The sequence below is a fragment of the Anarhichas minor genome, unplaced genomic scaffold, assembly GCF_050575085.1.
Source record: "Anarhichas minor isolate MPS153535 unplaced genomic scaffold, ASM5057508v1 ptg000079l, whole genome shotgun sequence".
Classification (NCBI taxonomy): domain Eukaryota; kingdom Metazoa; phylum Chordata; class Actinopteri; order Perciformes; family Anarhichadidae; genus Anarhichas; species Anarhichas minor.
Genome location: NW_027466525.1, coordinates 3,667,162 through 3,728,109, shown reverse-complemented (window position 1 = coordinate 3,728,109; position 60,948 = coordinate 3,667,162). Strand labels below are relative to the sequence as shown.

At 42.2% G+C, this 60,948-nt stretch overlaps 2 protein-coding genes across 2 annotated transcripts; both read left to right on the top strand.

Annotated features, from left to right (window-relative positions):
* Nucleotides 1-696: 696 nt before the first annotated feature.
* Nucleotides 697-4,595, top strand: LOC142937962 (cysteine-rich venom protein). Its single transcript, XM_076081110.1, has 7 exons — nucleotides 697-746; nucleotides 1,837-1,951; nucleotides 2,614-2,704; nucleotides 3,073-3,215; nucleotides 3,995-4,083; nucleotides 4,272-4,354; nucleotides 4,459-4,595. Exons 1-7 carry the CDS (start codon nucleotides 697-699, stop codon nucleotides 4,593-4,595), a joined length of 708 nt encoding a protein of 235 aa, XP_075937225.1.
* Nucleotides 4,596-7,804: 3,209 nt separating this feature from the next.
* plcl2 (phospholipase C like 2) lies at nucleotides 7,805-42,509 on the top strand. The gene is made up of 7 exons (XM_076081232.1): nucleotides 7,805-8,662; nucleotides 8,963-9,441; nucleotides 25,704-28,187; nucleotides 29,307-29,510; nucleotides 33,466-33,541; nucleotides 39,147-39,256; nucleotides 39,981-42,509. The coding sequence occupies exons 2-7, from the start codon at nucleotides 9,187-9,189 to the stop codon at nucleotides 40,185-40,187; spliced, it is 3,336 nt and encodes a 1,111-aa protein (XP_075937347.1). The 5' UTR covers nucleotides 7,805-8,662; nucleotides 8,963-9,186; the 3' UTR covers nucleotides 40,188-42,509.
* The last annotated feature ends 18,439 nt before the right edge of the window (nucleotides 42,510-60,948 follow it).

Here is a 60,948-nt window from a genome sequence, read left to right as displayed (position 1 = left end):
GACGATACACATAAAAGAAAAACGTATAAAACATTTTTGCTGTCCGTACTCCATCGTGTTGGTCAGCATGGCCTTTCTGCTGCCTTTTGTGCCAAAGCAAGCAATGGGTGCGTCTTCAGTCAACATGTGATGTATGGCTGTAATCCATTTAATACGGGACCACACGGATCTATGTTGTAATCTACCAATGCTCTTTTTCTTTTTCTTTGCCTTTACCTCAGATGCCTTTCCATTCTACTGTAAGCCGTGTAAACTTGAGCCAATGCATCAGGAAGTCACTACACCCTTGGGCTTAACAATTCCATGTTTACTTTCTGTCAGTTGCACTCTTTTAAGTGTGCATGATGTAAAGCCCTGGTTTATGCTGCATCATTAGCGGTCTGAGGGGAATGTGTAATATCTAAGAGTTAGCAACGGAGCTGGGTCTTTAAAAGGAGGGAGAGGAAAGCACCAACCCACTTGCACCTTCTGAAGACTCGGGGCAGGTATGCCTCTTTACTGTCTTTCCTAAACGTTGTTTTTAATATCTTTCCATTGTTCGACGATACGATTGGATTGATTATATTGTATCATATTTTTTATATCTTTTTGATCGATCAAATTTCTTGAAAATAAGAATCCAATTACTCCGGAATATTTTGCCAGACTATCATATAAAATGTCGTTTGTTTTTAATCTTCTTTTTTGTTCAGGAAAATGTTTGCATTCCTGATTTGCATCTTGACTCTGCAGCAAGTGCATTCTGCCTGGAATGTGGTGAGTAGTAAGTATTGACACAAGGTAGTTGTGATACAACACATTATGCATTCGGAGTGTTTTTCATAGGCTGGAAAGTATGTTTACTTGAGTACAGTTTTGGTTTTAAGAGATTTTAGTACATTTTAGACGTTTTGTGTATTAATGTTGCTTCATTGAGTTCTCTGCAGAATAAGGTTTCACATGAAAACTAAATGGTGAGCCAATAAAACTTGATCCATTGCTAGAGTACAGTCTTGGCCTGGGCAATTAGAATAATATTCAATAATTAATGATTTGACCTTCTTCTAATATTAATACATATATATTTTATAGTCTGAAAATTCCAATATTATTGATTTGGTCACACTGGACTGGCTCACACAAATGATCTCACTAATGGTTTTGTGTTTAGACAACACTAACATTCACAATATTATAGAAGAAAATGCCACTATTCCAAATATAGATATCACATAGCCAACAGTGTGTGAAGCAGGAATAACCTCTGTAACACTGTGAAAGAACCTTGTTTTACGATTAGTATTTTTGCTTTTTTTTTCTTAACTTTGAAGTAAATATAAAATACATTGTGGTGCAAATACTTCTTGAAAATAGTAAAGACTTCCTTACTCCCCCGATGTCCTGACAAGAACTTAACTTCAATTTCTTCTCCTTTTCAAACGTTTCTGCGTGCCATCGTGTGTCCACAGCAAGGTAAGCACAATGTTAACTGCATCTGCCGTGTTTGACTTTACAGACAGACACACGGTTTTTTTTAGGCATCAACTTGTGAAACCAAGCCAATAAGTCTCCCGATAAGATTAAGGGATTTGGTACAATCCTCTCTGTAAGTTCTTCTGTTATGTCAAACCACTTCAGTGCAATTAAACCAGGTTTGTGAGTCATGGCGAATATATATTAAGCCACCAGAGTAAATATCAGGCTATTTTATAACTTTAATATGTTTACCCAGTGGTTTTAAGTGTGGGTGTCTCTGTGTGTGTGTGTGTGTGTGTGTGTGTGTGTGTGTGTGTGTGTGTGCGTGTGCGTGTGCGTGTGCGTGTGTGTGTGTGAGTGTGTGTGTGTGTGTGTGTGTGTGTGTGTGTGTGCAGACATTTGCCCAGAAAACGCAACGGTTCAGACTGAGATCGTTGACGTTCACAATGCATTCCGGAGAGAGGTTCAGCCTACTGCTTCTGACATGCTGTTAATGGTTCGTCCTGCTTTCTACTTGCACAATAAAAGTGTGCTCGGGAATATTTACTTAAAATTAAATACATTTTAAGTGGGTGTGGTCTTCTGCATGACGCCTGAAAATCATAAAGTGTTGAAATGTGAAAATACATTTTGACTATATGGTCTGTCATAGATAAATATAATCACTCTTAAATGTCATTTTTATGTTCATTACAGTTGAGTAATGTTAACATCTTCTAATCTAATCCGGAGCCAAACCCGACCACTACAATAGCATTGCACACAGATGGAAATCTTTCAGTCAACAGGAGAATAAAGATGTCTCGTTTCCTTTTCAAAAGAGTTGGGTGTTTCTGGAGGTGCAAGGTTCCTGCCCAAAAGAAGAAGAAAAAAATAATAAAAAGTCTCATGTTTATATTGGAGCTGAGTGTTGGCTCTGGGCTGTATGAAAAGCACAGCAGCTGGTCTCAAAGGAGAAGCCCGTTTCAACAACCTTTTTCATATTCTAAGATTTAGAGTGGAAAATATTTTGAAATGTCTTCGCTCTTTCAAATCGCAAATGATCCCATTTTCAAAACCAATATATTAGCGAGAGAACAGATCTGTTTCTGAATTCTGGTTGTGGGTGTTTTGAAATGAAACGCCTGATTTGTTACATTGTTTTTTCCTCTTTTACAGAGCTACAGTGAGGAGGTAGCAGCCAGTGCTCAGGCCTGGGTCGACAAATGTATTCTGGCTCACGGAGCACCCAGCACCCGCATGCTCAATGGTATATTTCTTCTTCCTTTACTCTTCCTCTTTCTTCTTTGTTTCCTTTTAACCTTGCTCCACAAATGCCAGCGCCTTAGATAATACATCAGAGGTGCATTCTGTGTAAAGGTTCCCTGTGAACTGAGTGACCTCGTGATTGATTGTCAGAGTCACTGGGAACATTATCTTATCTCCAGTCTTAATACCTTCTTTGAACAACAAATTACACGGAGTAGGATGTGTAATCATTAAGGAGATTATCATCAATAGGCCTATAATGAACCCTGTTTATCTAAAAGAAAATAATCTACTGAGACATGGAAATAACACTGTGTGTTTGCAGAAACCCATTAATCGTGCTGCCATGTGTTTCTCCCCAACGAGCAGGATATGAACTGGGTGAGAATCTGTTCTATTCGTCTTCACCGTACTCATGGACGGACGTCATCAACACCTGGCACGGCGAGGCGTCACACTACCTGTATCCCAATGGCTCCAGCACTGGCCAAACGGTTGGTCACTACACGCAGGTAACATTTAGCTAAACAACGTATGTGGCAACAGCAGTAATGACAACATACAGTAATGTTGCTGTGTTATTGGACGGTTACTTTTAATTCATCCATATTTATATATTCAATAGTCTTTTGGTGTCTTTGAGCTCACTGTTTTGGTTTGTTGGCTCCACAACTTCCCTGTTTTGGTTCACTCTCACTGATCTCATGGCGTCCATTTCCGTCCCAGCAGGCAGCTGTTTTCAGTGAAACAGATCTGAGACAACATAAAGTATTTAGCAGCTAAAGATCTAGACATTAAATAAACTGTTTGCTTACAAGTAGTTAGACTAATAAATATAGGACCAATAGTCATGATGGGTGAGAGACTGTTTCTGTGAATTCTAGCTCTCAAAATGCTCCTAAATATTCATTTCATGGTGGATTATCTGAACAAAATGAGTGTGACAAATACTGCTTTCACCAAAGGATTTCATATCATTTTGTTTTTTTTAATTGGAGAGATGGCATATTTCAAAAAGCATTATTGAAACATCATAAACAGTCAATATTGCGATTGTAAGAAGATAGATTTGTCTTTTAGCAGAGAAAGATGGGCAGTCTTTTGATACATTTTCACACTTTCACTACAAATAAACCTACACAGCAATTTCCATTTCAAAACTGATGTGAAAAAATAGTTTAAAAGAAAAAACAAAACATAAATGAGTCATGGCAGTGTTTGAACAAGCAATATGCATTACTATTAAAGTAAAGTATTAAAGTTTCAGTTTTGTTTTTATCTTTGTTGTCAGGTGGTGTGGAACAGCTCCTACAGAGTTGGCTGTGGGATGACTTTGTGCCCTAACAACATCTATTTCTATACCTGCCATTATTACCGAGCGTAAGTGACCCTCATTCACCCTCCATATGACTTTGTTGTATCATTTCTGGGAGAGCTTGACATTGGTGAGGGTTCAAAATGAATAGTAAGAGTGTCTATTTATATATCTGTATATTTAACCAGAGGTTAGTTCTGAGTCATTTGAAGTTGTGTTCAAAAAACGGAGAAGTTTCTAATTTGTTTAACAGAGGAAACTTCAGGGGGTGGCTACCTTACAAGGCGGGACCCCCGTGTGCTTCCTGTCCCAATAACTGTGAAGACAAACTGTGCAGTAAGTAACGGATGTTATGAGGTTCTTTTTACGGCAAATAGATCAATTGTCGACTGCGGTAGAAAGAAAGACAATGAGCTGACCTCTCCAATGTTTCATTTCAGCCAACCCGTGTCCTTACATAAACAAATACCTCAACTGTCCAGCCTTGAAAGACACGACTGGATGCAGCAATTATCTGGTGTCTGCTTGGTGTCCTGCTTCATGCAAATGCGCCACTCAAATCATTCCAATAGCCTAAAGAGAAGCCACTGAGTCTGCAAAGTGTAATTAAATGGTTCAGACTTTTTACATCTTTGTTGGTTCTCTGTCTATGAAGCAAGCTACTGCAACTGTAATCAATTTCCTGTGAGCTTATATTAATATAACAATGACGCAAGCAAAGAAATGTGGCTTACTACTGGTTGCCTTAAGTTTTTGTGGATGTTTTGGGAGTGTTTTTATATATCAATCTCTAATCAAAACCCCATGGGACAGTTTTGTGATGTGTTGTATTCTATACTTAGGGGGACTCATCCAACTCAACGTTATTAATTGCAGAAATGTGGAAGCAAAAGCAGGAAATACGGTTTCACTGTTAATTCACCTAAGCCCAACATAATATGAATCAAAAATGTTCATTCTACACATAATCATACAATACAGATGATGTTGAAAATCAAAGTGCCGTTATTTTGTTATGGTTGATAAGAATTAAACATTTAAATGCTTTAGTTTTGTTTCAATTTGATGTCATTCTTCCCTCCATAGAACATCAATGTGACAACGTCAAGTGGCCATTTTGGTTTTATTACATTAACAGTCAGAGCGCAAGTGTTTCATTAGTAACTCTTTCTTCATACTCGTATACTAGGTTTCACTTCACATATACAATACGGTGGCTCCAAAGTCCCTTTATTATCTACAAGTATCTGCTATTTAAACTGCCTGGTGCTGGATCTTCTACATCGTTATTATATCCGTATGTATGGTGAAGCTTGGGGGAAAACTAAAAACAGAATATTTACCGTGGTTGGGGACAACACTGAACAAATTATCAGGTTTGTCAGATCGCACCTGACTGTGGCTCACAGTGTCACCGCCTTCTAACGCCACCACCTAAGAAAATAGACATATTTGCATGAATTTACATAAGCAACAAGCTGAATCAACTTCAAACACCAGCGGAGGCACCTGATGCTCATCTTTGCTTCAGTGTGTAAATGTTACAGGGTCCTACTGTGGGCTGCTGTCATCCGGATCCAAAATAATCCCTCAATCATCACTGTCCCATTAGAAGTGTGTGGTGGTGTCTATCTACAGAGACCCTGCCCTCTGCCTGTGTTGTCTTTTTGTTCTTCTTATTTTGCTGAGTTAGTGAAGATTCTGAGCGTCAGCAAAGGAGCCTTTGGGCCTCACGTGGTTGTGTCAACCCGAGCCAAGAACAGAGCACATGGTGTGCAGCCCGTTCTAATTCCCGAGGTTAGCACATTCTGATGCTCAGCAGTTTCTCTGAGCTCTACAGAGCTATTTAATGTCTTTAATTGTTTTGGTTGGCCACCGTACGCTACCTGCCCAGCACCAAACGGCAAAGAAAGTAAGGGGATAACTTAGTAAACTTAGTGGCACATACAGCAGCTAATGAGACAGATACTTTCCTCGAGAGTTGGTAGGAGGAAACACGGCTCCAAATGAATACTAATGTTTCCCCAGGTCTGCTGGATGTGTAAATAGGCAATTATTTGGTAACATGATTGTTACGCTGAAGAGTACTTCTTTAATCCTGAGCTGAACTACAACAATGTACTTAGCCAGGATGAAGTTATGGCTATTGATGCTGTGTTTATGTGGCTCACTGACTAGTGCAGCAGCTAACGTTGTAATAGTAATGTTGAAGTTGCTCAGTAAAGCTCAACAGTTTGCACATTCAAACTACAGCAAAGATGTCCGAGCCCTGAGTACACACAGCACCACCATATCCCATCTTTAATATCGCCATCAGTGAGACCAAAGATAATAGATTTGATCAAGAGACATACCTCTCAAACTAAACTCATAATCATTCCCTTAATGCCGACTTACATTAGCAAGATGACTTATTCTTGACAACAACAAAATGTATACATTTCAATTTAATATTTTGGCTAAAGTGGCAATATCTAGGAACATAACTTATTCAGCACCCTTCATACATACTGATAAAATAAACATGAATGATGCATAATGAATAGAAGTGGGTTGATTATTGTGACAGCATTGCACCTTTTTCCTGTCAAGACTGCCATGTAATATTCTTTCAATATCAACTTTCCATACACAAACAGCCGCATCATGTCATCGTGTCACAAAACCGAGTATAACCCTACATCAGTGGTCCCAAGCCTGAGGGTCGGGACCTCCACCAGGGTTTGCATGAAATATCTGAGGGCTTGCAAGAAGAATTGCTGGTTTTAAGGGCCAAAAGGCTGGACGCCACTGGTCTGTACAGATTGGCTAGAAACATAAACTTTGATTAGCAGTGTATTGTCAAATACCGTCTCCACTGTACAATAACCTAAAACAACCAATAACCCTTGTAGACCAGCAGATGGCTCTGTTGTACAGCTCACCATACCTCCTGCTTCTGAATCCCAGTGTAGTTTATCTGCCTTCATCTCAACCAGTGGCCGATGAATAAAATGCATTAAATCATGTAGAACAATGTTATGCCTCATCACTTACTCTCTGTGCCTCTTATACAAGAGGCTATAAGCGATGTGATCTAAATGTTAGGCATTAACTGTGACTGTGACTGATATTTTAAAGCTCCTGATCATCTCCAAGAAAGATTATTTTTTGGTCACATATAGGCTGCTGTGGAGGTTTCATTAGAAGAGCACAAAATGCTGTTTTTCAGTGAAGACTGTTGTTACATCACCGTTAAGATTAGTTCACGGTCTCCGTGCACTGTCCACGTAAAGAGGAAGACCTGAAACACAATGTGACTGGAAAGAAGTCACGTGAGCCTTTCTGTCTGTCCTTTAGGGATGTCAAATATAGCTTCTGAATCAACAGCATGAATATTATTCATACAGAAAATAAGAAGCACTACAGACACACTGAGGCAGAACAAGTTATAAAGCCTTTATTTAGTCAGGTAAATACTATTACCAGCCTGATTCAGACCCAGTGAGGTTGACATTTCAACCCAGTAAAGGTGTTTGGTATAGTCTTGCTTCTTATTATATATATATATATATATATATATATTTAAGGTTTTGTGTATTTTAAAGTCCAGCCTAGGGACAGGCATTGAAAACTATATGTTGTAGTATTGCTCCACATGCTATAACTATCCTACTTGTTTCTACATGCAAAATACATGCAACAATACAAAAGACGTCTATTTAGTGACCAAAATGAAAGACTTTAAAGTCCTTTTCTATGAGTATACAGGTTTATTTGTACTGCAGGAATGTAAAAGGGGGCGTTTCTAGCCTGTCAGTGAAGAAAAGAATAAGGTTTGATTGACCGTTTGTAGATGTACTTCTACGAGAGACACTTAATGGCAAGTTATTTTATTTAACTCAAACGGCTGAAAAGAAAACTACTGTCTGTCGCGAATAACTGACGTTGGAAGACATGTTTTGCTCTTTTTTTTTGCTAACCAGGCTAGCAACTATGGAAGCCCATTTCCACCAGCAAAAAAAATAAAAAATCACAAAAATTAATTAATAATAATATATATTTATTTTTAATTTACAAAAATAAAATACAAGAAAAAAAGAAAAAAAAGAAACTATGAGATAGAAAGTAAAAATGATAAGATACTTTAACACAACAGTCATAGAAGCAGCTCTTCATAGGTTACCCTACATTTGACATATGTATTGTAAGTACATTGAAGACTTCTTTAAACGTGGCTTTACAACACATGAAATACTTCACTTTATGGATTGTACTCAGCAAACGCACCCTGCAAAGGATTTTAAGCAAGAAGGTGGCAACCTTCATTGAACAGCAACTGGAAACATCTGGTCAGTGTCATGGTTACAGAAGGATGCAGCAAAAGTGTTGGTGCATTTTATTTTTGTAATTTCTTTTGTTTTTGTATTTAATTTACTAAAAAAAAGAGAAACTTTACTTTTTTTTGTTATTGGCGGAAATGGGCTTCCGTAAACAACCGGGGCTGTATTGACTGGACTTTGCGTGGCGCTGGTTAGCTCACGAGCTCGGCTCAGTGCACAGCAGCACACACACAACACGGTCGTCGGCTTTTCTCTGTTGCAGCAACAACTTAGGAAGGAAGAGACCGAGTCCTTTCCATGGAGAAACAAGTCCGCTCAAAAGGCAAGTACACACAAAGCCACCGCGCGTTACCGGGAGCTGGTCGTCGAGTTTTAAGGGAGAGTTGAATGAACTGATAACTAAAACACGCTTTTATTACTATTCAACTTATAACGTCACCGACTGCTGTCTAACAGAAGAGGGTGGGTTTACTACGGTGGACATCCGCTGTTAACTGCTGCTCAACGCTCCTCCGGTGTGGCTCTACGGCGTGAAATAGCGGCTACTATCAACGCATGAAATGCTGTTACCAATGTCACAATGTGCCTGGTTATGCTAATCGCCCGTGGTTTGTCTTTGCAGAGCAGCGCGGTGCACGGAGCCCCTCTGACTGTGGGAAGCTGACCGATATGTGCACCGAGAGATGAGATGATATGGCAGAATTGCGTGCAAATGTTACAACGAGGCAATAATAGGCCAAGGCAGGAAATTGGAGGAAAGCTGAAAACATAAGGCTTTGCTACACCAGCAGCTTGTGTGTGTGTGTGTGTGTGCGTGTGTGTGTGTGTGTGTGCTCGAAAGTGCCTATGGCGGAGTTTGAGGAGGACGGCAGCCGCCTGCCTCCATTGAATCTTGGGGATACGGCCGTGCACGGCGACGGAGACGCTGGCAAGACGCCTTGCGAAGCGTCGGTCTCGAATGGAGACTGTGGGATATCGGACAATATGGTCGGCTCGGGATCCTTCGTCGCACCTGGCAGCCAAGCCGGGGTGGACACCGCCAACACCTCTGTCGGATCGGATGCCAAATGTGAAATACCACGCAGGAGCAGCATTATCAAGGTAAACATGGGAAGTTCCAGTCTCGTTGTTTGTGCCATTCGTTCTGCACATCTACCCTAGAACGCAGGCTGTTAGAAGTTACAACGCACAACCCCTGCTTTCATTTAATTACTCTCTTTTATGCACATCTTCTGCCTCCTCTTCACTAATCTCGCCGGTGACATGTCAGTGAAATTGGTGGTGTTTTCCTCACTACAGGCCGGTAAGGGGATCACCAGAAGCACATCCTGTACTTTGTCTGATGATGTTTTTTTGCATGGGATTTGTACAGCAGTGCTTCTCCTTTTTTATTATCTTGAATGTCAGTAGTCTAGCTACATGTGCACGGCTGTGGACACAGGGTGAGATAGGAGGATCTTTATTGCTCCCAAAAGGGGAACATGTATTTGCAATAGCAGGGAAGTACCGGCACAAAGCAGTGAAAGAGGCATTACAGAAAAATAGTATATCCGCAACTCTTGCATGCGATTAAAAAGCATGTGGGTGAAGGTACTAAGTTCATTATACCAATAATATAGAGGCTAAAACAGATATGTTTAATGCATATTTGAATATTATAACAATAAAGCTTGCACATGGATGAAAGTGGGCCGCCGTTAATACGGTAATGTTTTCTTAGGGAGCAGCAAAGACCGGCAACTAACATGCAATTAAATATTGCACTTCAGAGCGAATGAGAGGGAGTGTCCATAAAGTGAACAGCAGCAGCTCAGACTGTGCAGTACAGCAGCACATCATGTAGAACGGTAGTAACAGTGATGCAGGGCTCCTGAGTGTCTTGTATGTTGACCTCGCACTCGATGGGGTCTGCCTTAACATTGAGAAAGTGCAGCTTACAGTTGGCATAATACGAATATAGTACTGAGTAACACAATAAGATATCTCATATTGCCGTAAAAGAAACATCGGTGATCAGAGAGAATCCTTAACCTGCTCCAGGTGCTGGTCCTGGATGCTCTTATGACGTGTACATGTCTTAGAAAGATATGCAAATAACAAACATACCTGTTAACAGATTCATATTTTTAAAGTATTTGGTGTTAGACTCTTTGTAATTCTGACTTTCAGTCTGAAGCGTTGCAATTTACTGTACTTGTCTCCAGAGTATGGGCGTTGTGAGTGTTGCTTAACAAAGATGATGACACTTCCTCTCATTGCAGTAATCGGCACTATGTTGAAAGTCCTCAAAAACTTTGACTACGTTAACCTGCACACTAACGTTCCACTCTTATTCCCAATATGACAATATTCAGAATTTCTTTGTGGGTCAGGTAGAAAGCATTTTCTGTTTGGATATTCTGAATTATGTGTTATTCTGAATGTAGCTTTTTCCATGTAAGACGTGTGCAATATGCTGATAATATTTGGGTTTTAGGAGCATTCTAGGCCTCTTGCCCGTGCAGAAGTTATACACAAACCGACTACCAACAGTTCGCAGAGATGCACGCCTCAAAGAAAAGCTCACGTTTCTGGTCGGAAGGAGAAACACAGCTACTTTTAAACATTATGAGAGACTTGGATATCTACGGATTGTTGGATGTGCGCACTTATCGGTTCTCCAACCTTTTTAAGAAGGTGGTTGAAGGAATGAAAGAAGGAGGCTTTGTTCAAACGGTCGAAAAACACGGCTGCATGTCAACGTGAATATTAATTTTCATTAGCCATGTAAACAGCTTAGTAGGAATATTGTCTTTTTCGGAATAAATGCAAAACCTGGAATATTTGTAGTTAACGTCACCGAGGCTGTAATGTCCGTCTTGCCTCTGCTGCTGTCACAATATGTCCGCTATGAAGCTCTGAAGGAGTAAGTTGAACATGGTGACGGGTAGTGACTTGTTAAACTGAACAATGGATTCATTATAACACTATTCTTCACAATAACTGTACTCTACCCGTAGAGAGTATTACCTTATCATATACACTGTGAGGTGCCCCTCTAGGGCCCGCTGGATTTAAAATGCATGACCTGTGTAAGGAATTTGTTGAGATGCACTTTTCAAATGTCAGTGTCTGGTGTGTCCTGAGTGGATTTGTTTTAATCGTCCACTACCATGTGCATAATCGATACCATTATTGGGTCTATCATTTGATGCTTCCAGTGAGATTTCTCTGCTTTGGGAACGTTCTCTGGCAGTGGACGGAGTTCCGCCGCTCATCGTTTCTCGGGGAGTGTTTTTACAGGCAGCACATTCTTCGACACATTGTGGATGTTGAGCTCGGACTCTGCCTGGAGATTGATGGGGGTGATATTGACGTTTCTGCTTTGTAAAGTCCCGAGTAATCTCTCGCCTCACAAGGACCTGTCTCAGTGCGCAGGCGGTTTCTGTGATGGGTCCACTCCTGTGAGCTACAGGCTCTGTCCAAACACGTGGAAGTCTATTTGAATAAGAGGTTTTTGAAGGGATTCAACTCATAACCTGTTTTAAAAGAAGATACGGAGAAAGTCTTCTTTATATAACTCTGCTTGGAAAACCTGTGATTGCTGCCCTTGTTAAGATGAATGCCCTTGTCCAATTTGGGCTGCTCCATTATGGAAAAATCATATTCTCGATAATCCAATCAATATGGAGATCACGATTGTTGAACATGAGTACTCGGTGACTTTGAAAACATCTTGCATGTAGAAGAACATTTTGTACATTTTAAGGTAAAATGCATCAATCTGGTGCACTTCAGGAGCAGAATTAAAAAGGCTAGATCTGTGAAGAACTCTGTGCTCTTGTAAACATTTCTTTGCTCTTGCAAACTATTTTGTGCCCAAGTGCAGAGATTTCCAAAGTGTTTGAGTTTCAGGGGAGGCTCGGGGAATGGAAATGAAAAAACATGTTATTATAGTTATCAAAAGAAAATCACATAGAATAGCCAAAATATGTGCGATCTAGAAGAAGAGATAATTCAGATACAGTAGTTTTTCCCACTTTCCCTGAGTCACAAACCAATACATTCCTGAGGAAAGATGTTTTTAATATATTTAGTCTGAAGTTATGTCAGACAGCAGTGTTGGGCAATATTGGGTGTCTATGGGATCAAATAACATAATCATGATCCAGGAATTGAGCAAAAGTAAACTTAAGTCTGGCACCTTTTTCCAATCTTTGTCTTGAAGGGAGGCATTCTTCACTCTTCTAGTGAAGAATTTAATCAAAGGCACATTGTTTGTAAGATATAAAGAAAGTCACACCCTCAAAGCACGGTAGATGATACTAGGTCCGTGTTTCAAGACGGGTGTGGTGGGTTGCTCATTCACACATTCACACATGATGATGATGGTTGAAGCCACAATGGATGTCATGTTAAGTTCACATTAAGAGACCATAGGCTGTTACCAAGGTTTGGGTTGATCAACATAGAAACAATATCAAACATAATAAAGTCATGTAATACTACTCGCACACCAACAAACTAAAAAGTAAGAGTTACACCGCCATGTTACATAAACTCTTTATTAATATTGTGAGGCAGAGAACAGTCATGTGAAAAAATGTAAGTAGCATGTTCAGTAAAATGTGTTTTTTGATAGAGAAAGAACAAATATGTCATGAATCACATTTCATACTTGTGTGAAGGCAAATCTTAGAATGTCCAATGGGGAATGCAGTACGCCGTGGCCTCGTCTGCATGCCAATATTCTCTTGAAGGTGTTTTTGACAGCTGAGACTGATCGAGTATCGCAGACGGTGCTTATGAAGGGTTGCACCGCTGTTAACAAGGCGGCCTGTTTCACACTGTCGGGCAGAGCCTTCGGTTCTTGTTAAACTGCTTCGCCGAAGAGACGGGAGGATGTGGTCGAGACAACGGCAACCATAGTCTCATAGTAACAGCTATGATACCGAGTGCTCAACATGAACCTCACTTCTGTTCAGCATATGTGGTGGTGAGGGTGTGTAGTAATCAGTGTGGTTAGGCCTTCGAGCTAATGGCACATCTAAGCTGCCATGTTGAGCTATTTTCCTTTCAAAATGTGTACGTGCACTGTCGGTGGGGAAGAAAAGTGAAGCTTGCAGTCTTTGGTTGACAAAATAGCACCTTTGCAGATCTTTTAATTTGATGGTAGCTCAATGCTGAACTTAAAGTGATACTCCACCCAAAATATACACTCACCCTCCCACTCATCCATCCAGTGGTGGCAAGTGAGACGTCTCTCTTAACGCTCTCAATGTCAGTAGATTTCAAACTGTAAAAGATAGAGATATCAACAGATACTGTGTCGCCCCCCCAATGAAACACAGAAGTTCCTTTTCTTTTCGCAGCATGAATTATACAATATAAAAGGGTCTTCTGTTGCAGGAGCGGTTGGATAATTATTTATAGATGTTTGGATTCTTTGGAAACCCATTTTAACCCGACTGATATGTTTTCAAGTTGACCACAACTTATGACCACATCCTCTCTATGAAATATGAAACTACCCCCTTCAAACCGCTATCTTTGCTTGATAGTCAAAAGATAGATCTTGGACGGAGAACTACTTTAAGACAACCGTGTTTCCTGAAATCAAATAGTCTGCTTGTTTGTTAGTTAGCGGAATTTTCAAAAAAAGTTGAATGGAAAAATAATTGACTCCATAACTGTACATTACTATTATCAGGGAATGTACGGTTGGTTACAGCCCTGCCAGAGGTATGCAGACTTTGACTGCTTTGCCTTGAATTATAACTTTTCATACACTTGAAATATCAAATCAACGTAGTTTAACTGCTGCATGAAAGCTTGAGCAGCGTATGTTTAGGTCACATGGCGACTATGTGATACTCGGGCTAGAAATGCGTGGCGTCCAGTATGTTGTAACAGTGCTGTGTACGGGCGGCCCCTGGCAGGAGAAATAATGGACCCACGGCTCCACTTTGCTGCCCACCTCACAGCTCATCTCGGATCCTCTTGCACAAAGACGATCTCGCCATCGCGTGGTAAATAACACTTATTTCACAGCTCCGATGGCAGAGGAAAACAAACTCTGTTTGTGATATCACCCTGCGAAAAAGGGAGAACAATATGGTATTAATTATGGTGGACCAGCAGTTCTGCGAGGCCGAGACGAGTTTCTCCGTGAGAATCATATTGTGTCATATCGCTCAGTCAATACAATACTGCAATACTCAGACCAGTGCACCACAGCCGAGGTGTGATTTTTGTTTCGTAGTCCGTGTAGGATTATTTTGATGAGCTTGATTTTAGCTTCTGTGAAAGGATAACAGAATATTGTTATTGTTCTTCGTGTGAAATAAGACGGTTGGGAGAGAGTTGGGGTTCCTTTCTTGTTTTGACTTTAACTCTTGAATGTGTTTTTGAGGTGAGCTCCTGTACGTGTGATGAGGAGCGAAGACATGTTGAAACTCAACATTGTGTATTTGTGTTTAATATATAATGCGATTGTTATGTTGGTAACTTTGCGATGAAGGATTGAAGACTTTCTTACTTTCCGCCCTTTTCAACTTTTGCTTTTTGTGCCAAAGAGCGATTATTAACGGTCTGTAATTATGTCAGATTTCTGAAAGCCTAGAAAGGAGTAGAATGGACATTTAATGTACAAAAGAAAAAGTAAGAATGTTGTTATAGTGACAACACATCACATAAAGTGTTGTCGCAGCTCGCCATCTTACTCCTATCTTCTTTCTATGGTTTCCACAGTAGACCCTCGCACGCTACATCGTGAATACTTTCATTTACATTTGACAGTAATGATCTTTTAGATCAGCTTTTTATGACTTGGCACAGTTACAAGTCAGTGTGAGGTGGTAGATTAACTTTGAATACTTATTATTATAATGAAAAGGCTATATCTTGATATTGAAGGGTTTTGGAGTGCTTTCCCCTCAAGTCTTGAAGTGATAACATGTTATATTGTAACTTTCAGTAAAAGGATGCTTTCACTATGTCTACTGTATATCGAGTACTTTGTGCTGCACACTGTTAGTGCTAATGCAGTCATCAGTGTGCAGCATGTGTCTGAATAGTTTCCACTCTGCAGTCTAATTAATTGGTGGTAAATAATGAATGGTGTATATGCTACACTACCTTCACTGGAATGTGTAATTGTACTCATTGCTTGTCCAATTTTTTTTTTACAATCAAATAGACAGTTGAAGCAACTAAAATGAATTGTGATAATGCAGCGTGAAACTGAATCTGTGGCCTTGAACAACAAACGTAACTTCATGGAACTCACACTGAGCGTCCATGTTCAGCAGAACAAAGTCTACAGCACATTGCCTTCTATAAAGGTCGGTAGAATTAAGTTCCCATTTAAGAATGTGGTGATGTAAATGTTGCTGATATTTCCGAGCACTGTCAATTAATTATTCACAATGTCACTCCAGAAGCTGTTATTTCGGATTTCCCAACCACCACTTAGCCTAAATCGTCCAACCACAGATTGTTGTTTAACCCAAACTGTCTTTGAGCAATGTAGCTTGCATGCGTGAGTGTAATCCCGTTGGCCAACCCAGTGCCACTGGCAGCGGATGGTGTAATTTATTAAACAGCCGTCCCTCGATGCAGTGTCCGGCTGCTTGTCTCACGTTGTGGCTGCATGTGTCTGCAGCGATCAGTCACTCACCTGAATCATTGCTTATTCATCCGTCAGCTCAGGTGTGACTGATTTACTGGAGTGCTGCCGGCCTCACCCAGGTAGTGTATGTCAAGGGTAGCTCCAATGACTTAGCGGCGATTACAGTTCTGCCCCATTAATGGGAGAGGTGGATCTGTGCCATTGTGATTACATTGTGCTGTAATACAAAGTGAAGCACAGAAAGGACAATACATATTTATACAAGTAACGTGGAGTTTAATTATCAGTTATGAAGTTTCTACACCACTGTCATAGTATATCAGAATCCACAGAGTCAAAGCTGTGACTCTGTGATGTCGATAAAAGATTCAATAAGCCCCTCTGTTGAGAGAAAATGCAAGGCTCACTGTCACTACTGGAATGTACGTTTATTAAAAACACTGCTCTCACAATGAATTAACTTATCTCCTCTCTGGGATGGATCATAGAAAAGTATCTGTTCTTGTGAAGCTCAGGGTTGATTGAAGTTTCTTAATGTAACTGTTGTAAAGTGCTGATTCATATAACTTAGTGTTGGTATGGTCTCTGATCGTGATTGCTGTGTACTAGAGCTGCATTGATTAGTTGTTTAGTTGGTCTGTTTCTGCAGCTTTCCACGCAAAATTGGCGAACGTTTGATGGTCCTACTTCTTAAATGTGATAAATAGCTGCTTTTCCTCGTCTTATTATTATAACAGAATATCTTTGGGGTTTAGACTGGTTGAACAACTGGTTGAACAAAACAAGACGTGATGACAGTCTGGGTTCGAGGAAAACTGTGATGGTCCTTTTTCACACAGAACTGTTAGTTGCAGGCCAGCTGTACCCCAGCTCTCTCAGTAGAGCTTCAAGTTGGATGTTTTCTTTTGGTAATCATTTCTTGCACAAACCAAATGTTTTGATATTTGATATGACTGTCTTATGGTCAACCATAAGAAAAGGTTTGTGTTTATATTAGCCGGAACACTGTTTACTTGAGTCTTCAGTCATTCTTATTTGATCTAGAAAGTTCATCTTGTTGACTTTACAGATTTTTTTTGTGTTAAAATCACAAACTGATCTCCTGCCAGAGTGTAGTTCTGTTTGCCAGTAAGATGACAACATGTAACAGTTATTGTGTGGGAACTCTGTGTCAGTGTTATTAATGTAACGGTTACATCATATTAACCATAATGTGGCTCTATATTAACATAGTTATCATAGAGTTTAGTTAAAATGCTCTTAACTGTATTTCAACCCAAGAGAAATGGCCTTATTTTTACTTGACAGGAGTGAAATGTAGCAGGTAGTCGTTATTCTCAGTGCCTCAGCATTGTCTTGCATTGCTGCTCAGTTTTAAGAGGCTCGTAGGATGAATCTGCTTAGCTGTTTTGTAACGGTAACTATGTCGGCTGTGAAAGTCTCGTGAAATTGGCAGCTAATATGTTAATGTAACTCGTTGTGCAGGCGGAGCGTTTGAAGCCTCATCATGGATCGCCTTATCGGATGGCGAGCCGTGCTGATGCAGTTCACTCTCTCCTCCGTGAGTCTGAACCGTGACACGACAATTTTGCTTGATCATTTCCCGGCTGAGGTCTGATCGCAATGCGAACAAAATCATTGTCAGCTTTGCAGTGTTGACCCGATTGAGCGGTTAGGTGTCGCACACCGACTGTGCTTCACCGCTGTTACATTTGCAGAGTTCCGAGATACGTTTGTCGTCGCTCAGTTTGATCGAGATGGTGTTTGATTGTTTTTAGTGTGCTCACACTGTCTAAAGGTGCTCTGCATTTTCATAAAGGTGTTATTTGTATTAAATACTTAAGATTTTACAGAAAAGCACACACAGATCAGTAAGAGATGAGTTAAGTTGTTTTCTAGCTCTATTGCTGTCTGTAGCTGAGGAAAGGGTAGGCTTTGGTTTCTTTTTGTGGGGATTGACCCTTGACAATCAAGCAAGCCTGGAACCCAGAACCTCTGTCAACTCTGATCACCATAGTCCCATTAGGAAACCTCTCATTTTAATGCAGCAGGGTCTGGTGGTCTTGCCGCCTTCGTCCTGGTTCTGGTTCTCCCGTTCCTCCCTTCCAGAGGGCCCAGCAGTACTGCCTGGGTCCTCCAGCCTGCCGGCCTGCCGGTAGCTCGCCACCTATTTAAGTCACTATAGAAGTGAGCCCAATGTGATTAAGAGTCATACGAGTGACCATTCTGAGCATAGGTTTCACTTCCTCCACAGTGATCTATCTTCAACTGTAGTTGACAACTATATAAGTCTAATATTAATCACATCTAACAACCACAATATGTTCAGATGGAGGTCCATGGTGTGAAATAGGGCTCTGTGATCTAATGTGTTGTGGTTTAGAGGTCAACTGCAGTAGACCCGGTAGTGTAGCCAATCCTTACAGTAGGTGAGGGTTAAAATGGGTTAAACAGCCATGTTGTAAGGTGGAGTTTTTTTTTGCTACTGAAATGGTGAAAGAAAGGGGCTTTACATGTTTGCAGTGTAATATCAGAGTATTGTCCCCTTTTATCTCGTCTCATTCCATCCGTAGGCCATCACACTGATGTGCTCACCATTATTATTCAAAACATCCTTGTGCTTGGCTTGCTGGTTGACATGTCTCTCAATATCCCATTACATTGTTTTTAATTCACGCCAGCCATTAAAATGTTCGGGAACCAGTAGACGGTCACGGTTAAGGTTAAAGCAGGCTTGCAGGACAAACATGCAACAGGGAGTCCATTACTTTTCTTTCCATTCAGCTGATACGTGCAGGCCAGAGATTTTATCCTCTTACCTACCCAGTATTTAAAAGAAACATAGCTACTGTCGTGAGGATTGAGTAGAAGCGACCTGTTTGTGTCGGGCTGTGTGTTCTGTGATCGATGGACCAGCCTGTCTTCATAATAACATGAAACGTTCGGCTCTCAGCTCCTTTTAGGCATAGGGACGGTCTGCAACTTAACGAAGCACCAACACTGTCTAAAGGTTCCTATTAATATCGCTGAATGAACAAATTAACTTATTGTAACTGTGGTTAATGGCTCAATTAATATTTGAGAACATGAGAGCTTCTCTCCCAAAGGCCTAGAGCCACAGAGCTAAAAGCTGATGATGTAAATCCTGGAACGGCTCCATGGAGCACATTTAGAAGAAAAATGGTGATGAACGATGAACGCGTTTTTTTTGCAGATTAATGTTATATTTGATGGTGTTGCCGCTCTCAGTAAAGTCTTTGGTTAGCTTTGAGTAAAATGTACCGTTGGACAACACCTTGTGTAATGTAGTTGTCTCTTTTAACTCTTTATGTAATTGTCTTGCATGTTGTTGTCACTTGTCCAGCCACCAGTGTTATGCAATAGAACTGGGATGAACTATATGTTGTTGTTTTTTTACCTGCTTCTAATGGTCGATAGTGATACGATGATTTCACATTTTTGTGTTTTAAAAGAAGTTCATAACCTGTATTTTATTATGTACTGAAGGTAAGGAATGATGACGCTTTACTATTCCATAGCTCTGACCAAACCAAATCTAACTGACACTAATGTTAACTCAACAAAAACAAACACCAGTTTTGACTCTTTAAATGTCCTAAAAGTACATAAAAAATTAGAAATGCACCAATTGATTTTCATCAGCAGATAATCTATCGGCTATAATTTAAGTAGCTGAAAAATACATACTGATATAACGCAGTATACAATATTATTGATATTAAATACAAGAATGAAAAACCAGTTGATCCAAAGTGATATGAAGTCAAAAAGCGATGTGAGAGGATCCTAAATTAAGTTCCTTCTTTTGGTGTCAGCTTGGGTTAAACTCTGATGACTGATGACATATCGTCACAACCATAACGTTCGAAAGATGGACGTTTTACTTTCATTCATATTTGTTCAGGAAATGGTTTAAAAGTTGAGTCCCAGGGTAATCCCACCTTCTTCACAGCTGAGTTGACCAACAACTGATAGCATACGGTACAGAACAGAAGCATCTGGGCCTTTACCAGGTTCAGGCTCCTGTGGGGTTTCACTGCAGTGCAGCTACAGAGCAAAAAGTCTCCGTATGCTAATTTAAACGAAACAACAAGCTCCTTACTGGAATCGATCGGTTTTATTGAATGTTGATTTATGCTCAGTTTGATCTCTTGATTTTTTCATACGGTCCTATTGTTCTTCAGTCTCGATGGAAATAATCATGATTTTAAATATTTTCACAAATACATATTAAACTTAAAATCTTCTAGAGAGGTCTCACGGCATTCATTAAAAATAATCTATCCCAACAAATGGGAGTGTGAAGGTTATTGTACTCCAAAATAAAAACTAAAAAGGTTTTTCCAGTATTTGTTGTGGGGTGACCATGGCCACAGTGTGCACAAAGTCACTGTGATCACCAGACCTGAGTCTGACTCTTGTTTTTTAACCGCACATTTTCATCTGAGCCTGCTTTCAAAACATGTATTTCCTCCTCTTTACCGTCACCAGTTGGGTTTTCCGCATGACTCATTTTGTTCTAGTTTTTTGTTGTTCCTCCAAAGCTCTTCCTGTCACCACGTTAACCTACACACACACACACATCTGTTTTCATCCAGAGTCTCCTCCGCCTGTTGAACACAGGCGGTGTTATCTGATGATGTTACTCTAATATATATTAATATATCTGAACACATAATTTACACACAAGTATAATCATATGTGGACTATGATCTACTGTATGAGAACCTTGGATACTGAATTGAGAGAAAATAACTGATGAAGTTGAATTATAATCCAGTCACAGGAAAGAGTAAATAGTCCAGGGGTCTTATTCCAGATATACTGTACATCCTACTTGCTGGTGCTATCTTAACTTAAAGTTTCAAAGATAGGAAACATTCTAAATGTCATCCTAAACTGAGATAAGACAGGATTCCAGACTTCGGAAGTTACTGTAAAGAGGCCCCATCCTAACCATGTAGGCAGCCAACACAAGTTAAGTGTCAGTACTTCTAATGGTACATGTCTATGTATTTGGGTTTTAATGCAAACTCCTCTTTTTTGGATTGGCTATAACATATAGACATCTAAGTCTTTGTCTCATTGTTAAATTAAAGCCACAGATTCACACAACCGTCAGTATGTTAAAGAAGAATCTTTGATGTGGAAATTGACAAATCATGATTTAATAGTGTTAAACTCACTCAAATATGCTGCCGTTTCATATAATCTAAAATACATTTATAAAGGATTGCTGCATAAGAACCTCTGACCAGCTTCGTACGCCTTTTTGTTTTGTACTCTTCGTCCTAAAAAAGCTCCATACCCCACTGTTAGCTGTGGGATACGTATGAGCTTCTTAGGTAACCATGCTGTTGCCTCGGCTTGTTTGGTAGGTAGAGGAGGAGACTTTAATGCAGTCTTGGGTCTAATCCAGAGTTCTAAAATGATTCAGCATCTGACTCTTGATATCCGGACTGAGTGTTTATTTTGTGCCACAGGACATGATAACTCTGAAAGACTCACTCCTGCTCTGTGCAGGATGTAACTGGTAGTTTTATAACATAGATGTTGCATGAAAGCATAAATCGGCCTGAATAATTGATCGTTGAACAGTGTGCAACACTATTAGTGCCAGTAGAATTGAAAGAGATGTTTTTAAGGCTTTGTACCAGTCTGGTTCCCGTACCACATTTGCATTCTGATGAAATTCTTCTCATTGAATAGATTTAGGTAATTGTGAACTGAAGCCATTGCTGGTGTGGAGCTGGAAGTTTACTCATGCTGCAATGTGATTCCCATTGCTTGTTGTTGGCGATGTATACAGAACAGTTGAACAGAGAGTAACTGTTCCCCTGCCATGTTCTCTGTCGTACAGACAGTTCATAACTGCTCACTGAGCCAGAGAAAATGCAGGATTCAGTCCATGAGGGGATTCAGATTCCTATGGGATCAGTGAGCAGTTGGATAGACTCTGTGTTACTTGCTGTTTCATTGTCTCTTCCTGGGTTTGTCTCTCTGACTCGCCTTCTGTCTCCTTCACTCTCTCAAACACCGAGCATATATATAAACGGTATGTAAAGGCATACAAATAATATCCCCCATCAGGGTGAGCCTCATGGGATAAGCCTTATTATCTCTTTATTATGAAATACCTTGAAAACATCCAATGTCCTTTTGTTGTGCGTTCTACTGACTTGTACCGGGAGTGTTCTTCTCTGAACATACCGTAACTCTAATGAAAAATACACTCTGCGATGGATAATGAGCACTGTTGCGCCACAGTTACGCAAGAAGTATTTCTCTCAAATATGAAAGACTTTAACCTTGATTCCCCCGACATATAAAAAAATAAGTTTCACAGGTTTCAAAGAAGTAATGAGTAACAGCATCGCACAGCAGTGTGTTTGGGATGCTTACCACCAAAACTGCAGTGTTCTCTTTAGTGACTTATTAACACAAAATGATGGCGACACATCAGGTGAGTATTGAATAAGAGTGTTGATCAATACCAGTGACTCCGCCTGTACTTACTGCTGCTGTAGTTTCTGGCTCATGAAATGAACTTTTCAGATCACACTTTTATAACAAACACTGCTCTGTGACATTTTATTAACTCACAATCAGGGTCGCAAAATTCTGTGAATATTTAAGGTGCACACTTTCCAGGGGAATAAATGAAAATGTATGAGATTATGAGATAAAATGGAAATATAGACCTAGACTGTATTAACCTTGTCACATCGAGATAAAAACACATTTTTTACTATATCATAAGCACGTATAATTCATTAATTTGCCAATTATATATGGTAATCTGTCAAATACATACAATGGGAAATATGTCATGTGGTGAATTAGCAAGCTAGCAAGTAAAAAAAAAAATGGAGACAGATGCTTTTAACATTTGAGCTGACAACAGGCTCTGTGCAAACTCAAAGTGAACAATTAATTTATAAAAGAAATGTTTTACAATAAAGAATGAATACAAATAGATTCACTGAAACTCCAGTGAGCATGCTCAATCAAGCTACATGGTAACCGCGAGCTAGCTAACACTAGCAGAATGTTTAACAAGAAGTAAAGTGAGTCCTAACTGAGCTGCACATGTGATGAGAGAATGCACTGTGCATGCAGAGGCTTGTCCTTTTACTGAAGTCCTCTTTCATGGGATGCTGGCAAATGATTTGTACATGTGATGGAAGAGTGTGCTGCTGAATGCAGTGCATGGTAACAATTCAGTTATATGGGCATATTTTTAACTTGGAACATTACAGAAGAACTAGTGATGCTTAACGTCCCTTGTTGCAGCCCGACTACCAATAACACTATACGGGTGACTTGATGATCGCCAGTAAAGGTCCGTAAATCCTTCACAGCTAGTCCTATAAAAACCCAGTAACCGTGAAGGGAAGAGAAAGGTCTTGTTGGAGGCATTGCTGCTGACTATACTTGGTCTCTTCAGGTACTCTATTTTTAAAGCTTGTTCCAGTGCTTTGGCCTGGCGAACGAAAAACCATCTTGATCAGAGCTCACTGTGCAGATCGTATAGTTAGACTCAGAGAAACGGAGATAAGTGATATTTACGTCTAGAATAATATGTACCCTATTAAGCTATATCTGTTTGAGCTATAAATAGCCAATGTTGCAGATCTCGTCTTGTGAAGAACCATTTAAGGACATACAAAACTATACTTAATTGAAAAAGAAAACACTCCATCTGACTTCCACCAGAGACAGAAAAAAAGGACTGTTGCATAAGAAACAAGCATCCTCAGGGTATAATAACACATGCTAAGACAGAGATGGGTGTGGGCAGTATTGTTTTCTAGTTTTAGGTAAAGGAAGCAGAGGGGAAATCCTGAGGAGAATGCCTTGCGTGGCGGACCCTGGTTATACAGCAGGAAGCAGACACAATCGATCAGTAAGCTGTGACTGTAGGGTCACATTCTTGACCAGATCATAAGGATTATTTGCAGTCATGCATTTAGGTCGTAAGCTCCCGTTTAGTATGATGAACTCCCTTTACGCAGCAGACTGTAGAAGAATGTGAATATTATGTCTACGTTTTACTGGACATGGAGAGGTTCAACTAATCAGAGTAAATGTGTACTCTCAACACACTGATGGGATTTATGATGATTAATTAATTTTGGAAAATCATTACATAATATTATTTTGCCTCCAGTAATTTCATAATTGCCCACTGACATGTTTTTGTTTGATAAGGTGTTTGTTATTTCACTCGATTGTATTTGAGATGTTTTCCATGTAGGGGAGGAACTTTGTTTAAGCTTCCTTGGCTTCCGTCTAATTCGGTTCATTCAGTTTTATTGTTCTCTATCCGAACCCTGCGTGTCTAACAGCCACTGATGAGCCATGGTAGTGTTGTGAGACAACAGGGGAAACAATAAGCAGACAGACAGGAGCCAAACAAAACTGATTGTGATGAAGCTGCTTCAAAAAAGCCGGTCCTGTGAAAGATGACGAATAAGCTGTCACCTATGTCTGAGTTGTCACATTTCTTAATATCAGTATTGTCGGCTGAATGTGATGGAGGAAGATGTCACATGGAGGATGTGTGAAAGCTCCTATATGCATTTTTAGGCACGTAGATATAGACGCATCAATCATACACGACCTCTTATTGAATCACACGTTGTGACTTTGCCCATCGTTCCTTCACACAGTGATGCTCATCAGTGCTGGTTCTCTCAGTATGTGAGGTATGCACGTTTCACTTTGATTACGTAAGAGGCTGTGAAGGTTTTGTGCATTTCATTGAACCCCAAAACAGAAAGATCAAGGTTTTCTACTAGAACAACATCTTAACTTGGCAACATCATACAGTTGACAAAATGATGCATTGCTTTTGTATAAAGTGGTACCATTAAGCTGCCACATAATGATTAACAAGGGTTAGGGTTTTGCTGATGCCAAATTTGTGAAATGAGTTTGAAGAATACAGAATACAAAACGATGTCCTTGTGCTGAAGGAACCTGCCACAGCGAAGGAGCAGGATTCTTTGAAAATGTCAGAAATGTGGCTGCTGTTGACGACTGGATTCGTGTGGGCAATACTCTCCTGAGGGAGACTTCCTGTTGTACCCCCATAATGTACAGTGACAGGTACCTTAAGTCACCCAGCAACGTTGCTGCTGTGATTCAGCTCAGCAAATGTTCAGACCAGGAAGGAAGAACATTCCATCCAAACAGTAAATCAGAGCAAACGGCATGTTGTGTTCTGTTGCTGTATTGTTACGTAAGCTCAAGATCTACTTTGTCTTTATGCTGAAAACTTGAAGGCAGAATATTTCATCCTGAATCCTACTGTAAAGACATTTAAGATATTGGGGTGAAAAAGGTATTTTGCTGGAGGCCAAAGAGGGGAATGCCTGTATTCAGATTTTATTCCATGTGCACAAATTGGGTTACAAAAAAGGAACTGTTGTGGTAACCGGGCTAGAGGTTAGTTGAAGGAATGATGTGAAAGATTGCAAATAACTGATTTGTTTAGCTAAATAAATCAACAACAAAAAAAGCAACACTGAGAAAAAATGTCTTCAAACTCTTTACTTTTCAGAAAGCAAGAAAAGCATGCCTCTATACAACTGAGATATGAATTATATTCCTTTAAGCTGAAACATAAAAACAATCTTTTACGGTTTTATGTTATTTTCTGTTTTTCCTAATCATTACGTATCTACAGAACGTTTTTTTAATTCATGCACTCTGTTCTGTTTCTCTGCAGGATGGCTCAAGACAGCGTAAAGAAAGAAAGAAGACTGTGTCATTCAGCAGCATGCCCACAGAGAAGAAAATTAGCAGTGCGAGCGACTGCATCAATGCAATGGTGGATGGCTCCGAGCTGAAGAAAGTGCGATCCAATTCTCGCATCTACCACCGCTACTTTCTCCTGGATGCCGACATGCAGTCTTTGAGATGGGAGCCCACGAAGAAGGAATCAGAAAAGGCCAAAATTGATGTGAAATCCATCAAGGAGTTGCGGACGGGCAAAAACACGGACACTTTTAGAACTAACGGAACCTACGATCAGATATCAGAGGACTGTGCCTTCTCAATCATCTTTGGGGAGAACTACGAGTCCCTGGACTTGGTGGCAAACACTGCAGATGTAGCCAACATTTGGGTTACAGGGCTGAGGTACCTGATCTCCTATGGGAAACACACCTTGAATATGATAGAAAGCACTCAGAACAACATGCGCTCATCTTGGCTCGGTGAACTTTTCGATGAGGCAGACTGTAGCAACAGCAGAAGAATCACGATATGTGCTGCTGTGCAGCTAGTCAAGAAGTTGAACCCTGGACTTAAAAATGTGAAAATGGAACTGAAGTTCAAAGAGCTTCACAAAGCCAAGGACAAAGTAGGGTCTGATGTGACAAAGGATGAGTTCATTGAGGTCTTTCATGATCTTTGCACCAGACCAGAAATTTATTTTCTCTTTGTTCAGTTCTCCAGCAACAAAGAATTTCTGGACACCAAGGACTTAATGATCTTTCTGGAGGCAGAGCAGGGTATGGCACAAGTCAGTGAAGACACCAGCTTAGAGGTCATTCAGAAATATGAACCGTCTAAAGAGGGCCAGCTTAAGGGTTGGCTTTCTCTAGATGGGTTCACCAACTATCTTATGTCTCCAGAGTGCCATATATTTGACCCTGAGCAGAAAACAGTTTGGCAAGACATGAACCAGCCCTTGTCCCACTATTACATCAATGCATCCCACAACACATATCTGATAGAGGATCAGTTCAGAGGTCCCTCTGATGTCACAGGGTATATCCGCGCCCTCAAGATGGGCTGCCGCAGTGTGGAGCTGGATGTTTGGGATGGGCCTGATAACGAACCTGTTATTTACACTGGTCACACGATGACATCGCAGATAGTTTTCCGCAGCGTCATCGATGTCCTCAACAAATATGCCTTTGTTGCATCTGCGTTTCCACTGCTGCTGTGTTTAGAAAACCATTGCTCCTTAAAGCAGCAGAGAGTCATGTTTCAGCACCTAAAGAAGATCCTCGGAGACAAGATCCACATGGATCCTCCAAAACCTGAGGACTGTTACCTGCCCTCGCCCTTAGAACTGAAGGGAAAGATCCTGCTGAAGGGTAAGAAACTGAGCACCAACTGCACTGCTTCAGAAGGCGAGGTGACGGACGAGGACGAGGGGGCCGAAATGTCTCAACGGATGAGCATCGAGTCTGCGGAGCAACAGACTGTCGCGCCCAAAAAATTCCAGCTGTCGAAGGACCTCTCTGATCTGGTGACCTTGTGCAAGTCTGTGGAGTTCAAAGATTTCCCAGCATCCTTTCAGAGCCAGAAGCAATGGGAGCTTTGCTCTTTCAACGAGGTCTTTGCCAGTCGCTGCGCTAGCGACTTCCCGGGTGACTTTGTCAACTACAACAAGAAGTACCTTGCGCGGGTTTACCCTAGCCCCATGCGGATCGACTCCAGCAACATGAATCCACAAGATTTCTGGAAGTGTGGTTGCCAGATCGTGGCAATGAACTACCAGACTCCCGGCCTGATGATGGATTTAAACATCGGCTGGTTCCGTCAGAATGGGAACTGCGGCTACGTGCTGCGTCCGGCCATCATGAGGGAGCACGTGTCATATTTCAGCGCCAACACTAAAGATTCAGTGCCTGGTGTTTCTCCACAGCTCTTGCACATCAAGATCATCAGTGGACAAAACTTCCCCAAACCCAAAGGCTCAGGTGCCAAAGGAGACGTGGTCGACCCCTATGTGTACGTGGAAATACACGGCATTCCTGCCGACTGTGCTGAACAAAGGACTAAAACGGTCAACCAGAATGGGGACAACCCTCTGTTTGATGAGAGCTTTGAGTTTCAGATAAATCTCCCCGAGCTTGCAATGGTGCGCTTTGTGGTGCTAGACGATGACTACATTGGTGATGAATTCATCGGCCAATATACGATTCCCTTTGAGTGTCTCCAGCCGGGTTTTCGACATGTACCGCTGCAATCACTGACGGGGGAGGTTCTGCCACACACCTGGCTGTTTGTTCATGTGGCCATAACCAATCGAAGAGGAGGCGGCAAACCACACAAAAGGGGACTGTCTGTACGAAAGGGCAAGAGGAGTAGAGAGTACGCCAGCATGAGAGTACTATTGATCAAGGCTGTGGATGATGTCTTCAAAACAGCCATGCTGCCACTGAGGGAGGCAACAGATCTCAGAGAAAACATGCAGGTAAGCAATTTAAATCAAACCCCAATAAGTGCTTATTCTGTTCACCAGTGTCCTCTGATGTGTGCAGCACTGAGCCAACAATATCATCATGACTTTTTCCTTCCATCTTCTCCAGCATGGGAATGTTTTTCTGTGAAAGGGTAGACTGAGGAAATTGTAACCCCAAGTCAAGCACAGATTAAAACCAGATCAACTACAAAGGATCTTGAGCATCTAAAAAAAGGCTCCCACTCTGGAAACCACCAGGCGCGACTGAATCCGATTTGATTTGATGTGTTGTGCAATAGTCAAAGGAAATGGTGGGGAAAAAGTTGGGAAATGTTGTAATGAGATCCCTGTTTTAATGGTAGATTTTTGTATGTTAAAATCACTGCAGCCGCAACAGATGATGAGCATGGCCTTTAGCAGGCTGTTAACATATGTTAATCTAATCACTTGCCATTTTAATGGTTCCCAATCAAGACTTATCCAGTGTCATCCCAAACCTTTTTTTTCCTTGTCTGATATTGACCAAGCTTTGCCACCACAAGGATCATAAAAACGGTGTAATTTTTTCTTCTCATGATCATATTAATTTGCGGTTGATTGAAGTCTCACTTTATGAGAAATGCTGTACTGGAGTATCACAACACTCACATGTTGTGTTTCTTCAGCCATTAGGATTTATTTTGGTAGGCCCGTTTATATGGCAGTCATTGTGTGATAATAGGCCACTGGCCTTGAGACTATAACACATCTTGGCCATCCTGTCACGGTTTGTTCCTCCGGTTGTTTATGTAGGGTTTAAATTTGGGCTTTCACAGGAAGGTTAGGATTTGTGTGTGTGTGTGTGTGTTTGTTCCATTTCCGTGTGATACTGATGTCAGTCCAAACAGATTGAGTGTTTGTGAGAAGCTAGCAAGTGCCAAAATGAAAGTTCTCACAGATAATGAGTGAATTCTCAGCTACTTCCTGTGACTGCTCTGTGGTTGTACGTTTAAAGCATAACAATGCCCGATTTTAGCAACATGAAAATTAATTCCTTTTTTCATTCTTTTAAGTCTCTAACAAGTGAGTATTATGTGTTCTGCTTGGATTGCCAGTGCAAGCCCAGCTGTAATGTCTCTCTTCTCTCTGCAGAATGCCATCGTGTCCTTTAAAGAGCTGTGCGGCCTTTCAGCAGTGGCTAACCTGAAGCAGTGCATCTTGGCCCTTTCCCCTCGACTGACCGGACCCGAGAACAGCCCCCTCCTGCTGTTCAACCTCGCTGGCCAGTACCCGAACTTGGAGCCCCAGGGCCTGCTCCCAGAGGTCCTCAAGAAAGTCGTCACCACCTACGACATGGTGAGTCGGAGTCTGAAAGTCACTTTATTAGCCCAATATTAACACCTGGAAGTACATGTGATGCAAACAGGTGGATCGAATACATTACCATTACTAAAAACACAACAGAAAGAGACACGTGCCTAACCTGTCAAAAAACTCTCTGTGGCTAACCAACTAACATTCCTGCTATCTATGCATCCATCCATTAATACAAATAAAAATAATCTTGGCAAGCCAACAAGCTTTTGACTCCCATCAAATCAATACATCGGCTTTACTGGACTGAATGGGGGCATGCAGAGATGGTTAGGTAACATGGCTGGAGCTCTGTTAGGTAATAAAATAAAAGTTATGCAACAGGCCATTGAGGCTATTCCCAGACAACACATTACCCTGAACACATCCTGTTCTGTTCCATTGATTCTCAACACACCATGAGCAAGTCAACTTTCCATCATTATTACAGGCGAGGAAGAAATCAGTCACACAGCTGGCTGACAGCAAAAATATCATATCAGGTTTTTTTTCCGGCAGGATCACGATCCAACGATCTTAACATGAATCTTTTGCTTTTATTGGTTTTTAACACTTTTTGTTACTGAACAGTACAACCAAACAAATTGACCTATTTAAAAATACAGCCCCACCAAGTAACAAATCACCACACAAAAGTCCTGGCTAACACCTAATGTGGTTCGTGACCACAGAGCCATGCTACTACGATAGTCAACAGGAATATCACTGACGATCATTAACGTTATATACCGCAGCAGACAGACCTTCACTCACAAAAACATAGCCGAGCGCTACAGAGCTAACGTTAACTGTACGTCAACGTTAGCAAGACTCAAAATACAGCACCGTCAAGTAAAGCGACCACACTCTCAAAGAGGCAAGTGTTCGCTGCATCCAACCGTGTTGTCTTTTCCTTTATGGCTTGCCTCATCCCCTGGGACTCAGAGATGAACATCTGAAAAAGGGGGGATGATGCTGAAACGTCTCAGACGGATTAAGGTGACCCCCCCCCCCCCCCACCCGCTGCTGGAGTCAGACTCTGGAGTAGAGGGCTAGTTAATTGGGCCTGATGGAAAGATGGCCAGGAAAATTGAATTGGAGGGAAGAAAGGAGAAAATGACGGGTGTTTGGGGACCGAAATCGAATAAATTAAGAGCAAGGGCTTAAGTGGAGTGAAGCTGCCGGCTTTGGTCGTCAGCAGAGCGCCAGAGGAGACTGAGAGCAGCAAGGTGCACAGCTGAAGGGGAGCTGACAAATACAAGGGGCATCAATGAAAAGAGGAGAGCCAAACTTAAACAGATGTAAATAATGTATGGATCAGTCCAATTAGAAATACAGGCGCTGTGTCCTAATTGCAAAAATAGAATCTGGGTCTCAGTCCCTGCCCATTTGTGTGCCGAGTAAAAAGTGGAGAAACTCAGCACGATACCAGCGTGTGGTCTTCCATAATGTGCTCTGATTTCAGTTTTTGTTCACAACAAATGAACTTAGGGAAAAATAATCTGTAAATAGAGATGAGTTGGGAATGCACACATCTCTGAAACACTGAACCGAGGGGATACAAAGCCCATGTTTTAGTCATTGTTTTGTCTAACAGGAAGCCAATATTGTTTTTTCTGTTATTTTCTGAATATATTAGAACTATGCATAAATACTAGTTATATGTGTTATCATTTGTGTGCATATCTTCGATAGCTTGTTATTTATAATTACTGTCCCCTTTACTAGTTACGTGCATAAAGGCATTGCTAAAATAACATCCCCTTTAAAAATCAACGAGCATTTGTGTCTTTGTTAAATACAGGTAATAATAATAATGATAGGAATAGAACTAAACATAGCACTTACAGGAGGTGGTCTTTAGTGTGCAGATGGGACCTGAGTCCACCCACTCGCCTCATAATGTGCCTTTAAATACATTTGAGACGCCGTCTCTGCCACCAAGACGGTAATTTCTTCTCCCATCAGGGAACTAATCACAGTGTGTGCGACAGCTCTGAGAGCCGCGACTGCAGCTGCGGAGTGACACAAAGCCGCCACAATCACTTAGTCGTGACTGCGTTCAGTGTAACCCGGTGATTCACTTGAAACTGTATCTGTTCCCGGTACAGATGGACTCTATGTAATCATGCCCCCCCCCCCAAAAAAAAGGCAATGTTTAAAGCATCAGTTGCTGATTAACTGTTGTCTTACGACACTGTATTATTATTCTACATGTTTCTTACTGTCAACTAATCCAATGAAAAGACCAAAACCAACCCTGACCCAGACTGTAGCTCTCAGCCTCAAGTCTATCGGTTCCCACTAATGACATAAATCTTGTGTGTGTGTGTGTGTGTGTGTGTGTGTGTGTGTGTGTGTGTGTGTGTGTGTGTGTGTGTGTGTGTGTGTGTGTGTGTGTGTGTGTGTGTGTGTGTGTGTGTGTGTGTGTGTGTGTGTGTGTGTGTGTGTGTGTGTGTGTGTGTGTGTGTGTGTGTGTGTGTGTGTGTGTGTGTGTGTCTGGCTTTGACTCCAAACAAACTACTGTGTTTATAGTACTGAAGGTACATGTCACAGTGCAACAGTACGGCTCATTTATTGTTTTTCATAATAAATGGAGCTCTACGGCAATGAGGACTAAGGTTCATCAGGCTTTGAATGCACAGGCAGAACTCTCTTTATCGTTGGTTTTGATCTTTTTATGGGATTTGTCAATAAGAAAAATATAAAATATCACCAGACTTCACCTTTTCACAAAATCACATTTCCTTCAGGAATAAGATGAGGGTGTTACCAGTTAAAATGTGAAAATGTGTGTTCGCCTGTATGTCTGAAAGACGTATTTCCATTTTTGCTCCATTCTGTTCCTGCCCCCCCACTCCCACTCTCTCTCTCTCCTCTCGCTGGCCGGCCACAGAGCTGGCTTGCTCCAGAGATCTATCACAGGGGTATGGTGTTTATCGCTGCTGTTTCTTTTTCAGCGTGGCTTTGTTACACTGAGCTTGAATAAAAACAGTTTTTCCTTCCTTCCGCTCCGTCTTGGCAAGCAGAGCGGTGCGGCCTGGCTTTGTGACACGACATCGCGGTGCACTGAAGTCACTCAGACAGGGAGTGTACAAGTGAATGTACGAGTCAATTACAGCAATCCTGCGGACACAAAGGCCCCAGTGCCCGACAGGCACGCATTTAAATCAAAGGCAGAGCAACGTTCTGGGTACATACATCATCTATGTCAGATGAATCAATTTAGATATTACTGAGATAATCGAAGGAGAAAGATCCAGATGCTCTGATAAGCGCCTCGTTCGCTCTGTGCTTATTTACCTCTATCTGTGACCGGATACATATGCATCATTAACCTCGTGAAACACCCGCGGCGCTGCTGTCCTTGTGTAAGGAAACAAACGTTTGTATTATGGTGGTTTGTTGGCATTCAATATGCAAATGAATTCCCAAAGCCTTTGAGTCTGGCCACGATGAGACATTTAACAGCCTGCAGGTCAACAGAGTTTGTGCACTCAGTTAAGGGCGAGCGGAACACCTCAGGAGATAAACTCTGCTTCTTTCACAGAAAACACGGCAGCTTGTTTACATTTGACTCTCATCATAGTCACATGACCTTGATCCCTTGCCTTCTTTAATAAAGAGATGTTTTTAAAAGCGTGTACCGGGACTAAAGCGTATATCTCCGGAGGACGAGACACTGTTCCTGTTTGAGGGAGAGAGAAAAAACAGGACACTTTTAATAAACCCTCTAATTGCTCGTGTCTCCTTCCCTCTATTTCTGGCTTTCAAAAATGCTCTTCAGCGCCCACGCCCACCGACGTGCCCGTAATAACAGCTTGTTTTTAGGAGCCCTCCCTAGATAGAAATACCCAGCCACCAGACAGAGAACGCCTCCTGCTTTATTGTGGGATGCCAGCTTTTCTGATGTGGAAAATAGAGCCAAATATAAACGAGATATTTTCTCTCCTTCCAGGTGATCCAAACCAGCAAGACTCTGCTGGAGAGCTACGACGGGGTGTACGAGAGAATTCTGCAAACCCAAAAAGCAGGTAAGGGATGGTCAGATGGCCGGAGAACAGCGATGAAAGGCTGTTTCCTGACACCGCTCGCCTCCTGAAAGCTTGCCCGACGGCTCGACGGCCTCTCTGAAGCCACGCAACGCAGATCACTCAATAGGAAATTTGATTGGCCTGATTATACTTTTCCCTATTTGCATATGCGGAATTACCATTTGAATCATATTCAAGTGCGCGATCCAGTCGCTGCTTCCCTTTTGAAAAGCTGTGGGTCAGACAGAGGCGTTCAATTCACACCAGTCACAGCCTGTGTGCTGTATTCTCATTACAAGGTTTGGTCTCCGGTTCAGAGAGATGAGTGAACTGGACAACATCAAAGCGAGCCACGCTGGCAGTTCTTCTCCACCAGATGCTAAATACTAGTAAGACTCTCATATGTGTCTGTAATGTGCTCATGCAGTCCTGGTTCTCTAGCCTATTGTCACAGATTGACTGGATGTGGTCAAGTAACTCCACTCGGCTTTTTCCCGGGAAGCACAGTTTGATCGGCAGCTCGGCAGGGAACCTCTGCTGGATGTGAGAATATGCACAATCTCAAGAGGGAAAATATTGTCGTAATATGCTGAAAAGATGAACAGCTGTGTTTTATCTGTGATCCCGTCGTTGCAGAGGTCCGTCTTTATTCTCCTGTAATGTAACGAGTGTGGCAGACATATGGGTAAAACCTTTTAATGAGAAGAAATAAAAAATGTTGACATTAATGTCCTGTGTATAAATGCAGCGCTGTCTGGCCATGAATTCCATCTAAGTAGCATTAAAGGCTAATGAATCATTGAGGAAGCCTGCTGGAGGAGCTAAGTGAGAGTGGACCGTCATTACCACGGCTCAGCTTTATTGCTTTCCAGATGGATGGACTTATAAAATATTCAATTTCTATTGTCGTGGCACATCAGAGCGGAGGAGGACCGTGTCTTTTAACCAATGGGGTGATCAAAAGCTTCGTGCTGGGATTTTGTTCCTTGGTGTTTTCAGTGTGACCACCTTCCAGCCCTTAACAATTACCAGCCAGTGGCTTTTGGGGGAAAACGTGCGGTGATGTTGAGCTTACTGGCATCACAAAGAACCCCCCGAAGCCTCTGCTCACATCTGGGCTCAGTGATCACATTCGACTGTTGGCATTTGATTTTTAATATTGCCAATGTATGAAAAGAGTGAGCTGTGTCTTTAGTCGCACAGTAATGACCCTGTTCATCTGTACAGCATCTTCACCAGCAGTTCACAGATCTGCGAATGTGTTGGCTCGACACTTTAACGTTACCCATCGATTGATTCATAGAGCACATGTGCATTGTCAACTGTTGTTCTGCCTGTTGCTCCTCTTTCATAAGACTTATATAAGTCACTCTTTTGAAATCATTCAAAGTATTTCAACCTGAAGGAGAGGTCGACCAGACATGGTTAGATCTACGTCATTACTCATCTTAACATAATGCCATTTCATTATCGGTGAAGTTCTGTTTAAAGACCGATGGCGGTTCATTACGTGAGTTGTGTGTTTGGAATCACAGCAGGTTGTGATGTAACTCTCCTCTGTGCTGCACAGTGAGTCCTTGTCCTGATTGATGCATGCCTTGTCGGAGTGAATCATTCTTTTTCATGAGACAATAGTCAAATGAATAACACGGCAGTGAAAATTCTCAATTAGACCAAACCTCCCCCCCCCCCCCCCCCCCAAAAAAAAGCCTCCACGGAAGCTCTGTGTGGCTTCTGGTCTCAAAGCACCGTTCTATATGATTATCTCAAATCAGCTGGAGGCAATTCAACTGCCAACCACTGCAAACTAGGACACAACAGATGGCAAACTGATGAACTTTGATTTATTTTCCATCCTAGACTGACATCATTCTTTCCCCAGTGTGTGTGTGTGTGTGTGTGTGTAGTTGTGTGTGCGTCTGTTCTGTAGAAACTGGGTCAGTGCAAACCCAATTCCCCCTTTACAGCAAGCGGAGCGTTTCAGCAGCAACAGTTCTTAAAGTTGTGAATAATCTATCACATCAGCTGAGACAGGACCCACTTTCCCCTCACAAAACCAAACAAACAAAGGCAGTGTTGTTGGAGAAAACAGTCGGGTGTTTGCAGCTCCAACAGGGATGTCTCTTCCTTCACCCGACACTTTCCAATTAGCATTCAGGGCAGATGGATGGCCACACCTGCTGCAGACTAACAGGATCAGCACAGAAGATGTTCTGAAACGCCAAGTGCAGCACGATGGCGTGGAGCTGCACCGACATGTTGAAGACTACAAAGCAAAGGGCCAATGTTTGTGTTAGATATGTTAAAACACACTTTAATGGGAGCTTTCCGGATCGAAACCAGTCGGTCAGACTCATATTTCTGATTTGACATTTACACATGCGTGATTAGCACACACGGTAACGTCAGACAGTAACACACGGATGACAATAACAAAGTAAAGAGAGCGATCCAGACTGGCCAAGAAGACCACAATCGTTGCATCTCTAGTGCTATACTTTATAGTTATTGTTAGAGTAGAGACCATTTGTGGACATTTTTGATAATCGATTGCTTTAGTCGGCATTCAGCCGACGATGCCAAACATTCCTGGTTCCAGCTTCTCTCATGTGAGGGAGAGAGAAGTTAGAACTTTATATTTTTATACTGATTTGTTGTGCAGCAGTTGCAGTACAAAGTAGAGGTTACTCAGAATAGTGGACTGGTCGACTTTATAAACCAATAGTCGACAGTGTTCATCGTTGTAGACTAATCGCTCGTCTGTGGTTCGGTGTCGATGCGTGTCCAAATGAGCTTTTGTGCCCCCACATATCCTCAAAAGTCATTCAAATATAATTAAACATTAAATATGATTAACATGTCGGGATGAATTAAAACTCTCTGATGGGGCCTTGAACCCAAAGGTCTGCCGGCCGGCCCGCAAACATGACTTTGAAGTAGTCTAAGTCTTTACTCGTGCACACAGAGAGGCTTGTGCCCACACAAGAAGTAAAAACAGCATTGTGTTCTCATCGTGACACGTTTTGTTAGACAAATACAAGCGGGGGAAGCCTCCGAGTGTGTGACAGGAAGTGTGCTGCGGCCGCCACAGGGCGTGTCCGTGACTGGAGGAGCTCTGAGAGCCCTTCAGCTCGAGTCACCTGAACTTTGTGTTTCCCTCAACTTAAATAAAGACATTTGCATGCCTGAAATATACACCATGTCAAAATGATAACGGGTCAAAGGTAAGGCCCACAGATATGTATGAGAGGTGGCATAGAGCTATTTATGTACAATACTAAATCTTGGTACATATAAGTGTATATGGTTAATTCAAAGATATTCTATGGCTATGTCCATAATACTGCTTGTAATGTCCCATTATTGCACATTATGAAGCATTGTATAAGTCAGAGTTTTAATGATTGTGAATCAAATTGAATATCTTTGTGTTTTGGACTCTTGGTCGGACAGAACAAGCCATCTGAAGTCGTCATCGTGGCGATTACATATTAATCAGGAAACCAACCAGCAGAGTAATTGATACTGAAAATAATTAGGATGCAGCCATCGACGTCAGTTATATTAATCAATCATAGTTTACAGCTTTTCCTCAGTGTTGTGTGTGTGTGACATCCTATAGTATGATCAGATACAATCATCTCTTGTTGAAAAGAATAATCAATTATTAATCAAATGAGTAATTCAGGTCGTCGTCCTCTGAGCCGCCGCTCCACACTGTAACATGCTGTGAGCGTCAGCCTCTTATTGTACAGTTGTCGTCTTGCAGCGTTGCCTCCGAGAGATCCCGATCTGAAATGCCTCGCCGAGAACGAGCTTCCCCCTTTCTCGCCTGCTGCCAGACTCCATAAAATGTTGCTAGGCAACCTGCAGTGTGTGTGTGTGTGTGAGAGATAGAGGAAGCTGTGCACCTTCTTCAGCACAGTCATGTTCACAGCAGCAGCATTAACGCTGTAGTTACAGAATAGCCAACTGAAAATACAGAGATGATATCATTTTACGTGTCGAATAGAACACAGGAAATGGAAAAACAAAGTGTGTGTGTGTGTGTGTTAGGGGCGGTGGTGTGAGGTCGGGGGTTCAAAGATGGGGAAACGTGTCCGTAAATTCTGTCACTTTGTTGGAGGTCATATTATTCACGGCTGAGCGGCGGTGGCAGACGTGTACGCTCAGCCGAGAGGCTCCAGAACAACCCGACACCTCCTCGTACGGCCGTCTCACACGAAGGGGGCTCCTCTGGTGTGCACGCCATGTTTCCATGGCAACAGCAGCAACAGGGGCCGGGGGGCCAGACTCTCTCTCTAGCTGATATCAGAGCTTCGAGCGGAAGTGTGTGTGTGTGTGTGTGTGTGTGTGTGTGTGTGTGTGTGTGTGTGTGTGTGTGTGTGTGTGTGTGTGTGTGTGTGTGTGTGTGTGTGTGTGTGTGTGTGTGTGTGTGTGTGTGTGTGTGTGTGTGTGTGTGTGTGTGTGTGTGTGCATGCATTCTCACCAGGAATTTTCAGTGCAGAAGTGCGTTACGGGGGAGGGGGGGTTGTGGTTGTGGTTGCCCTGTTGCTGCTGCACCGTAAAGCCAACGTGATATTTAACATGTCCTTAGTCAGACTCAGTCATGCAAAGGGAGAGGAGGAGGAGGAGAGGAGGAGGTGGGGGAAGCTCCTCGGAGACACATCCCTCCTCTGTTCGATGCCTTGATGCTGATCCACAGTGAAAGAACGTCATGTCTGTCTGCCTACGCTGCGCCGCTCTGCTTTGCCTCTCTCTGTTTCCGGAGCTCTCTCTTGTCCCTCTCATCCTGCCTCGCTGCTTCCTTCAGCTCTGCTTTTTGTTTTCTTCACTGCCATCGAGTTATCATGCCTTTTTGCTTTCTCGTCTCGTCTCTCTCTCTTTTTTTTTTTCCTTAACCAATTACCCAGTTTTGGCCCGCTCCCGTCCCTTGACATCCCATCAACACCTCATTTGGATCTCAAGATAATGAAGCAAGGTGTCGCTGGTGGAGGGCACACAGTTGACGGGGACAACACAGTGAAAATGAATTTAGATTGAATTAGTATAAACACTGTAAGGATTGATATCAACTAGAAGAATCAAGAAAAACAGGATGCATCTGTCACTTCAATCGATTTTGTCACGCTTCCTCTACCTTTTCTTTTCAACCACATTGCTTAAAATAATGAGAGGGATTAAGATGTTGATGGCAGCTGCTTTCACAGTTTAGCTTCTTCACTTCCTACATGGAATCCTCAGCTTAGCTCCTTAATTTGTGTAGAAATGTTCACTTATTCTCTTTAGACCCGACGTGCAGAACACCTGCAACAGCAGCTACTGCGATCTGTTATCACACCGTAGTGAGACAGGAATCCTCCTCCACAGCCAGAGAGGCTGTGGAGGAGGTACTCTGTACTTCCACACTCGACCCGTCTGCTGCAGGAGGAGTCTGTGAAATGCTGACAGTACATGCCGGTGCTTTTTGCTCTAATGGTCGTCTCCCCCAGCCTTCAGTCACCTGACGGCTGCTCTTCTGTTTTTTGTTTTTTTTTACAAAACCACCATGAATATGAACCGTGAGGACTGACTCGACACTCGTTCTCCTCTGTCTCTCTCACAGCGATGGAATCTCACGAGAACCTCCACGACTTGGCCGTGAAGGAGGGGCTGAAGGGCAGGAAGCTGCAGAAGGCGGTGGAGAGCTTCACGTGGAACATCACCATCCTGAAGGTGAGCTTTTCATTCACAGAAGGCAGTACACTAGGGACTGCCACTGGTGGGAAAACTAGGTACTTAAGTACACATTTAAGGTACTTGTAGTCACTTGAGTCTTTTCTTTTCAAGACACTTTCTTCTTGTACTCCACTAAATTCAGAGGGAAGTTTTTTTTTTTTACTTTTTACTTCGCTGCAATTATTTTATGACAACTGACAACTTTGTCCAGATTGTTTTCTGCAGCAGGCTGCTTGGCTTGCACAGGATGAGTCACTTCTTCGTCCCTCTAATAGTTGAGCCTGTTTGCAAAACGTCTCTCCATCTCTCTAATAGTTCAGCCTTTCTGCATGCGGTGCAGCAGCCATGACGGTTAGCGGAAGGCTAAGCTAAACTATCAGCAACATGTTATCTTTATCTCTGGAACACTTTGTGATTCTTGGCTCCAGCGAGCTTCATTATCTGCAGTTTATCATCTCTAAAGTATGCAATATTGATTCTGGCTCCCAACAACACAGCAAGATGACATTCTTTAGAGGGGAACTTTTGCCCACTACTCTGAGACCGTCTGTTTCACCTCCAGCTGGGTCTACAGCATGCCTTTAAAAACAGACAAAAAGTCACAGTATAGGCTATTTAAAAATAATAATAATGATAATACAATAGGCCATAAAAAATGTAATTTTGCTGCAACTTTTTAGGAGCTCTGCTCTGACTCTTTGATCCATCGTTACTCCCTCAGGGTCAGGCAGACCTGCTGAAGCACGCCAGGAGCGAAGTCCAGGAGAACCTGAAGCAGATCCACTACGCTGCTCTCACCAGTAACCTGAGTAAAGGCGGAGCATCGGGCGGCTCCTCCGGCTCCGAGTCCAAGAGCAGACGCAGCCTGGAGGCCATTGCTGAGAAGGCCACGGTGGAGGAGGAGGAGCTCACCGACGAGGACAGCTAGAGACCCACAGACCTGCTCCAGACCTGCTCCGGTCACCCACATTCAGACCTCTACTCTCTTCCTGCCTCCTGAGCTCACAACCCGAAAGCTCCCGCTCTGCTTTACCCCTCTCTGGCATCACCGCTCTGCACACACACACACACACACCAGTGTTTTTCCACATTCCATCGTGTACATTCCTGTATCCCCGAGCACAGCTGTAACCTCTCAGACTTCTTGCCTTGTAATCATTAATAAAGATGCCACAACGACTCCAGGACACACACATCCTGCCCAAGTTCACGTCGCAGTCTTCTCAAATGTTTAGGAGCTGTACTGAAGCTGGAGAAGCACCAAACATTTGCCGTGCATCTGATGCTGCCTCGCTGTTAAGTGCACACGTGAACACATACCAAACCTTTATCAAAGTGCCAGACATAGATCCTAACCCACCCCCTCCCCCCCCTCTCCCCCAGCATAAAGCTCCTGAACCTCTTCATCTGTAGCCCCGGCTTCATTCCTCTCACCCGGTCTCATAGTGAACTACCGGCCACGAGATCATTCAAGACATTACTGTTCAGAGACACTTCTACTCAGTGGACCGGGGGGACATAAAAAAGAAAAGAGCCCTTGGATTATTGTAAAGGATTTCCTAAAGCACAATTTTTTTGGAGATATGAATGTAACAAGACGAAGGAAGCGAAAGAAGGAAAGGAAAAGAGGACGAAAGTGTCATGAATGAGAGTAAAGAGCTGTTTACAATACTGAACTTGTCCATGTTCTTGTCTGCCAAAATACTATACTATGTGTATATATGGAGTTTCCTGTTACATCTTTTTCTGCAGAGTGCATCATTTTATTATTGTATACTTGGAAATATAAGATTTATTTTATAAAAAGATATATGAACAGTGAACGTTTTATTTGTCCGTAGATAACGAGGCTCGTCACTAGAAAGAAGAGAAGTGACCTCGGAGTTCTCAGAGTGTCGAGACAGAAGGACTAACAATAGAACGTATTCATAGTGTTTGTGGTGCAAACAGCAGAGTCTCAACAACCAGCAGCTGCATGAGAAAGAACCACAACGTGCACTCAAAGACAGCGCGACACGTCTTCATACTTCAGCATTGCACTCGGGGGAATATGTTCGGTCTTTCTTTTTTGGGGCCATGGTTCTCCCATGTTTAGCAAAATCCACTCTTATGCTCCCATTGTTCTCCCGATGTCAAAAGGTATTTTAAAATCACTTTTAGTAGTCTGCAACCCATAAAAGGTGCCAGATTTTAGATTTTATTTTTCCTGGTGTGCGCTCAACCAACTCCATTATTTAAAAGAAGCCCAATGAGAACTGTTCCCTCTCTTGTAATCATTTGGTTCAGTTCTCTTACTGAGCAGCCTGATTGAAGGAAACCGACGTCATGTGACTGGGTTACAGACTTTGAATGGGAGGTCATGCACAAAAGCAAAGAGCAGTTTAAGCTATTTAAAGATGTGTTTCTCTGTCCAACACTCGTGGGATTTGCTGTGTTTCATCTTGCAGTGAGTCACTGTTCAATGCAGAGTTAGTGTTGGTAGATCTGGTCTGGAGGAACCACTGTGGAGGTCCCGAATGTCCCGAAATGCTTTGATAACCCTTTGTAAGAATTTAAACTCAGGTCTGTTGAGAAGATGGTTGAGAAGGACTTCAGAGTAATAATAACGTCATAACCATCTATGTTGATAAAGTAGAACCTGATCCAAAGCTCCCCTGTGATTTAATTGCACCACGTTACTGTTAACTGAAACATCATTTTTTGTCTTTTCCCCCACATGTTACTTCAATAGTGCGCACGCTTGCTATTCATTTAACAGTCTATGTATTTGTCTTTTATTTTAAATATAGAAGAAAAGTTCTGCTTACAATAAGACAGAGGATGCTTCAGAATGATCAGTGTACGGCATGTTGACATGATGCACACTCAGTTACTTTATTAAGTACACCTGGCTAAACTTAATCCAGTCTAATACAGCAGCTCTGTGATCAATAAAGGTTGTAATGTCCGTGTATTTTGATAACTGCTTCGAGGAGATGTCGATGCAAGTTTTTTGGCCATTTGGAGGCTGTTTGTGGTGCTGTTGAGTTCTATCACATTATACTTTTTACAATGTATTTTGTCCCCATTTATATCTATGAGGGTAGTTTAAACTTTTTTCATTATAGCCAAATATAATTCAACAGCACCTCAAAAAGTAGCCTCCAAATTGACCATTAATGTCCATTAAATGAATCCATTGTAGAACTGTTGTATGAGGCTACATTAGCTTGGTGTACCTAATAAACTGGCTTATGTGGGCTTAAAAGAAGTAGGGCTCAAATGTTATCAAGAAAACATCAAATTGCATTATTTCCTATAAACTAGAGGCCTGTGTTTGTGCTCTACATAGTATTGATGAATGTACAACCAATCAAGTTAGCGTAGTGTTGATGTTGACCGCTGTAGCTGCCTGGACTAACCACTGGTTTTAAGGTGCTTATCAGCAATAATAATGTTTTATTACGAGCTGCATCTTTAGAATTGAAAAAGATTCTGCTCTATACAGAAGCTACAAACCCCCCCCCCCCCCCCCCCCCCCCCCGGTACAGAGGTAGAGACTCAGATAAAGCTGACTCAAGTCTGTCAACATTAGCGGCCAAGTCTTACCTTTAACTAGAGCTGGGAGATAAATCGATTGTTCAGCAAACTCTGGCTAAAAATCCCACTTAAAATGTCTGTAAAGGTCTTTAACCACGAAGAGAAGAACGCAAGCACAAATAACACACATTTATTTAGCGTGTGTGTCTGTTATTTATTCCTTAAAAAGTGAAGTTTGGTGAAAGTTCATAATTCTCTTTTCTTCTGTGAGCCGACTTTGCTTTTCAGAAAAAAAACATCAAATCGTGAATTGGACGTGAACAATTAAGATTTACATTCTATCGCCTCGTCCTACCTTCAATTAGTTCCATGGATTTTTAGGGAGGCATGTGCTTTATATTACTTCAGCCAAAATATTGATCACCAGCAAGAAATCAATAACTTGAATTCACCAACAAATTTCCAAACATACAGTAATCGCTGTCGACACACGAGCTGGACTGTTAAATGAAGCCAGAGCTTCTTTTTATTTCACCCCTCAGTGTTCACCATGTTGGATTTTAAAACTGTTCACACGACAAGAGCAACAATGTCTCTGAGTTTCAGTGCTGTGCCAGTCGGCATATTTCTAATTGTTGTTGAGAGGACGAAAAAAGAGAAACATTTCACATGTACTGCAGTCTCAAGTCGTCATCTGTCAAGTCCCAAAAAAATAAATAAACAGCGTTGGATATATTTGTGTGTGTGTGTGTGTGTGTCATGTGTTTTGTAACGGCATGAAAAAGTAATCAGCACTTTAAGTCCTGACTAAACACATTTCCCTCTTCTGTATGCAAAAATCACATCGCGCCCACTGACTGACTCCCTCCTCCCTCCTCCCCCCTCCCTCCTCCCTCCTCCCCCCTCCCTATGCCTCACCCGGCCTCAACTCTTCAACCCTCCCCCTCCAGGCGGCACCGTGTTGCACTGACCTTCCCGCTCTAGTCGGCACCGCTGCTTCTCCCATTTTCCTCCATTATAGGCAGCTATGAAAAGTAATTCACATTGCTGCGTCTCACTGAATCACTTTGTTTCCTCTCCACTTGCTTTCACTGAAAGAAGCAGAAGAAAAAAAATCCCCCTTTAGGTAAAACGTCACTCTTAGGTCAGAGGACTGTTTCATCTCCGTTTCTTTCCGCTCCTACAGGTCTGAACGTTGGGCCTCTCATCTAGAAATGAAAGCTCAGTCGCTCTCAATTAAAACATTACAGCCAAAAGGCCCCAAAATGTGAAACGTTGCCAAAGGTTGGTAGCGGGTTTAATGCAAAAATACATACAAGTCATGTTTGCTGCACGGCCACTTGTGCAAGTGATTGTTTATTTTCAAGGACAGTTACTCCTCGTCCGGACCGTCCCAGCTGGGTTTTTTCCAAAGCCAGAGGACGAATCAGTATTGATTAGATCGCTGCGTTTTGTGTGGAGCCGAGAGAGGCTGGGGAAATAAAGCTTCAGATGGATCTACCATCCCCCCCCCCCCCCCCCCCCCACACACACAGAGGTAACAGGCAAAAGCAGCCACCGTTTTACGAACATGCCAGCTGTGCGGTTACTGGCCAGCGCACATAAACTTTATTTGTATAGCGAGACACAAAGTGCTTCGTGTGGAGTAAATTACGTTTAAGGTCCCGGACTGCAAATGCTCCATCATCATTTGATTTAACTCCAGACCTGGGAACAGTCTGCGGATCTAGGATTATGATTATGAAACAAAATATAAATAAGCTGTGACTGAGCCCGTTTCTTTTCTCTAGAAGTAATCTTTGAATCTTTAAAAGCTGAAATCATCTGTCAGCCAGTATAGACAGATAGTTTACCTTTATGATCTCGTCCCTTATCGATGGTTAAAAGCCGACCTGTGGAATCACTGACTGATAAGTTGTGCAAACATAAACAGACAAGACTTAACAGACGGCTCCGTAATTCTCTAAATGCGTGTCAGGAGCATGTAAACTGACCAGAGAGGCGTCCAATGGACTCTTTAAGAGCTTCTTTAGACGAGCGTCACCGTGCACTGAAATGGATTTGATTCTCTACGTATAGGAGAGTTCAGAGGGTTTCCTGTTTGCACCTTTCAAGCCGTTGATTGCTCATGATGAAGATCATTAAACATTGGTCTCATGTTAAGCTTACAAATTAAAATCACAACTTTCTTTCTGACCACCGTCAAGTCATCAGATCAAACCTGATTCATCCGAACACTTAGAAATGGCAAAAGTGAAGGTTTACATCAGCTGCATCACCAGAAATGTGACAAAAATAATAACATCAGCTGGTCCACAGTCAGAACAAACGGCTGGATGATGACCGGAGGAGAGCAGACAGCACCGCCACCTTTTAAAGCTTTCACTTCTTAAAAAAAACGAGTCCGAGTTTGCAGACAATACGAGATTGAGTGTGGCGGGTCTCGACATTAAACATTTGTCTGGAAGGACTCGGCCTCCGTCACAGAGCACATTCCCAAAAGTAAGCAACGGCAGCGCGGAGACGCTGGACGGGACGGGTCTGGTCTGGTCCCCCGAGCCTCACGTGGAAACCTAAATCATGGCCGTGGTGTTTACAGCGGAGCGGTGGCACTCAGACGAGCTGTGTGAAATGTTTGGGCGACGTGTAGATGCTCTCTGTTTACATCATCCGAGTAGAGATCACCGTCTCCTGAGGTAACTCCACCAACAGATGAGGTCCCCAAATGGAGTAAAGGTCAATACATGCATCACCCTCCACCTCCATCCCTCTCCACTCGTTCCCTCGGGTTATTGATCCAACCTCCGTCCCTCACACTGAACGCACCGCTATCATCTCAGATACATGGACCGCATTTTTGGGGGGGTTTGTTGACACTAAAGTGAACACTTCCCAAACATCTTGGTGTCACACTGAACTCTACTAAATTATTCACAGTTACACTCAAAAGGTCACCGGGGTCGTCTCTGTCCAGCATTTCTTTATTGATTTATTTCATCTGAGATGAAAGTGCTCTCTTTAACAAACCTCAACGCACCCGGGTCCTCGAATCGACCACATATCCTCACAGCTGATGGTTATTTATGATTTTCATCATTAATTGTTCTATTGACTATTTTTTCAAGCGAGTATACCAAATATTTGCTGGTTTCAGTGTCTCAAATATGAGTATTTGCTTCTTGTTATTGTTTAATATCACTGTAAACTGAACGGCTTCGGGGAGGTTTTCCAGCCTGTTGGTTGGACAAAATAAGTGATTTTATGACTCTAGGAAATAGTGATCGACATTTGACATTTTATAGACTAAATGAATCAAAACAATATCTGAAAGACTATTTAATTAGGGAAACAATTCTTAGGTTCATTTAAGCATCAACACTACAGCTGTCAAATGTTATAGTGTGTGGTTTCGGCAAATACTTTGAAATAATAATAATAAATATGTGAGAAACACACAGTTTCTCTCTTAAGATCTCTCTCTTAAGATCTCTTACATTGCCAATAGACTGAAACATTTGCAGAATAATGGTTTGAGAGTGTTCGTTTAAAGTTGTGTAATCCCGTGATATAATATTGCCATTGCAAAGACAAAACAAAAATGGCGTAATTAATATTTTAGGTCATATTGCTTATCCTCATTGGAAAGCCAAGCACGACAAAAAGAAGAAAGAATGCTGAATGTAGAGTGGGCGGATGTTACTCAGAGCTACATGCAGAGGTTTGACTTTTGCTGTCACGAACACGCAGAACAACAAAAATCCATTCACCACTAATCTGTACTTTGCAAGTATGACAATGCATTTGTGATGTGGGTTAAATGTCCCATGAAGTAAAGAGATGCTTTGTTACATTACACTCAAAATACAAGACGATGAGATTAAAGCAGGTTATGAGCCGCTGGTGTCTGTATCAGAAGAACTGTTAAAAAGTAAAACAGGAGAATAACAACGCAGCTCTATTTACTCCTGTAATTTGGTTTACACATAATCCACAAAGAGCACATGTTAAGTATGATGTCACCGCCTTTCCCAACGCAGGGCTTTCTACAGTTACTTTGCCGTCTTCCTGTTTTTAGCAGCTTTGTCCTGATCAACTTTTCACAGAAATTTGTTTAATTTTAATTAAATACAGATGCCAGATATCTCAGCAGCAGCGATAACGATATCAATCGTCTGCAGATACACTGTGGTGCTTTTGATCTACAGGGGGATGAACATCTGAAAGGAGCCTTTGATAGGCAACACAAACGAGGTGACCCGAGAGTGACTGCATTCCTCCACGACCTCTGTACTGGGGCTTCTGCTCAACAATGTCTTCGCCTCAAGGCCTCCAGGCCTGGCGTACATCAACAACACAAACTCTTGAGGCAGAGGTACCTTTTCCACTCGCCTTTATATCTTTTCTCTGTGAATATTTCATGCTCCGCTGGTCTCTAAACTGCCCGTCCCAGGGCGCCGTCTTCCCCCCCTTTTGTGGGAAGCAAGTGGTTGCTCTTCAGCAGCACTTAGTGCCTTTCCCGCGGATTGAAGCGCCGCCACACGATCATGACCGAGTCACGAGCCCCACCGCGCTGTTAGAGGAGAGACTGGGGAGGAATAAACAAGCGGTGTTCAGAGGAGCTTCACTAAAGGCAGACGTAGGCGCTCATCTCGAGGGCCGAAAGACGACGGGCCCTTTTTCTTTTCGGAGGCTACGAGGAACGTCCAGGAAAATTGGGCAGCTGCCGTGGATAACACAGCAGCCAATAACACACTCTGCCTCCGCTGGAAGGATGAGACGCTGTCTGGCACGCGTACCTCAAGAGATACTTAATGGAAGGAACATTTATATCACCAATAGCCATCAGGGCACTCTGTTTTACAAGTCGGCTTGTTAAACCATGGAGTGTTTAACAAGCCGACTTGTCCTCAAACAGAGAGGGTTTTATTTAATGTTGCCAAAGGTCCATTGAAGCGCTGCAGTCTGACCGACCCATGGATTCATATTTATCTGATATCTGTGGTTTTGATCCTGTGTCATGACAGCCGGGGTCTTTAGATGGAGGTTCAGCTTTAAACTGAACATTTAAAATGCAACTAAAGAAGCATTGTCATCGTTTTTAAAACATGAACAGATTTGATGAATTTAGAGCTGAAACAGTTAGTTGATTGTTTGATTAGTCCATCAACAGAAAACCATTAGGCCTCCAATAATTCTAGTTCATTAATTATGAGTTATTTTAAGCAACATTTGGCAGTTTTCTTTAGTTGCACGAAACAAAACTCCTGAACTCGTCACGTCGGACTGTAGCCAACTGTGACATCTTTTACACCACCTGATCAATGAATTAGGAAACCTAACAGGAATCCTTTGTTGCAGCCCTGCTTTCCCCGTCTTTGTGCTAAACTAGGTGAATCGAGCCACTTCTATAACAGATACAACTTCAGTATCTTTTGTTTAAAACAAATCCCGTTCCTCTATTGTTGCTGTGGATTAACCATCATGCATCTGGTAAAATAAAGCTGGCTGGTTTCATGAAGGAAGTAACGTTGAATGACCTGTTGTCACGGACAATGTCACCCTGCAGCTCACAGAGTGTGACACAATAACGACTCATTGTGGCTCTGTTTGGACCGGTGCCATGTTGCTTCCCCTTCGCCTGCTCCCCAAACAAACTCTGCTTCTCTCCGCCACATAATGGCGGCTTCTTCTCGCACAATGCAGTCACTAAAGTACGCAAAGTGACAAGCGGCTGATGTAGCGCTGTAACGGCTCAGAGGATCACTGTACGCTGCGGCACTAACGGCGGAGGCCTTGACGTCCATTCTCAATCAGAGCACATTGGGGCCGATGTGTCGGTGACCGAGAGGGATCGCCTCGTTTCCTTTGACTTGATTAGAGTGGTCGGCCAACCAATAAACTCCGGGACAGATATTAATGTAATTGCTGAAGCAGCTGGTTCCTGTCTGAGTTATGTTCCATTGTTTGAAGGGAAAAACCAGAGGAGGGGGGTCAGAAAGAGAAGAGGGAACAGGGTGGTAGAAAAAGCATTTGTTAAGAGAGAGAAAAAGAGGAAGTCCACAAAACTGTGTTTGCACAAAAGGCATTCGGGGTGAAGGCCAATCAGATGTGTCAACCGCTAAATGCCCTTTTGTGTACTCCTGTTTGAACATGAACAGTTGTCCTTGATAAGGTCTCTCCCAAGTGACTGGACTCTGAATTGTATGTTCAAGTACAAAGATTTAGTGTGTTTATTCATATTCTTTACAATCAGGTTCCCATGAAGCAGGCTTTGATTTGGGGGAAGTATGTACTTTAAAGTGGTCGTCTACCGCCACCTGGTGGTGAGAGAGGAGTAGTGTAAATGTAGTTCGGTCACACAGGGGAGTCAGACACTCATGCACAGCTGCACACATCAACTGTCCACGCAGCAGTTCCCACTCTAAATAAAGCCATGACCTGTTTTAATGTTTAATGTTTGTCGTTTCTGGGTGAGTGAGGGACATCGTCAGCACATCTCGGATGCAGCCGAATGTCTGCAGCACAGTTAGCCTATCATGGGGATCATAGCAACACCTTGTTTTGGCAAATTTTGATAAGTTTTCTCAAACTGGAATTTCCTGTTATTGCATATTACACTTTGTCCTCAAAGAGCTTATTCCTCATGGACATCTGGGTCCACTGGGAGACAAAATCAAGCCCCCTGTATACAGAAAAGTCTAGTTAGAATAGAATCTGTAAACTTCCACTAGATGGCAGGTCGAGCTCAGAGACTCCTCGCTTCAGTTCTCCTTCCCCCCCGAAGCTGCTCATGAGTTTTCCATCTAATCATGTCTTATTCTAGTGGGAGGGTATCACACCTGCCCCCCCACCCCATGCCAGGGGAATGCAGTTACCTGCTCCCACAATGCACAGCAGCTCCCCTCCGTGAGGAAACACTGCAGTGGCGCTGTGAGCATATGGCACTTTCTTAAAAAAAAACAAAGAATAAAATAAGTCAAAAGTGAACCTTTACTTTGAAATGCTGCATGTAAAAGATGACAGGCGCTGAGGCTCGTGGGGAGTGAGGGATGTCGGATGTTTCTGAGTCAGGTGACACCTTTAGACGTTCTAAACTTCACCTTTGAGGATTATTGGTTGAGTTGCTTTTCATATGCAAACATGTGTACACTGGGACTTCAAAACTTTTTACTGTGATTGGAAACCAAAAAGAAACTCTCCAACCGTCCCTCCTCAGAGAGACGCGCTATAGCTACAACCTGTAATTCATTAACGCTCGATGTAATCTTTATTCATTTCACTGAAACAGAATCTTTATCCACCAGAGAGGGATTTGTTGACATATTATCTATTATATTTTACATTTTTTTCAGTCACACCCTGAGTGCCCAGACAGATGTTATTCATGTAGAAGTGTATTTATTGAATGATTGAAGTGTATTTACGTTCTCTCTTACTGATCACATCCTCGGGCCTTTGTCTACTACTAACTGCACCGCGCTGCATTGTTTGTTAGGCTGAGGGAGCCTTGATGGAATCAGAGTCCATTAGCATGGAAGGCAGCGTCGAGGTGACTTTAGCTCCTAATTAAAAACAGATGTGTCCATTTAATAGTCTTAATACTTTGTGGGAGAGCGAGACAATCACCGCAGAAATATCTATTTGCCTCATTAAATCGGGAGGCTTGATCATGATGAGAAGCAGGGTAATGAATGAAGACAGACATGTTTACCAGGTTGTTTAAACAGTGTTTGCTGGGAGGAGAGAGGCTGGAGTCGAGATGGACTGTTGTTCGGTGGCGGGGAGAGGAGGAGGGAGTACTCTAGCTGAGGATATGATAAATGGAACGTGGGGGTCGGGTAAAAACCAGGAGGAGACGTAAGAAACTGGATCAACTGTGAAACCGTCAAACTATCATTTTGTGAAATATGTTTCAAAACACTCTTGGAGTTGTTGCGAGGCGTCACGGCGTCACTGGCAGTTATTTCAGGCCTGTGAGACTCTACAGTAAACTTGGTTGCATTGTTAAGTGGGAGGTTCAATCAGCTGTCAATTCACTTTTACTTGAAACAAGAGGAGTCTAGAGCAATGAATAAATGATAACTTCAGCATGCTAACACGCTCACAATGACGACGCTAACATGCCGATGACTAGCAGGTACATTGTTTACCATGGTGACTATGCTACCTGGTAGCAGTAAACACAAAGAACAGCTGAGGCTGATGGGAATGTCAGTAACTTGCAGGCATTGGGTGATAGTGTTGGAAATCTGTAAAATCACAGAAGTCATTACAGTTCATCCTCTGGGCACCATGAGCGTCTGTACCACATTTCATGGCAATCCATCCAATAGTTGTTAAGACATTTCACTCCGAACTATAGAACGTCAACCTCAAGGTGACCGTGATTCATCCTCTGGGAACCAAGAATATCTGTACAAAGCTTCACAGCAATTCATCCAACGGCTGTAGAGATATTTTAGTTACATTTCCAATTTAAAATATATTCATTTGTCTATGTAATGCATTTATTTTTACACAAGACATAGTGTCTAGGTGGCTACTTGAAATATGAATGTCTTGAGGAGATATTGACATTTAGAGAGGTTTGTTTGAGAGTATGTTTGCTTGATCGATGGCTCTCTCAGCCTATGATACTCAGCTATGCTGGATGCTGGTTGCCACTCCCTCGTCCCCCTCAGCTCCCTCATTTTTGCCAAAAATTTGGATTTTCTGGCTTCAGAAGGTGCCAAGATGGCAGCAAGTGATGATCGCAAATCCAGACTTCAGAACCTCCCGGATCATCTGGGACATCACAGATGCTACATCCATGTTTTCTACAGTAGGTTTCAAAGATAATTCAAATTATGTGCAACACTTTTTATTAATCTAATCATTAACTGTTATGTAGGTTAATATGTGCTGCTCAGTAAACTTTATATGTGGAAATGTTTTTAACTATACCTGAAATACAGCAACACAGACTCCAGTGTATTGAAATATGTTTTATTATATTCTGGTGATGAGCTGTCTTCTGTCACTGTTTATCAATTAGCAGTAACCTACTGTCATTAGAGATATCAGCACTTATAATGCGTTTTCTAGCACGGCATATCAAAGTGGAAGTTCCCTGTAGCTTTCAACACGTGAACGAAAAAAAGCAAATATTCCTAAACAACCTTAAAGATGGAGCCGAAGTGCAGCTGTAGTTCACAAACTGAGCAGATTTGACAATGACTGAAATGTGGACTTATACATTAAACTATTTGTGTCTATGAAATGTAACTAAAGGAGTGAAAAAGTACAATTTGCAGACATATTAATTGTTTGTTTTGCCCGACACCGATCCTAAATGTAAGGTATTTGCAGCAGCAATTTACAATCAAATAATAACACAAATAAGCAGCAAACGTGTGAAGCTGGAACCAGACAAAGCTTAAACACTCATCAGAATTGTTGAGAATGAATGTTCTGACGATCGTCTGAACGATTAACAGGCAAAGCGAAGTTTCCCCGTCAACTGTTGGAGGATTATTGTGGTATAAGTGAGCATGATATGTGCGTCAGGTTCACTTAATTTCCTCAAGCGTCAAGCATTTAGTGAGGAACACGCCGACACCCACACCCGACGTGAGCAAGCAGAATCTAGGAGCAGCAGTCTGGGCCCAGCTGATGGATCCCGTGTGTGTGACAGGGGCAAAGATGTGTGTGGACACGTCAGCCTTTGCTCAGGGATCTGCTGTCACATCCCATCATCAGGGCGGTGCGTTCACACACACACACACACACTGAGGGGACGGCAAACCTTCTACGGGTCGACAGTGGTGCTCATTGTAGGGATCAGTGTCAGTGTCACCGTTACAGGCTGCTGTGCAGAGTGAAAAGTCCTGGATTATTTAAGAGCACAAACATTTACTTCACAGGTCGACAGGAGTGCAGCTCAGAAAAACTGGGAAATAAGAGTTTTAAATTTGCACAAAAGGCAGAAAAAAGATTTAAAGACACGAAGAACAAAACTGATGTATCGATATAATCTTGTATGTATAGAAGGCCACGGTTTAATGGTTTCTAAATGATCTTAAAACCACTGAGCATTTGATGTTATGTACAAATGTGGCAAGTTGTAATGAATTTTAAAGACCACAAGCATAGAGCCATGCTTGTTTTTAAGGATATAGAATAATAGAGTTGGGATAGTACGGATGTAGCAAGTTCATAACTGACATGGTAGAGATGAACTCAACCTTAAGAGTTATAAAAAAGGTTCTATATGTCACTGTTCATCATGTGTGGATTTACGTATATTCTCACTTGCTGACTTCGGCAGGTACAGGTGTGTGAGACTGAATACATTCATACAGACATGCACAAAGAAGCCAGCTGCTGTACCTGTACGGAGGGCTCCTGCAGCCTCCACTTGAGTGTAGTATGAAAACCTGAGCGCTCAGCCAGTCAGCCGGTGCTTAGGTTGCTGGTGAAGTTGTCAGCGTACATAATGAGCTAATTGGAGCTGGACGGATCTGCTGTGTGTGCTGGAAAAATAAAAAAGATCCCCAGAGACCTGAGCTCACCTCCAGTTGGGAGAGGGTGGAGCGGTTTGTGTGTTGGGGGGGGGGGGGTGCTCCCAATGGTGTAGTTTGCTAATGTAGCGGAAGAAACATGGGAACAGGAAGACATGTGAAACAGACACATTAGCAGAAGTCAAAGGGGAAGGTTGAAAAACCAGGGAGGATATTCAGAGTGCACATACTGACACTACTCACATTACAGCCAATAACAAAACCATCATCATTAGGATGTATGGACCGAAGTGACTGATTAAATGTATTTGACCCTTTTAAGTTTTAAAAAGATTTTGTAGCTTTACTTTAGTCCAAGTGTTAGTAGTTTACTATTAGTATTACATTCGTATTAGTTTAAGTCATATTCAAGTGTTTAAATTGTCGTCAGTTTAATGCTATTTAGAAATCTTAAGAAAATTAAGTTTTATTCAAATTTGTATCAATTTAGAGTAATCTCAGACGTGTGTTTTGTCAAGTTGTATTATTTATTTTTATCTTTACAGTGACATGTATTTAAATCTTTTTTTATCTTAAACCAATCTTTGTCATCAAGCACTCACACAATTCCAACCGATTGAAAAGTCTCCTGTGTGCCAAGCGTTTAGGAGAACTACGGTGGCCGAGGTGAAAACGTGAAGAGACAAATGGTCCCATCTACAGTATAGCCAGGGTTTGGTTTGTCCCTTCTAGGCTACTGTAGAAACATGGCGGCCGGCTACGTTAAGAGGACCTCCTTCGTATGGAGGGAAAACACAAAGAGTCTTATTTTCAGGTGATTACACACTCAAGAAAACCTACTTATTAATGTTATATCCCCTAAATGCTACAGACTGTTCCCTTAAGATGGCGTTTTGTTGATATTATTGATAATTCATTATTAACAGGAAGGTATCGGAACATTGATATCGATGTAACTCCACTTTAAAATGTCAACCGCCCCTTGAGCAAAGCCTCAGCAGCGCTCAGGAGCTGACTTTAAGCAGGGACCCCACCTTCTCCTGAGGGGTAATTATTATTATTAGCACTCCGAGCTGGAGCGCGTCCCCACGAGGTCTCCAGAACAATGAACATCCACATGGGTGTGCAGTGACAAGCGCTCGTCTCGGCATCAAGAGTGAGTCAGCGAGATGCTAATACCCAGGCTAATAATGGCTGCCAAGTGGAGCGAGCGCCGAGCTAATAGCAGCGGTGAGGGACAGACAAGCGTCTCCACGGGGACACGTCTCACTCAAACCTGGCTGTCCAGAGGCCTCGTCCTCAGGTTGTAATTAGTAGCCAGCGACAACAAGGAGGCTCTACAGAGGAAAAGCAGCATGCCAAGCAGGTGCGCGAGGATCTGTGCAACAATAATAATTACCAGTCACCAAAACAATCAACCCCCAGAGCTGAATATTCTATTACATACGCTCGGTGTTCAGCTTTTTATTAAACGGTACAGATGGTGGCCCAAGTTCAACAACAACCTAAACAAGATCAAGACTTTCAAAGTTTGATGAAATGGTAAAAATGTGTATTCCAACATCTTTGGTGTAAAATCAAATGCAATCCAGTTCAGTAGGTTAACAGCGGAGCTTTGTGGAGCCTATAATCCTTAATGTTCTGGGATTGGTGTCAGAGAGGTGTTGACTCAACTATTTGGTGTTTTTTTTTGACTCTGTAGCGAAGACATTTTGCGTAATCGTTGGCTTCAACAGTCAAGGGAATTTAAAGCTAATGTTAAAAATGTGTTAACAAATAAGAAGTGAATTAGGTCAAATATTTCAACTTTGGGTAAAAGGATGCGCTAGTGACCCACACTTTCTACCCAGCCATCCAATCACAGTGGAGGAAGGGTGGGACAAATTACACAAAGACCAACCGTCACATCCTACGTATAAAGGTGCTGAACAACAACAACAGTAGAGAACTTCATGCACATAAACCGGTGGGTCCGTCCTCCTCTCTCTACGTACTTCAGACATCCCTTCATTCAGAACTGGCCGTGTCAGTACCAAAGAAACCAGACGCAACCAACGCGTCGCTGATAAAGAAATTGCCCTTCTGTGTTCTGCTTTTAACAAGTAAGTATTTATTATATTTTTAAACTGCCATCTTTGTAATTTAAAAAGCAACAATAAGCCTTATCATAGCCCAACAATAAAGCTCATGTATGTAGCAAATCTATATAAATGGAAAATGGGAAATAAATAAATTAAGAAATGGTGCCAATACCACATATTGTGCTGTTGAGTGTCTTCCTGAGCACAAGGTTCCAATGTCAGCAAAAAAACATGGCGAAAGAGAGCTTGGCTGTCAAGTAAAGTTGTCTAGTTGACACTGGGTTTGAACATTGCATTTTAAGTAAAATTAAAATCAAGGCTCTTCATCAATTCACTGTCTTGAACCACGTTTTCGTTACACAAGGTCGGCCTCCATAGTAAAAACACAGATGAGCCACGCTGTTGAACTCGGTGACGTGTTCCTTCATTACAATGAACTGCTGTTTACTTTCAGTTGATCAAACGTACACTCTTCACCAATACTCACCAGAGCACCAAATAGCTGAAAATAGTCCCCAACAAATGCAAGATTTACATCATGAATGAGCTTGAGGCTGAGAGCCACAGACAGGCCGGGGAAGTCAAACAGGATCGATAGTAACCAACCCATTATTGGTTTGGGTCTTTGTTGCGGTTTTGCAATATAATAAGCTAAAAGGTATCAGGTAATCAAAGAGGTAAAACATGTTTCAGAAGTATTACTTTACCGTGAACAGGACACTTTGGCGCTCTGCATAGTCTCCCTTCTGTTGTGTTCACTGTTGCACTGAATCTCTCGCTCATATGAAGAAAAGGAGTTTATAAACAAAGTAATTGTGTCAACTGTGAAATAGTAACCTACTTTAATAATCTAACAAAAAGTGACAAGTGAAAGATAAACTAGACCTGTGACTCCAGATCTCCTAAGAAATGAGGCATCTAACCGGCTCACTGCATGTTCATTTTGCACTAAATACTTTCTTTTTTCTTTCCTCCACTGATGAAGGTAGAAACGAGCGCACAGCAAGTGCAAACGTTTTAACAGCTATCTAGCAAAAACGAGGCAGAAGCCCATTATCCTTCCTCAAAACACATATCAAGGCCTTCACCAAGACACAATGTGTGTCCTCACTGATGGTCTAAGATGCGATTACCACATCCAATAAAACAGCACACGTTTTCATATTTCATTGTCCCCGGTGTGCACAAGACTTGTTGTTGTGAGTTGTGGAATTATTGACCTGCTACGCTCAGCTGGCTGAGTGGGGTGTTAAATATGAATGGTACTCGTCTTGTGTGCAGTGCATTAGGATCCTCTCCGTCTTGTAAGGTGGAAGTGAATGCAGCCTTCAGGACATCAAACATGTTTCTAACTAAAGTACAAGCGGCGGGGAACTGACCCTGAGTCTGTCAGAGCGTGCTTTAATCCCACGAAAGATGCTTGAATTTTCTAGTCTCATTTCTCCACATTCAAACAAAGAGATGTATCACCAAGTATATTTTACCAGAAGGAGAAACAGAAGAAAGGCTGTTTATTGATTTTCATCATGACGAGATGTAATGATTCCCACCGTTACATTCATCCTGAAAGAGACCCGGTGTCATTTCAATTCAAGAAAGTCAACTTTTAAGTCAAATCTGAAAATGCAAAAAGTTTTCATCTATTGAAGCTTTCTCTTTTAGTCTATTATTTGATGTTTATTTTATTGCACAAGACATTTGGATACTTTTCTTTGCTCCTCAAATAGTTTAATGTATAACTGGCATATTTTGGTGTCCTGTGAACATCTTACCCTGGTTCTTACAGAAAAGTGTTGCAACCTTCTTATCAGAACATTTTGTGAGATACTCTTAATTCTTTTTTGCCATTTCTAGATCTAAGGCCACATCCATGAAACTAAGACATTAAGATAACGCCACCAGCAGCATCTGTGAAATGTTCCTGATATGCATCACTTTGTTTTTTTTACTTAACTTAGTATCTTTTAACATACACAACAAATACAGTTTACATACAGAGTACGAAACCGACTGTGATGAAAGGACGTGCTAGTTGACAAAGCTCTCTGTTCGGAGACCTCCCAATGCGGCTGTTGCTGATACACAGTATCTAAAAACCGACCCCTCGCTGCACCGAGCCCAGGGGCTGATGGGAGTTCTCGGGGGAACCATTAGCAAGCGGATCGGCAATGTGCCGCGCAGGGAGCGAAGCACAATTCATGGGAGAGTGCCGAAAGAACTCACAACACTCCAACAACACCTGTCACCCCTGCGCCTAATGAGAAACACAATTAGCAATTAACAGTGCGATCTGTCAGGGCTAATACCTGCCTCCCTGCACGCACGCACACACACACACACACACACAGCTTCATCAGCACTTCCATGCAGGTATGAAATGAGCCCAAACAAGCGGATCAATTAGACAGGTGATGTAATGTTGTGAAACCTAAGCTGATGCCTCTGTGGCAGATTTCCTCGCTAACGCTCCACCGTGACTTTTCAGACCGGAATGACTTCCATCACTCTGCGGGGAACCCAACCGGACGCACTTCACACTGACTATACATCACGCAGCCCGGGCCATTAAAGTGTGCGTGCAATGGGGGACGTTTGTCAAAAAAACGCACTCTCCTGCTAGATTTGGTGCTCTATTCGCCTGTAAAACAATTGCTGCCATGGGGATTAACAGAAGACAAACTGAAGTGAATATAAACAGCACGGGCAGTAAAATCCCCTCAATCAGCACATTCTGTGTGTATTTGGATCCCTGTTAGCAGCTGCCTCATGGACACCAACTTCCAAAAAATCGATTGCAAGACAATATTGATCCTCGCACCTTCTGGTATTTCTCCCTGATTGTGTCTGAGGGGACGTTTGAGGACGCGTGCGGGTTTCCATCAACGCCCTCGAGGAAATAAAGAGAGCTGTAACGCTCACACTGCACAGCATCTGTTCATAATTAATAGTGAAAAACATGCACATCGTTGGCTCGTGTGTAAAAGTAGCCCATGTATCATGTTGGTGTTCAAAGACTTCAGCTTGTTCTCATGGAAGTGACATTTTTTATTGATATTACTTACGCTGCAGTGGAGAAATCTGCTGAAACTTTAATGGATTCCAACACACTGGGAACACGAACGGGCCGGTGCCTTGTCAGCGGAAGGCTGGACTAAATAAATGACCCATTTTTCTCGTATAATAACATGAGAGAAAGGGTCAGAGGTCAGGTCTGGCTACTGATCACTGACCCTGGAGCAGTTTGGGATTCAGCATCTTGCTCGGTGACAAGAAAACCACCGCTTTCTATATTCTAGTTTAGCAATTATATCATGTTCAAGTCTAATTCAAATGTCATTCTATTAAAAACATTTGCATTCAGATATGAATTTCTAATGTCTCTCTTACACACAACTTGTCCCACACATACACACCAGTATAAACACTGGCTGTGTTCTAATTGGATTACACCAGTGTGTGTGTGTGTGTGTGTGTGTGTGTGTGTGTGTGTGTGTGTGTGGGGGGGGGGGGGGGGGGGGCATATCCAGCATAGTAATTGTGTCAGCCTTGTTGGTCAGTGGGGAATTGAAGTGTTAAATCCAATTCTGAATTTGTATCTGTGGTAGAGAGGAGGGGGAGATGCAGCGTGAGCACCGACCATATGTCACCGTCCCCAATTCAGAGGGATTGAATATGGATGAGGAACAACTCAAGGTCCTGGCGTCGCCAGTGGAAGCAGGTTTACACTGTGACGGTGTAAGCTCATTTGTGCACCAGCACTGCAAAACTGACAAAGATTTCCCTTAATGAAGATAAAAGTGAGTCGGTGGCTTTCACTTTCTACCGTTTCTCTGCTGCTGTAGTTCTCTGTGCAGGCGGAGCGGACAAGAGGATCACCAAAACAAAAAAAGGAAGCATTCTGCAAAATTCCCATGACTTCAGAGTTTTAATTTTAAGCTCTAAATTGCTTTAAATAATCAACGTCGGGATGTTACTTCGGTAACAAGTACCTGCAGTACTCTTTCTACAGCAGGTACCGGGGATCAGGGCTCAAGACTCACGCTGTCCCTTCGCCACAGGGACCGTAGAATATAGATAATGCTAAATTAAGTTTCCATTCACATATTTTTTGCGCATTTTTAAGTATTGCATTAGAAAAGCTGGAAGGAGATGGCAGCTTTTGATGACACTCTAGTTGTACGCTCGCTTTGGGCTAAATGTGTTATGTAAACACCTTTGCCAAATACATTCTGAAGTACATTTAACTCGCATGCCTGATCAGCTGTTCCTGCTGTTGGCGTCTTCTCGGATGTTCACGTAACGTGCGAATGCTCGTCTTCGTCTCCAGACAGCATGGAACAGGCCCGATGTTAGCTGACGAGGAAGAACAATTAAAACACGACCAATTTCTGAAGATCTCTCTCCGGCTCACCTTTACTTCTTCTACTCGGTTTAGTTTATACGGCCAACTTATGACCAAACTATGCTGTAGGCAGGCTCATTTAAGTGTAGATGTCCCTACGTCAAGGGGCAACTATTCTGATTATACATTCATCATTTTTTCAAGCAAAAATGCCAAATATGACATAGATCGAGCTTCTCACTTGTGATGTATTGCTACTTTTCTTAGTATTATGTAATAGTAGCAAAATGCATTTGAGTTTTAGACTGTAAAAAACTCCCATTTTGGCTTTAGGAATTTTTTTGCATTTTTCACAATATTTTGAGTTGCTCACAAAACATTGTGACGGTAGAGAGAATAAAAGACATTAAAACTGTTTAATTTCAGTTGTAGATATTTGTCTAAACTGAACATTTCACTGAGTCCAATATTTGACTCTTTCAGTTGTTTTCTCATTTTGTCTCCAGGCTATTTGCCGAGTTCTAATGATTCCAACATGATGGCAGCGGTCTCATGTGAATGATGTAAGAATTAATCACCTTCACGGCAACAATTCAAACTGAAGCACTGAAACACAAGTTGCATGTCGGCTGTGTGCCCTCTGATCCCATGTATGCGTCTGTGTGGACCAGGTAAAGTTTCTTAAAATATCACGTCTGTCTGATAAATATCATGAGAACTTTCCTATGTACGGCCCTTTAAATGATACGTTATGTGTCATTGCTTTATACTGTACTTCTAGTGAATAATTTAAGTATATCTGCTGTATTCTGACAATGCATTATCATGCATACTGTGGCGTTACTTTGTTATTGCTTCATGCTATAGCCAGTCAAACAGCATAGAGACAACAGAGATAATGTTAGCTATGTGTTAGCAAGTTGCAACTGTAGTTAGCTGAGGCACTCACAAACATACTACTGGATATGGCTTTCTGATGGAACGTTGGCCACAATCCACAATAACTAAAGTGACATAGTGTCAAAATGCTTTAGCGTAATGTAAAGAAATAGATATTCGGACAAAATGCTTGCTGCAGACTTACGGTTTAGCTTCCTGAGAGTCAGGATGCCACAGTTCCCCCACTCTTCCTGCTGATGCCTCACATCTTATTGCCTGGATTCTCAGGTTTATTTTCGGTTTGGCAGCTTATGAAAACTTAGTCGTGGGAGCTCCACCCTGCTGGTAGAGCATCACAGCCCACAGCAG

Excerpts from the sequence above, each read along its gene's own strand:
- LOC142937962 (XM_076081110.1), top strand. The coding sequence starts at position 697 with ATGTTTGCATTCCTGATTTGCATCTTGACTCTGCAGCAAGTGCATTCT. Across the intron at positions 747-1,836 it reads CTGCAGCAAGTGCATTCTGC|GTGTGTGTGTGCAGACATTT; the intron begins CTGGAATGTGGT and ends GTGTGTGTGTGT. Across the intron at positions 3,216-3,994 it reads CGGTTGGTCACTACACGCAG|GTGGTGTGGAACAGCTCCTA; the intron begins GTAACATTTAGC and ends CTTTGTTGTCAG.
- plcl2 (XM_076081232.1), top strand. The coding sequence starts at position 9,187 with ATGGCGGAGTTTGAGGAGGACGGCAGCCGCCTGCCTCCATTGAATCTT. Across the intron at positions 28,188-29,306 it reads ATCTCAGAGAAAACATGCAG|AATGCCATCGTGTCCTTTAA; the intron begins GTAAGCAATTTA and ends TTCTCTCTGCAG. Across the intron at positions 39,257-39,980 it reads GGAACATCACCATCCTGAAG|GGTCAGGCAGACCTGCTGAA; the intron begins GTGAGCTTTTCA and ends TTACTCCCTCAG.